Source organism: Natrix helvetica (genome assembly GCF_964273705.1).
Source record: "Natrix helvetica genome assembly, chromosome: W".
Taxonomy (NCBI): Eukaryota; Metazoa; Chordata; class Lepidosauria; order Squamata; family Natricidae; genus Natrix; species Natrix helvetica.
In genome coordinates, this window is record NC_138555.1 from 907,701 (window position 1) to 978,275 (window position 70,575).

The window sequence follows — 70,575 nt, forward strand, 5'->3', positions numbered from 1 at the left end:
ATGCGTGACCCCCCAGTGTGCATGCGCGCACTACAGGCGATCCCCCATATTTTTATATGGTTTTTTCACCCTCCCCAGGCTCCAGAGGCTTTATAGGAGCCTGCAGATAGTGAAAACAGCCTCCCCCCACCCCCCTGGACACCCTCCGGAGGCTGCAGGAACCATCAGGACACTTCCCTGATGCCTTCAGAGCTCAGGGACCATCAGGAGGCTTCCCTGATGCCTTCAGAGTGCTCAAAACACCCCCATGAGCAAACCGGGACTTCCGGTTTGCTCAGAGGGTCGTTTGGAACGCTCCGAAGGCTTCAGGGTCCGTTAGGAGGCTTCCCTGATGCCTTCAGAGCGCTCAAAATGACCCTGCAAGCAAACTGGTTTGCTCGGAGGGTCATTTTAAGAGTTCCCAAGGCTTCAGGAGGCTTCCCTGAAGCCTCTGGAACAGTCAAAATGACCCTCCAAGCAAACCGGACGTCTGTTCCTGAACTTCCTGTTTTCCATAGGGCCAGTTTTTTGCACTCCGGAGACTTCACGGAAGCTCATGAAACCTCCGGAGGGCCTCAGGGCCTATAAAGGGCCTATAAAGCCTCTGGAGCCCGGGGAGGGCAAAAATGGCTTTTAAAAAGGGTGAACTCAACTGGCCAGCGCGTGCATGCGTGCTGGCCAGCTGACAGGGCAGCGCCTCGCATGCCCTGACAAATGGCTCCGCGTGCCACCTTTGGCACGCATGCCATAGGTTCGCCATCACTGGTCTAGGGCTATTTGGAGTGTCAGATTAGATTTCGCTAGTAGTCTCTTCTGCAGACCAATGTCTCGAACACCACATATGATGCGGTCAAGTATCAGTTCATCGAGATCTCTAAACTCGCAGTACGCTGCAGCCTTTCTGAGCGCCGCAACGTTTTCATTGATGGATTCACCCTCTTTCTGGTTACGAATGTTGAATTAGTTCCTTCGAACATGTTTAGGCGGTCAGGGAGTGTAGTGTGTCCTCAGCGTCTGTTGTAGCACTGACCAAGTGACCGATTGGAGCGGCGTTGGCTCGGACAAGTCCTTCGCTGTTTCAAACGCCTCTTGTCTGCAGTAGCTCAGTAACATGTTCTTTTTCCCGCTTTCAGAAAGGCCCATGAAGTCGTTGGCTTCGAGGAAGCAATCGAACCTCAGCATGTAGGATTCCCAGTGCTCGGTGACTGGGTTGTATGAAGTCGGTGGGGCATGCATTGACATCTTGTGCCCCTGAGCACGTTTTAATTTGCTGCTCAAAGATGGCTGCTCGATGCTGCACCGAGCTCCGGGTTGGATTTCCTTGCTGGATCGTTGTGCTCTTTTTGTTTGCTTAGTTGCCTTCCAATCCCACCTTCGTCGCCAGTGTTAGATCGGGTAAAAGAAAGGCACACTCAGGCTTAGGCAGCAACAGCTCTTTATTAACTCTGAAACAACTATGTACAATCCAGCGAAGGTTCAGTCTGACAGCAGCCCTTTTATAGGGAGCTGTCAGACCCTTCGACCAATCAAGTTGAATCTCTGTTCCCGCCGGATCAGAGGACCTTAGTGTAAACCATTGTAACTGATTCTGGTATCTAACAATACCGACGTTTACTTTATGCACACTCCAAAGTGGTGCTTTTATGTGGCAGTATGAAGGGCTCTGGAATCAGACTCACCCAAACGTGCAGCGTATCGAGCACTTTGCTGTCATCGTTGGTCACAACTCTAAGAATTGTGAATCCCACTTCTAACACCAGGTTTTGTATAATCAAATGCAGGACTCCAAACTAATAATCAAGGTTCCCTGCCAAATGTATTTATTCAGTGCGCATTAGAGGCATTTCTCTCCAGAAAAGGGGGAGGGATTGCTACATTCAGAAAGATGTACTCATTTCAGGAAAGAAGGAGAAAATGATACAGCCCTACACAGGCATAGATAATAGATGATGGAAGCATGAATATTCATAATCCACAAACCTCAAGTTACTTTCCCACCCATCTAGTGCCATTATCCCCAAGTAAGACTTATCCTCTTAGTAAAGAAGAAACACATCAGTTACCTTGCCATAAAAACTTTGATAAATCCTACTCAGAACGGAGGATTTCAAGATTGCCCCAGTTAGCACACTGTTCCTTCCAGATTTCTATCTTGCAAACTCTTCCAAGAATTTGTCTTTCTCCTAGTCAGGAAAAGCCAGAGTATCAGAAGGTGACTGTGATATTTTCAGAGATAAAATGACCAGGAGGTAGGCAGAACTCAAGTCATACAATTATTCTGACAGATGCAGAACTCCCCGCAGCTTTCCGGTTCAAACTCTACAGCTTTGTTATGCCATTGATTCATAGAAAATGGTTTTCTTTTTCATAGATAAACCTTAAAGCATGTGATGAACGGCAACTTTAATTAAACTTTTTTGCAGGTGTGACTTTGTGGGACACGGATATTCTGCAAAAGGAGGTAAGAGCTGAGGCAGAATCCCAGAGGGATGATCAGGTCCTCCCCTCGGAGTCTCTCGAAAGCAAAGCCTCTGCCCTCCAGCTAAGTCCGTCCCTGAAGGCCAGTTTCGTCGGGGGGCTTTTTGAAGTGGGGGGAGCCGCCGCCTACCTGCAAGCGAAGTTGCCCTCCATGAGTGGTGCCCGTAAGGCCCTTCATCTCTCCATTACTACTGAATGGAAGTACCTACCGACAGGTCTACTCAACAGGGAAAGGGTTTCTTATATGGAAGCATTTGAGGAGGGGTCAGCCACCCATGTGGTCACAGCAGTGCTGTACGGGGCTCAGGGCTTTTTTGTTTTTGATTGGGGAGTTTTTGAATCTGGAGACGCCTGGGATGCCCAGCAGCATCTTCTGGAGATGATTGAGAAGGTACCAAAAGTTGCATCAGGAGGAAGGGACACCCCCAGATGGAATGACATGGAGAAGAAAATGGGAAAAAAGATCAACTGTACATTATACAGTGATATCCCACTGAAAAAACAAACTATTTTCCAAGAGGCTTTAAAAATCTACACCAGTTTCCCCCAAATATCCAGAGAACATGGGAAGGCGGTGCCAGTGAAGGTTTGGTTGTATCCGCTAATCATAATCAAGTTGCATCCCAAAGCAAATCGTATCATGCAGGATCCTCTCTCTCGGGCTGGCTCAATACAGCTGAAGCTCACTTGCAGGCCCTGACAGAGGTGGACATTTATTGCAACGATCTGATCAAATCCCCCATTGCCGTTTCATTCCCGGAGATGAAGGAGCAACTCGGGCGACTGAAGCAGTTCTGCCAGAAACATGTTCTTATATTCCAGCGAGAGGTGGGGAAAGCGCTGGTTGCTGTTCGTGAGGGAAAGGAAGAGGCTGGAGTTCTGCAGGATGTGCTAATACGCTTAATCATGTCCCCCTTCGGTAAGGAGGCCCTGAATGGGCTCCTTGAGAGAAACAAACAGAAGATGGACTTTGTAAAGTTTTGCCTATCCCGGCTCGAAGGCCTGGAAGTCGTCCCTGCTCAGAACCTAGATAAGATATTGTTTGAGGGCCGAAACAAGGTTATGGTTGCCTTTATGTTGACTTCCTTACAGACGGAGGAACCCTCTTTAGATGAATTGCGAGATTGGCTTCGGAGGCCCCATTTAGGAGGGGATGGAAAATCAGTAACAGGAGTGCCTTTCTCAAAGAAGCAACCATCCCAGCTGTGGTTTGAGGATGAAGAGAAGAAATGCAGGATCCGCTATGCCATTTCTTCCCTTTTGGACTCTGCCAAGATCCATCAAGAAAAGGGCAATGTTCACTTCCTGGTCTCCTCTGTCCGCAACGAGAGCCATCCGGGAGCCTCGGTTTACGTCTACGAAAACGGCATGTTGGTCAACAGACACCTGGAGCTGCCTTCCAGACTTTCCCCTTCTAAGGTTGAGCTGGTTCAGCCGGACGGTGCCCAGATCACGATCAATCCGGTGAGCTTTGGGGGTGGGTGGCTTCTGTCACAGGGTATGAGGTCCAATATCAGATTGGAGGAAACAAATGGTCAAGTCTCCATATAGAAGGCCCTATGGATCAGTTAATGCTAGATGAGCATTTAAACATGGAATGCCAGTTCCAATGCGCTGCTGTGACTCAACTTGGGCTCAGCCAATGGAGTGAGGTCGCTTGCGTCTCTCCTGGGGGAAACCTGCAGAGGTAATCTGAGGCCTTCTTCAGTCTAGAAGAATGGGAAGAGGGGGAGGGGGAGGAAGAAGGGAAGGAGGAGAAGGGGAGAGGCAGCATCTGTGAGCATCAGAGTTCATCTTTCTCCCTGGGAAGGGGGACTTCCCAAAATGCCATCCTGCAACTTCCCTAGCCTGGGCAGCACCTTTGACACGTCACGCCATCTCCCCTCCCCCGAGGATGCTCTGGGACCGGTGAGAGGCCCCAGCCCCAGACCCACCGGTCTGCCCTTCTGGGGGGGGGGGGAAGATCCGGGTCAGGGCCATTGCCTAACCGGGAGATAATCCTGGCATTCTTGTCACAATCTTCTCTTTCTTTTCCAGGAGGGAAAGAGACAGAAAGAACGTGGACTGTGCTCCCATCAAGGAGAAGGTAAAGTTCCTTATTTCAAGGGCTTAGACAAAATTCCTCAGTTATTTTCGGGAGGCTCAGTGTGCCATTCCCATGAGCTCAAGGAGAGATTTTCAAAGAGGAGATTCTGATGCTGAGGTGGCATGGGAACAATATTTCAATCAGAAGACTGTTGGAGGGGATCTCAGAGGTCATCTAGTCCAACTCCCTGCTCAAGCAGCTACCAAAAAAGCCAATACAATTCTAGGCTGCATCAACAGAGGGATAGAATCAAGATCACGTATAGGGTTAATACCACTTTATAAGGCCTTGGTAAGGCCATACAAAACCTCCAGTTTTGGTTACCACGATGTAAAAAAGATGCTGAGACTCTAGAAAGAGTGCAGAGAAGAGCAACAAAGAGGATTAGGGGACTGGAGACTAAAACATAGGAAGAACGGTTGCAGGAACTGGGCATGGCTAGTTTAATGAAAAGAAGGACCAGGGGAGACATGATGGCAGTCTTCCAATATCTCAGGGGTTGCCACAAAGAAGAGGGAGTCAAACTATTCTCAAAGCACACGAGGGCAGGACAAGAAGCAATGGGTGGAAACTAATCAAGGAGAGAAGCAACTCAGAAGTAAGGAGAAATTTCCTGACAGTGAGAACAATTAACCAGTGGAACAACTTGCCTCCAGAAGTTGTGAATGCTCTGGAAGTTTTGAAGATGAGATTGGACAACCATTTCTCTGAAGTAGGACATGCTTTCCTGCCTGAGCAGGGGGCTGGACTAGAAGACCTCCAAAGTCTCTTCCAATTCTACTATTCTGTGGGTAGGGTAGGGCTGATGGAGAGGAATATATTTCACATATATAGACAGAAACTTGCCAGAGTCAGCAGTTTACTCTCTGTCTCTCCAATACCCTCTGGGAAGTATTGAGGTGGGACTCCTTTCGCTCTCTTTCTCTCACACATGCTCTTCCTCATCCTACTCTGGAATGCATCCCCTCAAGCCTGGGAATACACTTCCTCACTTTATTCTCTGATCTCCTCTGTCTTTCTATTCTCTTTCTCTCTCTTCTGTTTCCCTTTGTTCCTCATTTTGACTTTTCTCTTTTTCTCTTCCCTTCTTTCTCTTCTCTCCTTTCTTTCTTGATGACCCATGGCTTTGTGCTGCTAGACCTGACCTACTCCCCCATCTCCCACTCTTTCCTTACCTCCTCTCCTCTCCTCTGTTACCTATAGACAGAATCTTGCCTGAGTGAGCATACTACTCTCTACATCTACAATACCCTCTGGGAACTATTGACTAGGAACTCCTTTCACCCACTTTCTCTCACACGTGCTCTCCTGGCCGTGTTTCCTCTTCCTCCACAGGAATACATCCCCTCCAGCCTGGGTATCCACTTCTTCATTCCCTCACATTTCCCTATTTGCACACTTCTGTTCCTGTCACCTTTGGTAGTCTTGGTATTCATGGCTCTGGTTTCCAGACTGGACCAACTCCAAAAGCTGATGACCTCCTTAAGGTGGTTCCAAAATGGACTCTAGAAAAGGGACATCATGCCCAGGAGAGTAATTAAAGCAGACAATGAGGGAGATAACTCAGGGGTTCAGGTTCATGGCCCTGTGGCCCTCAAGGGGGAGGGGGCAAGGAAGGAGGTGATCACGCCATACCATCCTGGCCGGTGGGGAGAGGAACAGACAGGAAATGCACAGAGGGTCCAGGTCTGTTGGCAGCAATGATCCGGATGCCCCCCAAGTGTGGGACAGGCTGACCTTTTCCTCTTTATGTTTCTCCATATCTGTGTATCATAGAAGGCCAGCCAGGAAGACATTGGCAATCAGTCAGTGGCCAATTTGATGCAATGGATGAAGATATCCGCCCTGCCTCCATCTCTGACTTGACTAGAAGAAAACCACAACAAGGTAAGACCTTCACATTCCTGATACACTGCCCCCAGCTGGGAGGTCAAATAGATCAAGATGGCGGCCACCCCCATGCCATACCTGGGTTGTGACCTCCCCCTGGCTGACACCCCTGACCTCACACTGTGAATGACATCTTTGAGGTATCACGTTTTCCGGATTCTGTGGGAAAATACTTGTGGGGCCCATTGTGTCCTGCTCCCCTTGTGGTCTTGGGCTGCCCCCCAATGATAACAGGTGACTGATGACATTACATGGCCTTTTCTCCTTTCCTCCCCTCCCCTCTGCTCTCCCCTCCCCTCCTCACGTCTGTCTCTCCTCTCCTCTTCTTTCACTCTTCCCTCCCCTCCTCTCCTTTCCTCTCCTCCCCTCTTTACTCTTATTTCTCTCCACTTCTTTCATTCTTTCTCTTCTCCTCTCTGTTCTTTGTCTCCTCTCTTCTTTCATTCTTTCTCTTCCCTTCTGTTTTCTCTTCTCTTGTCCTCTCCTCTTCTTTCACTCTTCTATCTCTTCTTTCTCGCCTCTTCTTTTGTTCTTTCTCATCTCCTCCCTTCCCCCTCCCTCCTTCCTTCCTTCCTTCCTTCCTTCCTTTCATCTCTCTTCTTCCTCCCCATTTCTCTGTTCTTTATCTCTTCTCTTCTTTCTCTTCTTTTGTTCTTTCTTTTCTCCTCTCCTTTCCTCCCCCCTCTGCTCTGCTCTCCTCTCCTCTTCTTTCAGTCTTCTATCTCTTCTTTCTCACCTCTTCTTTTGTTCTTTCTCATCTCCTCCCTTTCCCCTCCCTCCCTCCCTTCTTTCTTCCTTCCTTCCTTCCTTCCTTCCTTTCTTCTCTCTTCTTCCTCCCCATTTCTCTGCTCTTTATCTCTTCTCTTCTTTTGTTCTTTCTTTTCTCCTCTCCTTTCCTCCCCCCTCTGCTCTGCTCTGCTCTGCTCTCCTCTTCTTTCTCCCCTCCCTCTCTCCCTCCCTCCTTTATTATTTTCTTTCTTTCTTTCTCTCCTCTCCTCTTCCCTTTCATCCTTCTCTGTTGTAGAGTCGGAGCTCAGAATTGTCCTGGTTGGAAAAACTGGAGCTGGGAGAAGCGCGACGGGAAACACAATCTTGAACGATCAAATTTTTAGGTCTCATATGGGACTCCAGACAGTAACTAGAAAATGCCAAAGGGGGGAGATGATGCTGAAGAAGAAGAAGAATATAGTGGTTGTGGATACGCCTGGATTTTTTGACACTCAGCTTTCTGAGCGTGAAACATCTGATGCGGTTAAGAAATGTCTGCGGTTTTGTCCGCCTGGCCCCCACGCCATCATCCATGTCATAAAAGTCGGGATTTTCACCACAGAGGAGAAAAAGACCATTCAGTTAATCAAAGAGATTTTTGGGAAAGAAGCCCTCCGCTACATCATCATCCTGTTCACCAGAAAAGAGGACCTGGAAGGGGATTCTCTTGAAAACTTCATCTGTGGCCAAGATGAAATGCTGAAAGCATATATTGCTGAATGTGGGAACTGGTGCCTAGTTTTCAACAACAAGGCCAAAGGGGCAGAGCGAGAGGCTCAGTGGCAGAGCTGATCCAGATGATCGAGGATCTAGTGGAAAAGAATCAAAGTGCCCCTGTTTATAAAATACCCCGAAAGGGGTCCCCCTTGAATGTTTCCCAGTATTAAGAAAGACAGCAACGCTCCTGCAATTAATATCTCCTAGAGTAGACCAATATTCCCAATTTTTTTCTTCCATTAAATCATATTTGATTCTCCAAGATTGTCTGAATAAGTTCCTGCAGTTTTCCTGGAAACTTTTTTTCCCCCAGAAGTGGTTTGCCATTGCCTCCTTCCTAAGGCAGAAAGGAAGTGGCTGGCCTTGGGCCCAAGGAAGCACTAGAATTCAGTCTCCCGTTTCTGGCCCAATGAACCACTCCTCCAAATTGGGTCCCATTGAATTAGTAGACAGACGTCCTAATGAACGCATGGTCCAATGAGCAGACCCTTGGCCTACAAAAGCAAATCTGAAGGAGGAGGAGGAGGAGAAGGCTCAGGTCGATGAACCCTCTCAGGTGACAAATGGACTTGCAGGAGGAATCCTTCGGACTGACGTTGGAGGGGAACCTTCTTCCCTTCAGGTCCTGCAAACCTGGAAAATCAGACCTTCAAGGCTTCCCAACCACCTCTAGCAGTTTCTCCCTACTTGGGATCTCTTGTGGATTCTCACAGTGGCCAGAGTCCCGTCCCCTGACCTCCTCCTCCCCCTCCCACATAAAATCTGCTTGGAAGAAATCTTTCTCCATCAACTTTCAGACCTAAAATCCTGTCTGAGCTGCAATCTTTAAAGCCTCCAAAATAAGGAGTGACCGGAAAGCCACCTTCTCAGTTCTCTGCTGCGGCTGGAACTTGAGTGTCTAGGTTGCTACTGCTATAAACTGTTGGTGCTCCACCTTACTCCCAGCCCCTTCCCTGCTTGCTGTGATGCCACCTCTTGAGAGACAATGGGCTGTTTGTTCCCAAGGAACGTCACAATGTCCAACCATCCCTGAAATAGTCTTCAAACTTCTCCCCAGAGGTTGGATGAGGTCAGAAGATGCTGCCAGTTACTGAGGGATCCGGTTGAAGCCAGAAGCCAGCTGGTGTGCAGGAGGCCAAATTTTGAACCCTGCTTTGGGGCCTGGTTAGCCGTTAGTGGAATTTACCTTGAATGGTGAAGCTTGTTAGTTTGTAGATCTAACAAAAGAGGAAGAAGAGACTTTTTGTTGCATTTTTAGAGAAAATGGATGTAACTGTGTAAAGGAAAGGAGTGGAATATTAATTTGGTTTACTTGTTTAAGGTTAAGATATAGATGCTATTTCTGGTAAATCTTAATGGACTTTTGCTGATTAAAAAGTGATGAAGCTTATTATATGCTAACAGAGTAAATATGAGATATGGGATAAAGACACACTTGATTTAAGTATTAGAGAAGGTGATATTTACAGAAATTGTTTGTACTTGTCTTTTCTTTATTATTTTCTATTATTTTATCTTTATCTTTTCTCTCTCTCTACACTTTTTATTTTTTATTTTATTTTTATAATTGGTATTAATAGTTTAACTTTGCAATTTTAAATTTTAATAAAATTATGAAAAATAAAAGAACTACGGTGGCTAAATAATTCAGCAAGTCAAGAGGTTAAGTGCTGCAGGCTAGATTAATCCAAGCCATTTTTCCCCATTGGCATACACTTTCTTTGGACACTTGAAATGTTTCTCTGGTTGCTAGTCCTCTGTTTTTCTTGTCATTGATATTCGCTTTTTTCTAAACCAGGATAAACAACCACTGTAAGACTTGTGGACTTCAAATCCCAGAATTCCCCAGCCAGCATGTCTGGATTTTATACTATCAGCAGTATAAACTCCATGTTTGACGTGAGAATGTAATATGATCACTGTTTACCAGCGGTGTCAAACTTGATTTCATTCAGGGCCACATCAGGGGATGGGCATCAGCTCGATGTCAATTCGGTCAGGGGTCCCTTTGGTGGCCCAGGTGGGGCGGAGGGGCATTGTCTACTGCAGAGGAAGGCGAGGCCAGGGAGAGCACCAAACTCTTGTCCTCCAGAGGAGCCTTGCCGTCCCTCTTAGGCCACATGGAGGACCCCTGGATGACGGCACAGGCTGTACAGAGCCCTAGGCAGCAGAGTACAATAAAGTTTGTTTTGCTAGCACTCTGTCAGCGAAAACAGAGCTCAGGAGTTCCATTTCCGGCTGTGATGGCCTCCTGCAGCAATGAAAATGGCTTCCACCAGGTTGTAGATCAGTGCACAGTCACCTGTTCCTTTGCTTTTCCCAGGGAGGTCCTGCAGGCCAGATTTAAGCATCCCGCAAACCGTCGTTGGCCCCCGAGCCTTCAGTTTGACACCCCTGCTGTATACCCACCATCTACTAATAAGGTTTTCCTATAAAACTTTGATATATTATGTTCACTGCATACCCCCCCCATCTACCAATTGTCTCCATATCAAAAAATATGAAATATGTTCACTGCATGCCCACCATCTATTAATAGTTACCCTATTAAAAATGTGATAAAGTAGGAGTGAAGAGCCAATGTCACGACGTGACAACGTGCGGTCTCGACTGTCCGAGACCGCCGTTGATATTTTTATCACCACACGGTCCAAACGGACCTAAGCCGCCCCGAAGAGATGCCGAACAGGGAGACAAATCCTTGCTGGTCTCAGGGACATGGAAAAGTCCCTGATTGACCCAAGGGAAGCGCTCCAAGCTGGCGATAAACAGACAGCCCCATGCTGACAAAGTGGGAGACGGCTCTGGAAAGAAGGCAGCTGAAAGTGAGTCCATCTGGTGAGGCTTTTTTCTTTGAGAATGATTGCCCAAAGAAGCTTTTTTAAAAAAAGATAAATTAGTCCTTTAAGCAAAGAATAAAGTGGCAGAATTTATCTTTATTGGACTGCCTTGGAAAGTTTTTATTTCCTTTTTTCCCTGTTAATGATGTTTTGTGGATTGAAGTGACTGTAACGCTTTTTGTTTCTCTTCGTAAGTGAACAAACTGTTTTTTTTTCTCCTATTTTCTGCTGTCTTATCTGTTGGCTGGAACTAAAACCTTTTTTATTCTAATAATTCTTCTTACTACTTCTCATTAATTTTCATTAAAGACTTTTAAAGATTATTGTTTTCCATAAGCTTGAGATAAATAGGAGAAGAATTGAATCTGCCATTCGGAAGTTAGAACTTGGTTTGTTTTTTTTTCTTTGAAACAATGTACCATTTGCTCCCTCTGTCTCCGATTTCACTGACGCTGTAATGGAGAGCTTTGCAGCTTTGTAGCTTATTTGTGCAATTTGATAAGAAGCCAAGGGTACGGTTGTTTTTACAGGTGCCTTTTTAAAAAGCACTCTTGGCAAGGGAAGGAAACTCTTTTTTTTCCTCTTTGCTTTTTTTTTCATTTGGAAACATGTATCAATCTTCAGATGAGGGAAAACTGAGTCTTCAAGATTTGTTGATTGAAATTCAAAAATTATCGGAAAGATCTGAGAGATTTGATAAGAAGTTGGATAGACTACTATCTCCTACAATAAAGGATGATGGAGTCCCAAAAAATAAAGAAATGAATGAAGATGAAGAAGATAAGGATAAGATAACAGATGAATTTAATGATGGAGCAAACCTGGGTGAAAATGGAAAGAAGGGAATATGGAAAAGTGAATTTGATATGCAGGAGCTCTATTCCTATCTTCAAGATACAGAGGGGGGGGGGAAGTGATGATGATGGAACTAAGAAGAGAAACTGTTTCAGAAATACGCTTAATCAAAGACATGCTAATTTTAATGCCAGTTCAAGGGCAACGAGGTTTTTTGAGAGATCTTTCAAGCAAAAAAGTGCGGAGAGAAGTTTATAAAAACTTTATAAAGGAATTAATAAGAAGATTGGCACAACAACTGGCAAAAGAGACAAGATTCTTTCTTTACTGGAAAGATACAGGTTGATAATGAATGTGGATGATAAAAAATTTAATTAATTTTTGGTGATTAATAGGTAGGAACCTTAATATTTTATAGATTTTTTAAAAGATTGTTTTTAAATGTTTATTTGTTAAAAAGTAATACATTATGACAATAACCATGAAATAATAACTCTAATCAGTTAAAACAACTTGGATATAAATAGCAAATTGGGACCTGGGGGAAATTTTTTTTGTTATGAATGTTAACAATAAACTTTTGTTTAGATTTTGTTATAAAGAAGTAAATTTTTCTTGGGTCTAACGAGAGGAGAGGTGACATAAACAGTAAATAATCCTTAGTTACCTATAATAATAATGATAATAGAAATGAAATAATGATTTTGACTACTAAAAACCATCTGGATATAAATTGCAAATTGGGACCTGGGAAAAAGACTTATAAATCTTATTAACAAATCCTTGTTTATTATGTATAAAAATGTAAGTCTTCTTGAGAGGAGATGTGATAAACATAATAAATAATTCTTAATTAGTTATAATAATAACCAAAGAAATGTTAACGGATAATGTTTAATGATATTTATGTGTTGGCATTGGTAAAAGCAATTGTATAAAAGCTTTAAATGGTGAATTGGGGGAGGGGGGGGGAGGGGGGAAATGCTTAGACATTTTATTAATTGATTTTTTTCTCTTAGAATATGTTATAAGATGTAATGTTACAGGAGGTTTGTTGAGATTGCCAATGAATGCCAGTGGGTGGTTGTGTTTTTGAATGCAAATGATATCAGATAAAAGCACGTTTAAATAATTTTAGCTAAATGAGAATGGTGGTGTATTGACAGTAAAATACATGAAGATTTTTGATGTCAAATGTACTATTCAATGGGAAGGAAATATATGTAACAATTGTGATGTTTTTGCATAGAATAAAAGCAGACAGCAAGGAGCTTGAACTGGAGGCTCGTCTTTATTCAGCGGCAGCCATCTTAAAACTGACTTCTGCCCTAGATGACGTCATTAAAAAGGTTAACTGTTTCCTAGCCTTTTTTTTTTAATTGAAAAAGTTTTATACAAAGAAATTTTTCCCCTTTTTACCCCCCCGACATATAATGTAGATCACATATAAATACTGCACCCCCTCCCCCCGTCTTAAAATAGATTTCTCATTCAAATATTGTACCCCCTCACCTCCCAACAATCATAATATAAGTTTCTCTTAAAGTAACAATAGCCCATTAACCCCATCTTCTAGATTAATTAAACATATATAAATCATAATATAGGTTTCTCTTAAAGTAACAATATCTCATTAATCCCATCTTCTAGATTGATTATGCATATATATTTCCCCACCCTCCACCCTAACCCTCCCCCACCTCCCAATCAAACCCACCCCCCTGACTTCCGCTATACACCACTCTAACAATTCCAAGTATCCCACATATTATTTACTCTGATCATCTGTCAATCTAAACATTCTTACCTAAAGGCTACATAGTACATCCTAGTCTGATATTTATTCTGTATGTAATCAATCCATTTTACCCATTCCTGTGTATAATTCTCCTGCTTCTGACCTTTTAAGAAAGCTGAAATTTTTGCCATTTTGGCAAACCCCGCCACTTTCTGAATCCATTGATCAATTGTCGGTAAAAAATCTTTTTTCCAGTGTTGAGCAATCAACAACCTAGCTGCTGTAACCATATACAAAACCAATTTTGTTTCCCCTTTAGTAAAATCCTTAGTTATACCCAGTAAAAACATTTGCGGAGTGAATTGTATTCTTTTCTTAAATACATTCTGCATAACCCACCATATTTTTATCCAAAAAGCTTTAACCTTGTTGCAAGTCCACCATACATGAAAAAAGGTAGCATCTAGACACCCGCATCTCCAACATTTTGGTTGAACATTTGGGTACATGCATGATAATTTTTTAGGATCTAAATACCATCTGTAAAACATTTTATAAAAGTTCTCCCTTAAATTCTGTGACTGTGTGAATTTAACATTCTGAACCCATATTTCTTCCCACGTATCCAACATAACCGATTCATCAAAATTCTGAGCCCATTTAATCATACAATCCTTAACCAATTCACTTTCTGAATCTCTTTCTAACAGTACATTATATATTCTTTTAACCTGTTTTGGGCCAGTCTCTTTTATCTGCTTGATCAGTTCCACTTCTTTATCCATAAAACCAACCCTGTGATCTTCTTTCCATCTCTTCTGTAACTGTATATAATGTAGCCAATTTAAAGTAATTCCTTCTTCCAACAGTTGTACCAAAGTTTTCAACTGCCATTCGTCCCCATCAGCAATAAGCACGTCTTTATATAAACACCCCCTGAGTGACTTAATCATAATCCACATGGTGTCTGCAAGATCCAACCAAAGCGGTATCTTATAATCCCAATTAGGCCGGTGCTTCTTCCATACTACTGTAACGCTCTCTACATGGGGCTTCCCTTGAAATGCACTCGGAGACTGCAGTTGGTCCAGAATGCGGCCGCGCGGGTGATTATGGGGAGTACTAAGTACTCCCATGTGACACCTCTCCTGCGCGAGCTGCACTGGCTTCCTGTGGTCTATCGGGTGCGTTTCAAGGTCTTGATTACGATCTTTAAAGCGCTCTATGGCTCAGGACCTAGTTACCTGCGGGATCGTATTCTGCCCCATACATCCCTACGACCCATCCGCTCGCACAGAGAGGGACTTCTCCAGGTGCCGTCCACCAGACAGTGCCATGGGGTGGCGCCTAGGAGCAGAGCCTTCTCTGTGGCGGGCCCAGCCCTGTGGAATGACCTCCCCCCGGATATTAGGACCACTACTGACCTCCGCTCCTTCCGTGTTAAACTCAAGACCCACCTTTTCCAAATAGCTGGCCTGGCTCAACCATAACTTCGTAACGCTCCTGATGGTTTTTTTTTTTAATTTAGTAATTTTATTTAAGGGGATTTTAAATTGTGTTTTTAATTGTCTTTCACTTATAAGTCAACTCTCCTCCATGCACATATGTATATGTCTCTGTTCTTTTTGTATATATGTTTGTCTTATGTGTATTTTTATCCGTTTTGATTGTACGCCGCCCCGAGTCCTTCGGGAGAGGGTTGCGGCTAATCAAATTAAATAATAATAATAATAAATAATACTCTCATCAGGGCACTTGGGAGAACGTGATTGTTGAACACTTTATCCTCCCTATCTTCATAAAAAAGATATGCATGCCATCCCAGAACAAGATCATGGCCTTCTATATTCAGCAAATCCATTTTTGTTTTCCCAAACCAATCTGCTACATGCGTTAGTACCGCAGCTTCATAGTACAATCGAAGGTTTGGGAGTCTAAGGCCACCTCTTTCACGAGTATCTTGCATAATCTTCATCTTTACTCTCGGTTTTTTCTCCTTCCAAACAAATTTATTTAATGTTGCTTGCCATTCTAACAAGATTTTATCTGATTTAAGCACCGGTATCATCTGAAATAAAAAGATGAATCTAGGTAGAATGTTCATTTTAATTGCTGAAATCCTTCCAAGCAAAGATAGTTGTAACTTTTTCCATACTTGAAGATCTTTCTGTATCTTTTGCCACAACACTTCATAATTATTTAGGAAAAGTTTTGTATTTGATTCTGCAATTTGTATTCCTAAATATTTGACCTTGGAGACTTTTTGAAACCTGCCAAGCTTACAAGTCTCTTTCTTTGAGTCTCTGTCATGTTTTTAACCATCATTTTCATTTTATTTTGATTTAGTCTAAACCCAGACACCATGCCAAATTCTGCTATGATATATTTCATCTGAATTATTGAATTCAAAGGATGTGAAAGGGTAACAACCAGATCATCGGCGAATGCTCTAGTTCTGTATTCCTTTTGCCTGATAGCTATGCCATTTAAGGAGTTTGAGTCCCAAACTGTATTCAACAAGACTTCCAAGGTTAGAATAAATAACAATGGGGATAATGGGCAACCTTGTCTTGTACCTTTTTGTATCTCGAAGGTTGTTGACAAATTTCCATTAATAATAAGTTGTGCATTTTGTTGCTGATAAATTGCTCCAATCGCCTGCCGAAATCATGGTCCCATATCCATCTTTTCCAAAGTCTTGGTTAGAAAATTCCAATTCACTCGATCGAAGGCCTTCTCTGCATCCAAGAAGACCAGCACTGCAGAGATCTGCTTATTCTTATCAAGATAGACAATTATATCTATGAGTTGCCTTACATTCTCCTTCATGTGTCTGCCTTCAATAAATCCTGCTTGGTCATGATGAATAACCTCTTGGATAACCGGCATCAATCTGTTGGCTAGTACTTTAGCAAATATTTTATAATCTGTGTTCAGAAGAGATATCGGTCTGTAATCCTCTGGTTTCTTAGGGCCATCTTTGTCTTTGGGTATCAATGATATAAAAGCCGCTTTCCATGAGAAAGGTATTTTATCTCCTTGCTGTATACTGCAAAATAGCTCTGTAAGATATTCAATCATTTCCAATTGTAAAGTTTTATAGTACATTGCAGTCAAACCATCAGTCCCTGGAGCCTTGGCTAGTTTAAGTTGGTTTATAGCTAAAATAATCTCATCAGCAGTTATCAGACGTTCCAAATTTGCCTTTTGAAGCACGGGTATTTTAGTAAGCCTTTTTCCTTCCAAAAAGTCATCTACTGACTTGTTCTGTATATTGTCCTGTACATATAACTTAGCATAATAGTCCACAAATGATTTTTTAATCAAGTCTTGTTGATAAACCGTTTTCCCTCCATACTCAATTCTATCGATAATTCTATTATTCGTGTTCTTTCTCAAGGTATAAGCCAACCACCTACTGGGTTTGTTAGCATTATTATGTTTGGCAAATTGTAAGTTGGTTGCTGTTTGTTCTGATATAAGCATTTGAAATTGATCTTTCAACAGCTTTATCGCCATCTGGAGTGCCTCATCTTTTGGAGTTGCTATAAGTGACTGTTCCTTCTTTTTTATTTCATCTTCCAATTCCATTCTCCTTTTCTGTCTGCTTTGTTTATGTTTAAAATTCTTATGTATCAGGACCCCACGCATATAAGCTTTACTTGCATCCCAAACTGTTTCAATGGGAGTACTCTTATTCATGTTAAAACTGAAAAATTCCTTCATGTGTTTTTTAAGTTCATCAACATTTTTTTTCATATCTAAATAAATTTTCATTTACTCTCCAAGACCTTCTTGGCCTCTTCCCTAACTCAATTTCTAACCACACCGGGCTATGGTCAGTTAGTGTCCTGGAGAGTATCTTGGTTTTCTTAGCTTTAGGAAATAGATCCGGTGTTAACAAAAAGAAATCAATCCTTGAAAAAGATTTATGTCTATCTGAGTAGAAAGAAAAGTCCATCTCATTTGGATGTTGTATCCTCCAAACATCTTGGTAAAAAGGGGGAAAATTTGTTTGTATAAAACTTTTTCAATAAAAAAAAAGAAAAGAAAACTCTGATTGCGCCGAAGGGTTTTGCAAACTCTGGATTCCCATCGTAAAGTCTGCCAGCGGTTCCAAGGACAAGGAGACCCAGCAGGAGAGAAGAAGCAAAGGAGAGCAGTAGATCCATGGTCCACGAGGAGATTCCTCATCCCTCCAACCAGGCGAGGCCCCCAGAAGCACCAAGACCCCCAAGCTGGCAGCGGAGTGGAACTGGGCGAAGGGTGGGCTTCTCTGGTGCAAAGCAGGTCAAGTGAGGGACGTTACGGGCAGCTGGTGAAGGGATGCCTGTTAACAGGCGCTGCCATGGTGGATCTGAAAGGACAGGTGCTCTTTCAATGTAAGGACTCACTCTTGCTGGTAGTTAGGATCTTCCATATTGATAAATAAACAGATGATGATATAATCATTATATGCAAAAAAAATGGAGCATTAATCAATGGTCGCTTGCTTCTAGTTCAGGCCACTTCAGCTGAACCAGGAGTAGCTGTGGCGGTAAGTCCCACCCACTCACCCGGAGAGTTCTGGGCATGCGCAGAAGTGTTGCCCGTGTGCGAGAGAGACCGAACCGGTAGTGAAAAACCTGGCAACCCTCCACTGGTGTGCATGGTTTCCAAAACGCTCGGCATAAAATGCACGTAACTGGGAAAAGTATAAGCTGTCTATAAAAAACATGAAAAAGGTAATAGATGACTGTCGAACCAGAAGGTTTTGCAGCTGTAACTGCAAGCAGGGCCCAAAAGGGGCAATGAAGCTTATGCTAAGTAAAAGTTGGTTAAAACTGTGAAGCTCTGACAGGAAAAGGGGAGGGGGAGGAAATGGGTCGGTGTTAGGGGGATAAAAGGACTGACAGGTGCCTTGACACGCGTGCATTCCACTGTACCTATATTTGCAAATACGTTAATAAAATTCTTTGCTACTGTTGGAAGAAATGTCCTTCTGGGTTCAGCTCCAAGTGGGGAAAAAGACACTGGAGACATGGAGGCTGCTTGGAAAGATGGCTTTAAGGGTGGACAGGACCACGTGGCTTGGGTCCTGAACAGAAAAGGTGATCACATACTTCAATGTTGGTGGAGAAGAAGAGAAGGGAAAAGAAGAGAGTGAAGAAGGGCTTGCAGGGCTTTTTATAACCTGTTCAGTCCCACCTCTCTGTTTCCTGTTCCTGTGTAAGAAATGTATTCTGATTGGTTGTCAGACTCACATGGGGCCATGCAAGGCTGTGTTTTGAATCCAGGTTTGGTTGAGTTCTCAGATGCCCTGTGGGGAGTTGGGTAAAGGGCCAATATTATCATGCCTTCATTCCCATCACTCTGGAGCTGAAGGGGAGAAGAACTCTTTATTATGGAAAGGGACTGGCTCGGGCTTTAATGGCTCATGGACAAAAGGTGGGGGCAGGAAGCTGCAGGGAGAGTTACCTTCTCTTTTTGAAACATGTTTCTTTTCACATCCAGAGAAATATTCTGCCTTTTCAATATTTCCTAGGATATTTCATTTTTGGGGGGGAGGGCTGGGTGATAACTTCCTACACTACTTTCAATTTATTGTCTCGGGTAGTTCCATATGCAAACGTGAACTGTTTATCACAATATCATTATTTGTAAGCATAGGAAAATGAAGGTTTCCTATTTAGCTTGCAGACCTTGGATTCATTGAATGAGTTTACCAAAAATGTACGTATGGAGGAATATACACAGCCTCCTGCTACATACCTAAGCTCCCTTTCATGCTGAATAAACTAAATTATTAATGGAAAACTGTCTTTAACTAGATTTTTAACTCCAAAAGCATTTTATTAAAATAAATTTGATAAAAATGAAAAAATCAGATTAAAAAAAATCGGATTTAAATTTTCAAAAATCCGATTCTTTTGATGTTTTAAAAAATCATTGATTTTTATCCACCCTGGGAAATCCGACTGAGGAAAAAACAGATAATAATAATAATAATAAATTTGAATTTATTAGCCGCTCCCTTTCCAGACAGGACTCGGGGCGGCGTATAGTGGAACATATAAAACATAAAACATGTACAGACACATAAACATACTCATATACAAAGACATACATGCACGGAGGAGGTAACAAATTACATCACATTTAGACAATTAAAAATCACCATTAAAATACCCCATGAGTATGAGTTATACTGAGGGAAAGGTGGAGAAATGAAGCTGAGGGAAACAGAGAAATTAGACTGAGAGGAAAGGTAGGGAAAGGAGGAGGAAGGGAAAAGAGGGAGACTGAGAGAAAGGGAGGGAAGCAGAGGAACTAACGAAGGAGCGGAGGGAATGAAGGAGAAGCAGGAGGAGGACACAGTGAGGGAGAGGAAGAAGGGCTCCTTCCTGCTGGGAGGAGACTTCATATGGGACTGGCTGGAAGGACAAGACAGCAGAGTCCAGGTGACCGAAGCAGCTGGAGCTGCCTGAGCGAGGGACCAGGGTGGACTGGCAGCCATAACGACGGACTGTCGCAAGGGAAGGCACCTGGCTGGTTGGAAAAGAGGGCCAGGGGAACCGGACTCCAGCGACCCTTTCGGCTGGAAAGGCCTGGAAGCCGAGGCTGGACCGAACACCACAAAGCCGACTGGAGATGCCTGCAAGATGGACAGAGGCTCAATGGCTCCGTTGGGCACCATCTCAAGTTTTGATGAAATCCTGCAGACACGCCCGAAAGTCAGTGCGATTTCTGACAGCATCATCGGAGTCTTGGAGAGTCTGATCACAGGTGATCGGAAAAAATGACACAGAGACGCATAGACTTTAAACCAGAGACTCTTTTATTGGGTATTATACCAGATACATACAATAAAGACTTGAAATGTTTGATCGTAAATGTTTTACCTGCAGCCAGAATTGTATTTGCAAAGAAATTGGAAAAATGAGAGTCCGAGGTCCTCCTCTGGACCCCCCCCCTCAGACCAATTGGGGAGAGAGCCCAGAGGGCTGACCGTGGGGTGGGGAGTGGGGAGGGTCTCTAACCTTCACAAGAGAAGATAGGGGGGGGGATAGGAGGAAGAGCCTCCTCCTTCCAGAAGACCCCCAACTCTTCTCCCTCTTGGAAAAGGGGGTTTAAATTTCAGGAATGCAGATTCTGGGGGAACATGGCCCAAACTCCCAATGAGCAGAAGCAGCTCTATAGAGGAGGGGGGTCTCCAAACACGGCAACTTTAAGACTTGTGGACATCAACTCCCAGAATTCCTCAGGTAGCGTGGTTGGCCAGGGAATTTTTTTTAAAGTATATTTTTATTATTTTTACATTTAAAACAATGCAATGCCGCGGAGTTGGAGTGACCATATATTCACATTATGTACAGCTGGTTTCAACCATTAACAATTAATCTACTTAATACATTGTCTGTCCTTCTGTCCAATCACAATATATACATTTGTTCCAGTCTTGTCACCTTGTCTTATACCAATCATAAAATCTGTTCCATACTTCAAAATATTATGATTCCCCTTTATTTTTAAGTTCAAGAGTGAGCCTATCTGCTTCTGCACAGGCCAACACTTTTCTGATTATATCTAGCTCTGATGGTGTATTTTCTTTTTTCTAACACTGTGCATAGGTTATGCGCGCTGCAGTTGGCATATGTATAATTAAATAAATTGTATCTTTCTTAAACCCCTCCGGTATTATGCCTAGGAGAAAAGTTTCTGGTTTAAACATAATTTGTTCTCCCACCATTTGTTCTAACCACGATTGAATCATTTTCCAATATTTTTTTGCCTCATTGCACGTCCACCACATATGATAGAAAGTGCCTGGTGTTTTTTTACACTTCCAACAGTTTGGGGCCAGATTTTTGAACATTTTGGAAAGCCGTGCTGGGGGGAGATGCCATCTGTAGAACATCTTATAAAGATTTTCTTTATACACCGTAGCCAATGTTAGTTTCTGATTAAGTATCCAAAGTTTTTCCCACTTAGCCAATTCCACATTGTAACCGAAATTTTTCCCCCAGGCGACCATGGTTTCTTTGACATGTTCCTCCTCTAGCTTATATTCCAACAAGAATCTATACAGCACTTTGATCAGTCTGTTTTCCGTCTGTATCAAAAGTTTATCTAATGTTGTGTAGTCTTTGGCTATACCTTCGTTCTTCCTATCCTGTGCATACCTTGATTGTGTCTGTAAATAAGACCACCATTCTCCTTGTACTCCTTGTGATGTCAATTCTGATCTGGTTTTGATCTCCCCCTGCCTGTTCTTTATATGGGGAATTTCTGGGAGTTGAAGTCCACAAGTCTTGAAGTTGCTGACTTTGGGAAAGGACCAAGAGAGTTCTTTGCTGCCCTCTGCTGGACGGTTGTGGAACTCATTTCTCAAACACATTTCCTTCAACGCTTCAAAAGAGGAAGTGAACTTTTTTTGTTTTTTTCCCCCCTGATCTTTTCACTTTCGTTTTCTGGGCGCCCGGAAGACAAAGCAGAAGACGGGGCTTTCCTTACAATTCCCAGGCTGAGCCTTGAACCCGGGACTGGAGAAGCAGAGCGGAGGTCCAGCCTTTGGAGGAAGCGGGCTGCAGCTGCTCCCCCCTGGACAGCTTTAGAGGGTCAGGCAGGTAAGGGGCTTCCCAGGGTCTCCTGCTTTGAGGAAGACCCTCTGCTTCCTCCATCCTTTCCCAAAGCCTCGCAGGCTGCAGCAGACCCTGAAGAAGACCTCAAAGGATGGGGAGGAAAAGTTGTCCCCATTTCAGGGAGACTTTTTAGGATAGTTAACCCAGAAGAGCTGATGAGACTGGCAGATCCACCTGCCCCCCCCCCCCCGGTATTCCGGATCCCTCCAACCAGAGGGGACCCCACAGGACCCACAGGACCCCCAAGTGGGCATTTTACAGGGCCGCAGGGTGTAGGGGGGAGTAGGGGCAGAGCTCCTCCTGGGCCTGTGGGGGGAAGCGGGTCAGGGAGCAGCAGAGAGCAAGAGGCCGGTGGTCTCTGGGAAAAGCCAACGGAGGGATGGGACAGCGGAGATCCTAATGTTAGCAAAGTCAATGGGGGAGGGGAGGGAGGCCAATGGGGGGAAATTAGTAGCTGAGATCCTAACATTGCGAAGGGGATCCTGAGATATTTAGGATCCCGTCTTTCTTGTTAGGAAAGGCAACTTCAGGTTGGGGGGGGGGGGGAGAAAAGCAAGTGGATTAGCAACAAGTGTGGCACAGAAGCCCCTGTGGTGTTGTTGGGTGTGTGTGTTGTAATTTGGGGAGGGGAGTTGCTCCTTTTCTGAAGGCTGCTGAATTCTCTCCTGGCAGCCAAATAAGGTGAGACCAGGAATCGAGATCAGGGAAGCAACGTCTTCTTCCCACCCACCCCCACCCACCCATTTTATTTATTTATTTATTTCTTAGATTTTTAGACCGCCCCTCTCCCAGAAAGGGACTCGGGGCGGTGTACAGACAATACAAATAAAACCAGTCATAATAATTAAATACATTTAAGATACATTTGGAGGGGGAGATAGGCTGTACTAAGAAATAAATATGTTCTAATCCTAAAAACATCACAATTAAAACCCCAAACCCTATTAAAATAAAATAAATCCCCGGGAGGTAAAACTAAGAAAGTGCCAGGCCAGCTGATTGAAATAGGTGAGTCTTTAACTTTTGCCGGAAGGAACGGAGGTCAGTGGTAGTTCGAATGTCTGGGGGGAGGTCATTCCAGAGGGTTGGGCCCATCACAGAGAAGGATCTACTCCTAGGTGTCGCCCGCTGGCATTGCCTAGCAGACGGCACCAGGAGGAGCCCCTCCCTGTGTGAGCGGATAGGTCGCAGGGACGTGTGTGGTAGGATGCGATCCTGCAGATAACTAGGTCCTATGCCATGGAGCGCTTTAAAGATGGTGATCAATACCTTGAAACGCACCCGAAAGGCCACAGGTAGCCAGTGCAGCTCGCGCAGGAGAGGTGTTACGTGGGAGTAACGTGTACTTCCCATAATAACCCGCGCGGCTGCGTTCTGAACTAGCTGCAGTCTCCGGATGCGTCCCAAGGGAAGCCCCATGTAGAGGGCATTGCAGTCGTCCAGGCGAGACGTCACCAGCGCATGAGTGACCGTGCGCAGGGCACTCCGGTCCAGTAGGGGGCGCAATTGGCGCACCAGGCGAACCTGGTGGAATGCCCCCCTTGCCACGGCTGCCACATGGTCCTCGATTGACAGCCGGGCATCGAGGAGGACGCCCAAATTGCGCGCCCGCTCCATGGGGGACAGTTGTTCGCCCCCTATGGCCAGCGATGGAGTCAGCTGGCTGAACCGAGGTGCCGGTACCCACAGCCACTCGGTCTTGGAGGGGTTGAGTTTGAGTCTGTTGTCCCCCATCCAGACCCCGACGGCTTCCAAACACCGGGACATCACTTCGACAGCCTCGTTGGGGTGGTTTGGGGTTGAAATATACAGCTGAGCATCATCAGCGTAAAGATGGTACTCAACCCCAAAACCACGGATGAACTCACCCAGCGGCTTCACATATGCGTTGAACAGGAGAGGCGAGAGGACCGACCCCTGTGGCACCCCACAAGTGAGTGGCCTCAGGGACGACCTCTGCCCCCCTGTCAACACACATTGCTTCCGGTCGGAGAGGTAGGAGCCGAACCACCGCAAAACGGTGCCTCCGACTCCCATCCCCTCCAACCGGCGCAATAGGATACCATGGTCGATGGTATCAAAAGCCGCCGAGAGATCTAATAGGACCAGGATAGAGGAACAACCCCTATCTCTGGCCCTCCAGAGATCATCAACCAACGCGACCAAGGCTGTCTCAGTGCTGTGCCCGGGTCGGAAGCCGGACTGGCGTGGGTCTAGATAGTCGGATTCGTCTAGGTGTTGTGGAAATTGCTGCGCCACCACATTCTCAACAACCTTCGCCAAGAAGGGGAGGTTGGAGACTGGACGATAATTAGCTAGCTCCATTGGGTCGAGCGAAGGTCTCTTGAGCAAGGGTCTCACCACCGCCTCTTTCAAGGCGGTTGGTAAGTATCCCTCACCCAATGAGGCGTTCACCAGGCCCAGGAGCCAGCCTCGTGTCACCTCCCAGGCTGCCAGTACCAGCCAGGAGGGGCACGGGTCCGTTAAACATGTGGTGGGTCGCAGCCGTCCACGCAGCCTGTCCAAATCCTTGGGGGCAACAGAGTCAAACTCCTCCCAGAATGGTCTCTCAAGACTCGCTGTTGGCGGCTCGTCTGGTCCACTGACGGAGGTCCACCCGCTCCGGATCTGATCGATTTTGTCCTGAAGATATTCCCCAAACTCCTCTGCTCTACCCTGTAAGGGTGTCTCCCGCGCCCCCTGCGATAAAAGGGAGCGAGTCACCCTAAACAGGGCGGCAGGGCGGTTATCCACGGACGCAATAAGAGCAGCACAATGTCTACATTTGGCCGCTCTTATTGCCACAAGGTAAGTCCGCAAATAGGCTCTTACCTGTGTTCGGTCAGATTCGGAGCGTGAGGACCTCCACCTGCTCTCTAGACGTCTCCTGTGGCGCTTCATCACCCTAAGCTCCTCAGTAAACCAAGGAGCCCGGGTGGGTCGATGCCGCAGGAGAGGTCGCAAAGGCGCAACCCGGTCCAAGGCCCCAGTCGTCGCCCTATTCCAGGCAGTCACTAGGTCCTCGGAGCGGGAGCGGGACAAGGCTACAGGTATTGGCCCAAGCTCCCTCTGGAATCTATCAGATTCCATCAGGTGCCTGGGGCGGTACCAGTTTATAGAGTCTGGTTCCGCCTCCTCGCGGTGGGGGATAGCGCCAGGGAAGTCCAGCCGGAGGGATGAGTGGTCTGACCATGACAGGGGCGTGATGACTAAATCCCCTATTCCCAGATCACTCGTCCACTGTTCAGATACAAAAATGAGGTCCAGTGTGTGGCCCCCTTCGTGAGTGGGGCCCTGCACTAATTGGGTCAGGTCCATGGCCGTCATGGAAGCCATGAACTCCCGAGCCACCTCGGAAGCCGCTCCCATTGATGGCAAGTTGAAGTCCCCCATGACCAAAAGTCTGGGAGTCTCAACTGCCGTCGCTGAGATTAGCTCGAGGAGCTCGGGCAGGGCTGCTGATGCATAGCGAGGAGCCAAGTATACAATCAGCAAGCCCCACTGCCTCCCTGGGCCCCAGTTCACACCAAGGGACTCACACCCGGGTATCTGAGGGACAGTGAACTCCCTCGGCTCTAAACATTCCCGCATAACCACCGCCACCCCACCACCCTTACCCAGGGCCCGAGGCTGATGGAATGCACGGAAACCCGGTGGGCACATTTCCACGAGGGGTAAACCACCCTCGTGGCCCAACCAGGTCTCCGTTATCCCTGCAAGGTCTAGCTCCCCCTCTGAGATCAACTCATTAATGAGGGGGGCCTTGTTGGTGACAGACCTTGCATTGCAAAGCATCAGCCGCAGGCCCTGGCTCTGTAGCACCTGTCCACCTAGACTGCAGGGGTTGGTACAAGCGACCGGGCGTAACCAGCAGCCGCGGTCTCCCAACCGACCTTGGGATCTTATCCTGTCCTCGCATCCCCTCCTCCCCGCGACCGTTGTAATAGGACAACCCTCTGCTTTCGCGACCTTTATATTCCCCCCCTCCACCGCATCCCCGTCCTTCCTCCTCAATTCCATCTCCCCCGCCCACAATTCCAAATTTTGGTCTTCCTGGAGGGATCACACTTAGCCCTCTGTGGGGGGGGGGGGGAGTGGAAGGAAGCGGGGATTTTTTCCTTGGTTCTATGGTGCTTCTCTCCTTGGTTGGTTTCAAACCATGGATGGGAATTCATCAAAGGGAGAAAGAACTTGGAACTAAGGAGAAACTTCCTAACAGTGAGAACAATTAACCAGTGGAACATCTGGCCACCAGACCTCGTGGGGGCTTCATCACTGGGCGTCCGAGGTCCCTTCCAGCTTTCTGATTCTCTGATTCTGTAAGGGTCTCCTGCTTGAACAGAAGGTTGGACTAGATGACCTCTGAGGTCCCTTCCAACTATGTCCTTTTATGATTCTGTAACAGTCTCCTGCTTGAACAGGGGGTTGGAGTAGATGACCTCCAAGGACCTGTCCAGCTTTGTGATTCTATGATTCTGTAAGGGTCTCCTGCTTCAGCAGGGGGCTGGACTAGATGACCTCTGAGGTACCTTCCAGCTCTGTTATTCTGAATCGGAATGGGAGGGGTTGCTGCCTAGAGACACCAAAGATGGACCCATCTTCCTTTTGGGGGAAAGTTCTGGAAAGGGTGGCTGTGTGGCAGCTCCAGAGGTTTGTGGAGGGAATGGATTATCTGGACCTTTTAGCAGTCGTCATAATTCAGGCTTGGATACGGGAGAGAAACGGCATTGGCTGCGCTTTTCAATGATCTCTGTACAAGATAGAAAGTCAACGTCAGGATTGTATTGTCCTGTGTGCAAACACACAACTAGTTGATTGGCCATTGAGCAAACAGACTGCCGTTGCCATTTCCATGGCTGAGGCGGAGCTCATAGCGTTGTCAGAATTGTGTTCAGAGTTAACACGGTAGACACAATAGTTAAACGATGTGGATATTGAAGCGAAGAGGGCTATACCAGTGTCTGAAGACAACACATCATGTACACAAATGGCAAGAGAACCAGTTGTTAAAAAATTTGCAGCCCAACACAGAATAGCCCTAATTTATTCTCCGTCAGAAAACAATTTGGTTGATGTCATCACAAAGTCACGGAGTATACAAAGAGACAAAGATCTTGTGGAATAACTCGGCTTAAATGCTGTTCAGGTGTAAAATTGGAGTGGTTCTAAGACACGGGCGTCAAACTCATGGCCTGAGGTCACCCGCACCCCCAGTATACTGAAGGGGGGAAAAGTCCCGATACGTCACATGATGATGACATGACGATGTGAGTTTGACAACCCCGTTCTAAGATATTTCATTTAATAAATCAAAGTGTACAATGGACAGAGCACATGGTTGTAGCCGATTGTTTGGAAGGCACGATAGGCCCCTACATGAGGCAATCTACATTATGATTGGTTGCTGGGGGAGAAGGGGCAGTTTCTCTTTTTCCCGCCTTTTTTCTTCTGCGTCTGCTGTTCTGGGGTTTACCTGACGATTTACCTCATGATGCTCCAGCTTTCGTGGCCACCTTGTTTGCCATATATTGTAAATATAAATTCATTTATATAAAACTTCAAGGTCGCATCAGAGTTTTCTGACTCGGTTTGGACACAGGCTGCCGAATTCCCTGACAAACTGAACCGACATCAGTGGGTGGAGGGTGGATTGTGCCCACATCCTGCATCCCCTCAGAGAGTCATCGGTTAGTTCTGGCGTCCTCCAGAAGTTTCTTCTCTCTTACAGGGAACCTGAAGCTTCTTCGACACGCAAGAGCCGAACATGGCCCAGGCCGAGGACCCCATTGAGACCCCAGCCCTGGGCCGTCCCTTCCAGTTGGGGATGCTGTACGACTGCCGCAAGGACGCCCTCATCCCAGGTAGGAGCCGGAAGAGAAGAAGGCAGAGGGGCATCTCCTGGGGGAAACTCTGGAGGGAAGAAGGCTGGAGCTGCCATCAATGCACAGGCTCAGCCCAGGGACGCTTCAGAGTGGGATTCCTGGGCCCAGGGTCTGCTAATACCGTGTTTTTCCCAAAATAAGACCCCATTTTATTTCATTTTGGGTCCCGAAATAAGCACTAGGGCTTATTTACAGGGAGTGTCTTGCCTTTTTTTGAATGCCACCATGACGAGGCAGGGGTGGAAGTGAACGACACGCACATTGGCTGACCTTAGAGGCCCTGTGGCTCCACAGCACAATTGCCTTGCTGCGGCAGCACTTACAGCCACGTGCAGCAGGAATCCACATGGCCACTGGCTCACTTCTGGCACCAGCGCGGCACCGAAGCGGGAGGCCAAGTGACGGAGCCAGGCAAAACGCTCCGTTCACAAGCACTCCATAGGCACCCAAACACTTTTTCCCCGGATGGAGAAATGAGGGAGACTTGAAGCTTCGTCTGCTTGCGAATGGGACACTTTGAAACAGAGCAATTAGTGTCCCATTTGCAAGCAGACGAAGCTTTTTCTCCCTCTGGATGAAAAGTGTGTGGTGGAGCTAGGAGGCGGCAGAGGCACAGGGGGGAGGCGGGCTATCCCAACGCACCATCTACTCCATCCCACCGTCTCTGGGCTTGCTTGTGGCTGCATGGAGTAGGCGCACATGTGAGGCATCAGGATTGTTTTCCCCCCTCCCATGCCTCCGTCTCTGCCTGCTGCCGGTGTCACCGCACAAGCCTCCCACGAGTCTCCCGTGAACCAGGCAGCTGTGTGGCAAATCCGGATCGCCCGTCTCCCACCCCCCAAACTCTCCCTCTGCAATCAGATTTAACGGTATCTGTACTGTTCTGGGGGGGGTTATTTTGGGGGTAGGGCTTATGTGAAACCCACCCAAAAGATCACGCTAGGGCTTATTTTCAGGGGGGTCTTATTTTGGGGGAAACACGGTAGCAGCCAGCCAAGTAGGAACTTCTGCCTGTGAATTCATATCCACCCTTTCGCCAGGCACACAGCAAGGCAACCTTGACTGCCAATCACGGGATGAATTTTCCTCTCCTGAACCAAAGTCACTGAAATGGTTTGGAAAATGGTGTAAAAAAGCAGTTCAGACCTCACTCAGAGTGGTGAAGGGAAGGATGTGCAGGTGCTGTTCCTGAGGGGGTCTGAACAGAGACAATGCACATGATGAAAAACATGGTTTCCCCCGGGAGTGGGAAATCTCTCTTGAGGAATTCCCATTCCCCTCTGCTCAGTCAAAAGCAGTCAAACAGAGAAGAAGTGTCAGAGTGTAGTTTATCCAGGGAGTCAGAAATCTGCCTTGAGATCAAGATGTGCCTAGGAATTCCCATTCCCCTCGACTCAGTCAAAAGCCTTTGCAGTTTGTGGTATTTTGCAAAACATACAGGAGGCTTCCTTGGTGATGGCCAGACAGAAGAAATGAAGAAGCCATCTAGAGCCGTGATGGGTGAACCTTTGGCACACATGTGGGAAGTGGCACGAAGAGCGATCTCTCCGGGCATGCCAGCTGTCATCCGTTGGTCTTTTGGGTTTCAGCGCGCGCATGCATGCTGACCACCTGGTCTTTGTGTGCATGGGAGTGCCAGAAAATGGAAGAGTACCGGAAAACCAGAAGACCATGTGGCCGGCATGCATGCGCCCACCGGGAAGCTGAGCTTGTGTTTTCCGGTGCTCTCTCTCTCTCTTACGTGCTGCTCTTCCAGTTTCTCATGCGTGCCGCCACGCTCCCATTTTGGCACTCGGTACCGAAAAGATTCGCCATCACTGCTCTATGGAAAATAACGTCTCACTTGTCCAACCTCTCTGAATCCTCTCAATCCAGTTGCAGGTATTTCGGAAGTCTGGTTTCACTTTTATCTGCCTGTTTCCTTCTGTTCCATGCAGGAGTCGCCCTTTGGGACTATAGTTCTCTTCAGAAGGACCTGACCACCAACCTTCAGCCCAAGACAGCCACTGAAATCATAGCTTCTGACAGCATAGATGACAAGGCCTCCGCTCTGAACATCTCAGCATCCCTCAAGGCCAGTTTCCTCGGGGGGCTGGTTGATATAAGAGGGTCAGCCGAATATCTTCATGACACCAAGAAGTCCAAGAAACAGGCCAGAGTCACCGTCCAGTACAAAACCACCACCAAGTATGAACAGCTGACAATGAGTCATCGAGGAATCCAGAATATCTCTTACCCAGCCGTCTTTGAGCATGGCACAGCCACCCATGTGGTCACCACCATCCTCTATGGAGCCCAGGCCTTCTTCGTCTTTGACCGAGAAGTTTCCTCAATGGAGATGGTGAAAAATATAGAAGGAAACCTCAAGTCTACACTCATAAAGGAAATGTCTATTGGAGGAGAAGCAGAGGTCCAGCTGACTGAGGAGGAGAAAGCGAATGCTCTGAAGTTCAGATGCAAGTTCCACAGAGACTTTTCTCTGGAGAAAAATCCAGTGACTTTCCAAGATGCCATGAAAGTTTATGAGACTCTACCAAAAATGTTAGGGGAAGATGGGGAGAAGGCTGTTCCTGTGTGGGTTTGGCTCTACCCTCTGACCAAGCTGGATAGCAGAGCAGCTAAGATGGTCCGTGAGATCAACGTTGTGTGGATCTTTGATGCTGAAAAGATCTTGGAGGAACTCAATGAAATCCAGATGCAAAGCAACGATCTGGCCAACGATCCCATTGCTGAGACCTTCCCTGAGATCAAGAGGAAGATCCAGCAGTTCAAGGATCTGTTAAAGCAACACAGGCAGACTTTCCAGAAACAGCTGGCCAGAGTGTTGCCTTCCATCCGGGGAGGAGGGCAGGAGGAAGGGACCCTGGTGGACCTGTTGATGTCCGTCAAACAGTCACCCTTCAACAGCCAAAAACTCCATGAATTTCTGGACACCAAGAAAAGAGAAATGAACTTTGTCAAATCCTATCTGACTATTTTAAATAATATAGAAGTTATCTCATCTCAGAACAAGCTGGAAGAAATAGTTCTGGACCCCCAGAATGGATATGTGGTCTCCTTTGTATTCACCTCTTTACATGAAGAGGAGCCATTTCTGTTGAGCTCACAGGATTGGCTTCAGGAGCAATTCTTGCCAGAATCACTTAAGTCCACAAGGTCCTCCCCTGGGTTGAAAAAAGGCCTGGCTTGGTTTGAGGACAAGGAGAGGACCCGCAATGCTCGCCAAGCTGCCAAATCCATCCAAGACTTTTTCAGTGCCAATCAATTCAATGAGGAAGTCTGTTACGTTGTGGCCTCACTGCCAGATGCAAACAACCCAGGAGCCTCAATATACCTTTACGAAGATGGAGAGCTGGTCAGCAAGAACTTTGAGTTGCCCTCAAAACCTCTCCCTTTGCTGATCAGTGAACTGAGACACGACAGCATTCAGCTGAAGTTTCAGCCAGCTGAACATGGGAGGACTACAATCTCCAGCTATCAGGTTTGGTACAAAATCACAGGGGAACAAATGTGGAGGTTTGTGTTGACAATGGATGCCAGGGAGATGTTCCTGCTGAAAGATCTAGCTCCAAACACAGATTATCAGTTCCAGTACGCTGCTTGTTGCATTGTAGGCCATGGTAAAAGCAGTTACCTGAGCCCACCCATAAAGACCCTTCCCACCAGCCCTCCTGAGAAATTGAGAATGGTCACTGCGGCATCTTCTGTCATCTCTGTGGCCTGGATGAGTCCCAGCATCGTTGCCTCAGGAGTTGTGGTCAAGGAGTACAAGGTGGCATACAGAACGGTGGAGTCTGGAGTTGGAAAGGACCAATGGACTAGAATCAGGACAAGGAGAAAAACAGAGTTTTACCCCATCAAAGGTCTGAAGCCACAGACGGTGTATAGAATATGGGTGTCCGCCTTGTGTGATAATGGAGCCTTTAGTCTCCCCAGCGAGGAGTTGGAGGTCTTCACTTCACTGGGGGAAGAAAGTGCAGGCAATGTAGCTGACCATTTCATTCAGGTAATCTCCCTGGTGGAGGAAAGGCAGCCCTTAGTGTTCGCCCTTCCTCTGGAGAAAGTCCCCTCAGATGCCTCCACCTCTTCTCTCTTGTACCAGCTTGGAAAGGAGAACCCGGAAGTTCCCCACAAAGTGATCCTGGTGATGGGAGCATCAGGGAGTGGGAAAACCACTCTGATCAACGGGATGATCAATTATATCCTGGGTGTCCAGTGGGAAAATAATTTCAGATTCAAACTCATTCATGAAACCACTCAGAGAAGCGAAAGTGGAAGCAGGACATCTGAAGTCACAGCCTACGTGGTGAACCATCAGAAGGGTTTCCGAATTCCCTATTCTCTCACAATAATTGACACTCCAGGATTTGGAGGCCCAAGAGGCTCAGAGCAAGACAACCGAGAGTTTTTCTCCACCCCAGGGGGCATTGACCACGTGGATGCCATCTGCTTTGTGGCTCAGTCCTTCCTTGTCCATTCACCATATGCCCAGAAACCCATGTTTGATCTTATGCTCTCCATGTTGGGAAAAGACGTGAAGGATAAAGTCCAACTCCTGATCACCTTTGCGGATGGGGCGACCCCACCTGTCCTGGAGGCCCTCAAGGAGGCTGATCTGCCGTGTGCTCAGAACGAGTCGGGTATCCCTCTGCACTTCAGATTCAACCATTCATCCCTCTTTTCTCCCCGAGAATACGGAGGAATCCGTAATGCTGCTGCTGAAATGTTCTGGAAAATGAGCACTGAGAGCATGAAGGATTTCTTTGACTCTTTAGAGATGGTGGAGAACAAAAGTTTAACCTTGACCATGGAGGTCCTCAAGGAACGTCAGGATCTGGAAGCTGCTCGTAGGAGATCTCCGCCTCCTAAGGTTGAGCAACTGCACCCAAATAGTTTCCAGATCAGTATTGATCCGGTAGCCATTGGGAAGCCTTCGGTCTCCAGGTACCTGGTGGAATATCGGATTGCAGGAGGTAATTGGAAAAGTCTCAATACCGAAGGCCCTCAGGATCAATTCACCCTGGAAGATGTCTACCCAAATCTTCAGTACCAATTCCGATGTGGAGCCGTGACTCCAGGAGGGCTCGGTCAATGGAGCGAAGTAATCCATCGCATCTGTCCTACAGGGAGGCCTGCTGAGGTAACCCGAGCTTGGAGGGAGGTGGAGGAGGAGGAGAGAGTAGAATATCTTGATACCAGTTGTGGGGTCTCCATCTCTGGAGATTTTAAAGGAAAGACTGGACAGCCACTTGTCTGAAATGATAAAGGGTCTCCTGCTTAGGTTGGGTGAGAAGACCCCCAAAGTCTCCCACTCTGCACCCAGGGAGGAGAGCCGTAGGGCAGGGGAGGTTCCCAAGGGGCAGAATTGGGTGGAGGTGGGGGAGGGCACAGATGCAAATCAGCATCCTCAGCAGAGGTTGATTTCCTGGGATGTCAGGGGATACGAGAAAAAGCCCCCACCAAAGGAGCCTCCCACCCCCCATCCTCCCAGAAAGGATTCAGTTCAGACTGCCTTGGAGGGGAAAGTGGGAGGCCAAATAGTGGGGGGCGGGAGGGGCAGAGGGGGGGGAACCTGGAGGAAGATGACCTGGGGTGACCCTTGGGGACAATCTGGAGCTGCAGCATGAGCAGTTAAAGCACCAGAGAACAGGGTCCATTCGAGCACGGAGCCAACCATGGGGGAGCTGCCAGTCTCTTTGGACATCAATCCCGAAACAAATGCGGGGTCCATATAATTGAAGGGGTGCCTAAAAGGGGGGGTAGCATGGGAGGAGGATCAGATGGTTCAGCCTGGAGGGCAGTGAGGAGGCAGTCATTTTTTATCCCTCCCCCCCCCCTAATTCCTCCCTGTGTCTTCTGGGGGAGGGGAGTTTCTGTCAACCGCCCTGCAAGGCAGCCTTTCCTTTGCCTGATTCTGTTTCTCTTTTCACACAGAAATCCCGGGTTTTATGCTGTGCAATGTGTGTGGAGATGGCTGGAGGCACCCAGGTAAAGTCTTGTGTCCTGGGGGGTGGGGTGGAAGCAACTGTCCTGGTTGAAGGGAGAGGCTATGATGGCTTTACACTGCTGACCGTGTCCTCTTCTTCTCTCGTCTCCCCTTTGGATTGCAGAGTCTGAACGGAGGATCGTCCTGGTGGGCAGAAGAGGAATTGGGAAAAGTGCAACGGGAAACACAATTCTGGGAAGAAAAGTCTTTAAGTCTCGTATATCACGTTACTCAGTAACACAAGCATGCCAAAGGGAGCAGAAGCACCTGAAGGGCAGGAGGGTTGTGGTTGTTGATACGCCTGGCTTTCCCTACACCAGAGGTCCAAAGGAGTCATACGACATTACTGCAGAAGTGAGCAAGTGTGTCAGGGTTTGCTCCCCGGGTCCCCACGTCTTTCTGTGGGTAATGCGCGATGACATTTTCACTCAGTATGAGAAGGACGTGGCTCAGCTGATCAAAAACATTTTTGGCCTGAAAGCCAAGGATTACACGATCCTCTTGTGTACCCATAAAGACGAACTGCAAGGTGGATCTCTTGAAAGTATGATCTCTGCCCAGGATGAAAACCTGCAGGAATACTTTGCCGAATGTGGGAACCGGATATTGGCTTTCGACAACAAGGCCGAAGGGAAAGAACGAGAGGCTCAGGTGGCCAAACTGATGGCCATGATTGATGATCTGGTGGAAACGAACAGCCATGCTCCTTGTTTCACAGAAGACTTGATGAAGGTCAACTAAAAACACAACCTCCGATTGTTTCCTTTTCCATCAGAGACCAGAAAGTCTCTCTAATTGAGCCTCTGCTCCCGAGGTGGCAGCTCTGCCAAAGGCCACTCTCAGGCTTCAAAAGGCGATTTTGCTCTCGCAGCTATTATGGCTTCTCAGCTTCCAACGAATTACAAAGGAGGAGATAGAATTTAGGTTTCAGACATCAAGATGCAGCTGTGGGAACCAAGGACACTTCATCAGGTGTTTACCAGGAGTTTCTCACAACAATACCAGGAGATTCCATTGGACAATGTGACCTGGTCCAATAGGGGGAGGGAGAACCTGAATTTTAACTGTGTGGCTCTGCGCTGGAATTGGCTAGATCTGGTTTTGCCTTCAGATTGTCTCAACACAATAAAGTTTAGCATTAAGAGATTGGATCGTCTTGACCGTGTTTGCTTTGATTGGGTTCGTCAGTCAGAACGTTGAGCCCTTCTGTTCTGTGTTCTAATCCAGCCCTCGCCATGTGACCTCTGCAGAACCCGAGTCAGAGATTCCTGGCTGAGTCTCCCTGAGCCAATTCCTTCGCTTAGAGAACCTGGTTTCTCCCCTCAGATATGAGGAGACTTCAAGCGGACGAGAAACTCCAGCCCCCCAGAATCAACTGTCCCCATAGCCTAATTCCCTACCATCCTGGACCCATGTTCCTTCGGAAATACAGACTCTTTGGGGCTTCCCTCTCTGTCAGTCCTTTGAGGCACATCAGGCTGGGAAGCCATCATCACAAGAAATATTAGAACTAGAGTTTACTGATATGGATTATAGTAGCAGAATCTTGAAAGCATCTTCCTTTTGCTCCTCCTGACACCAAAGAGCATCAAGGCAGGACAGCCTTGAGGTTCTTTCTCACCCTTTCCTGTATTCCTGGGGTGAATCCATATTTTCTTAACAGCTGCCACGTATGTTCTGCAAGGCTGTTTCTGTATTGCTCTCCATCACCTTCCGTTGGCCAACGTGGACTCATTAGAGACAGCATTTCTGTTTCAACCAAAGAACTTCTTGGCAAATCTCCTCCTTTCTTATAAAAGAGGCGTCTCTTTTGTGGGCAACTGGGGAGTTTGGTCCACTCAGCCTAATCGATTCCACCCAATGCAGGAGAGGATATTGCCCTGACTTCCTGGAGGAGGGGGGCAGAGAACGAATAGAATAAAATAAAAAAATGTTCTCCTTGAGAATGATTGACAGGTAGACCCCTACCCTACCCTGTGATGCTTGAAAGCCCCAATTCCAGCTGGCTGAAAGGCCCAACCAAACCCAGGAAACTGGTGTTCCCTTCTGGGGCCATTCCTCAGCTCTTTTCAGGTCCCCAACCTGGAACCCCAATGGGCCCTGAATCCCCTCTCTATGTGGGGGGAGCCAGCTCATAGCAGACCCCCTCCCCCATGCCTGATTAGAGGACTGCAGCAGCATCCACCCCACTCTATATAGGTTTAGGGGAAGTTAAAGAGACCTGGGGGAAAAGTAGAGAGAGAAGAGAGAGAGAATCCCGAGGAAACCATTGAGAAATTAGCCTGAGGGAAAGAGAAAGGCTGTGGGAAGTTAGCACCCATCCCTCTCCTAGAAAAATGAAATATCCCAGGAATTATTGAAAAGGCAGAATATTATATTTCCCTGGATCAGAAATGGAGAAACATGTTTTCGGTAGGAAACAGACTCCCTCTTAATAGCCCTCACCTTTGTCAATGGGCCATCAAAAGGCCTGAGTCAGTCTATTCTACATAACAAAGATCCCCCCAGCTCCAGGGTGATGGCATTAAGGCATGATAGTATTAGCTCTTTAGCCATCTCCCCACAGGGCACCTGGGAAGAAGCAATGCTCAACAAAACCTGGACTCAAAATACAGCTTAGAGCCGGGATGGCGAACCTATGGCAGGTGTGCCGCAGATGGCACGTGGAGCCATTTGTTAGTTGGCCAGTTCGCATGCGCGCACTGACAAGCTGAGTTCAGCCTTTTTTTAAAGCCATTTTTCGCCCTCCCCAGGCTCCAGAGGCTTTATAGGAGGCTGGGGAGGGCGAAAACATCCCCCCCCCCCGGAGGCTTCAGGAGCTTTCCTGAAGCATCCGGAGTGCAAAAATCAACCCTATCAACCCTCATAGTGCCGAATTTAGCCCTCTGGAGCATTCAGGAGCCCTCAGGAGGCTTCCCTGAATGCTCCTGAGGACAAAACCGACCCTAGGAGCAACCCGGACTTCCAGTTTGCTCGTACAGTCGTTTTTTTGCCCTTCGGAGGCTTCAGGGAAGCTCCTGAAGCCTCCGGAGGGCCTCCGGGAGGGCGGGGAAGGATGTTTTCGCCCTCCCTAAGCTCCTATAAAGCCTGTGGAGCCTGGGGAGGGCGAAAAAAGCATGCAAAAAATGGGGGTAACCCTGTCTTGCGCATGTGCATGCTGGGGGAGTGTTGCACATTGCATAATGGGTGTGGCACACCTGCGCACAACCCCCCCTGCACTCTCCCCGCTTATGGCATGTGAGGCAAAAAAGGTTGGCCATCGCTGGCCTAGAGAGTTGCCCCTGCATGGCCCTATGGGACTCTGATAACCAATCAGAATACATTTCTTACACAGGAACAGGAAACAGAGAGGTGGGGGCCGAACAGAAAGTATAAAAACTCAGAAAGCCCCTTCTTTGCTCTCTTTCTTCTCCACCCGACATCTGGAAGCACGTGATCACCTTTTTCCCCAGGACCTCAAGCCACGTGGTCCTGTCCACCATTAAACCATCTTTCCAAGCAGCCTCCATGTTTCCAGTGTCTTTTCCCCCCACTTGGAACTGAACCCAGGAGGGCATTTCCTCCAACAAGGTCTGGGGAAACCATAGAGAAATTAGAGTGAGGGAAAGGTAGAGAAAGGAGCCTGAGGAAACCATAGAGAAATTAGAGTGAGGGAAAGGTAGAGAGAGGGGCCTGAGGAAACCATAGAGAAATTAGAGTGAGGGAAAGGTAGAGAAAGGGGCCTGAGGAAACCATAGAGAAATTAGAGTGAGGGAAAGGTAGAGAAAGGGGCCTGAGGAAACCATAGAGAAGTTAGAGTGACGGAAAGGTAGAGAAAGGGGCCTGAGGAAACCATAGAGAAATTAGAGTGAGGGAAAGGTAGAGAAAGGGGCCTGAGGAAACCATAGAGAAATTAGAGTGAGGGAAAGGTAGAGAAAGGGGCCTGAGGAAACCATAGAGAAGTTAGAGTGAGGGCAGCCTCATCAGAGTATGCCAAACTCAGTTCTCTTAGAGACATCCTGGAAGTCCGAGGGCCACCTCTGGACTCCTCCCCCCACTCTGACCAATTGGAGAGAGAGCCCAGTGGGATAACCAAGGGGTGCGGAGTGGGAGGGTCTCTAACCTAACCTAACCTATCTTATCTAAGACAAGATAGAGGGGGGGGGGGACAGTGGGAGATGCTTCCTTCCACAAGACCCGCAACTCTTCTTCCTCTTTGAAAGGAGATGCAAATTTTAGGAATGCAGATTTTGGGAGAACATTGCCCAAATTCCCAAGGAGTAGAAGCAGCTCCAAAGAGCAGGGGGGGGGGGTCTCCAAACTCAGCAACTTTAAGACTTGTGGACTTCAACTCCCAGAATTCCTCAGGTAGCATAGCAGGCGATGGGCTTCTGGGAGTTGAAGTCCACAAATCTTAAAGTTGTGGAGTTTGAGAACCCCTGCCTAGAAGAATGAAGGACAACTACACTGTATTCAAAATACTTACATATAAATTTAAAAAAAAACTTGACTGAAAAAAAAAGATGAAGGACCAAGAGAGGTATTTGCTCCATTCTTTAGCGGGATGGTTGTGGAACTCATTTTCTCAAACCATTTGCAAAGTAAAGAGACTTAAGTGTGAATAAACAGGAAAGCTGATCCAAAAGAGGAGGTGAACGTTTTTTTCCCTTTCGTTTTTGAACTCCCTGAAGACAAAGCAGAGAACGAAGCTTTCCTTACAATTCCCAGGCTGAGCCTTGAACCCGGGACTGGACGGGGAGGTCCAGCCTTTGGAGGAAGCGGGGTGCAGCTGCTCCCCCCTGGACAGCTTTAGAGGGTCAGGCAGGTAAGGGGCTTCGCAGGGTCTCCTGCTTTGAGGAAGACCCTCTGCTTCCTCCATCCTTTCCCAAAGCCTCGCAGGCTGCAGCAGACCCCGAAGAAGACCTCAAAGGATGGGGAGGAAAAGTTGTCCCCATTTCAGGGAGACTTTTTAGGATAGTTAACCCAGAAGAGCTGATGAGACTGGCAGATCCACTTGCCCCCCCCCCCCCCGGTATTCCGGATCCCTCCAACCAGAAGGGACCCCACAGGACTCCCGGGACCCCCAAGTGGGCATTTCACAGGGCCGCAGGGTGGAGAGGGATGAGGGCAGAGCTCCTCCTGGGCCTGTGGTGGGAAGCGGGTCAGGGAGCAGCAGAGAGCAAGAGGCTGATGGTCTCTGGGTAAAGCCAACGGAGGGATGGGACAACGGAGATCCTAATGTTAGCAAAGTCAATGGGGGAGGGGAGGGAGGCCAATGGAGGGAAATTAGTAGATGAGATCCTAACATTGGGAAGGGGATCCTGAGATGTTTAGGATCCCGTCTTCCTTGTTAGGAAAGGCAACTTCAGGTTTGGGGGGGAGGAGGAGGAGAAAACAGGTGACTTAGTAACAAGTGTGGCACGGAAGCCCCTGTGTTGTTGTTGTTGGGGGGGTGTTGCAGGTAATTTGGGGAGGCTTTCTGAAGGCTGCTGAATTCTCTCCTGGCAGCCAAATAAGGTGAGACCAGGAATTGAGATCAGGGAAGCAACATCTTCTTCCTAACGACCCCCACTCACCCATTATCCTCCTCAAGTCCATCTCCCCCACCCAGAATTCCAAATTTTGGTCTTCTTGGAAGGATGATCTTTGCTCTCTTAACGTGAGATGGGGGGTGATTTTCTCCTTGGTTAGATTCCAACAATGGATGGAAGTTAATCAAGGAGAGAAACAATTTGGGATTAAGGAGAAACTTCCTGACAGTGAGAATAATTAACCAGTGAAACGGCTTGCCACCAGACGTCATGGGGACTTCATAACTTCCAAATCTGTGATTTTATTATTCTTTAAGGGTTTCTTCCTTGAGCAGGGGGCTGGACTAGATAACCTCTGAGGTCCCTTCCAGCTCTGTTATTCTGAATTGGAATGGGAGGGGTTGCCTCCTGGAGATTCCAAAGATGGACCCATCTTCCTTTGGGGGAAAGTTCTGGAGAGGGTGGCTGTGTGGCAGCTCCAGAGGTTTATGGAGGAAATGGATTATCTGGGCCTTTTAGCAGTCGTCATAATTCAGGCTTGGATACAAGATAGAAAGTCAATGTCAGGATTGTATTGTCCTGTGTGCAGGCCTTCCGTTGCCATTTCCACGGCTGAGGCGGAGCTCATAGCATTGTCAGAATTGTGTTCAGAATTAACACGGTAGACACAACAGTTGAAGGATGTGGATATTAAAGAGAAGAGGGCTATACCAGGGTCTGAAGATAATACGTGGCAATAGGCGAGAGTGTAAAAAAACAGAAGCAAACATGTTGACCTAAAATATTTATAACGTCAAGAGAAGCGATGAAAGAAAATAGACCGAGGTGGGTTACTGCCAGTTCGTACCGGTTCTGGTAAACTGGTAATTAAGATTAAGCGTACTTTGTCAAACCGGAAAATCCCACCACTGGCTGGCCTTGCGGGCGGGTTTTTGGGCCTAAAAACCGGCAGTTGCTTCTGCATCTCACGGTCTTTCCCTGCGTCGATTAAGGGGCGAATGGTGGGGACCCTTGAAAGAGCAACGTGGGCGAAGGAAGTCGAAAGAGTGGGCCTCATCCCGGGGACACGCTTAGTCCTGGCTGCCAGCCCCTAAAGAACAGACTCCTGAATGAGAAATAATCACGTAGTACAAGGGGTTTGCACAACGAGTAACATGTTCACACTGGTGCAATGGGTCTGGGGGTTAATAGGATTTATTGGGTTAGGGATATTGTTCTCTTTTTTGGTCTTCACTGAGTTGTGTTGTGTTGGGGTTGCGTTGAGGGAGCTCAACCAATCTCATTGTAGGCATGTTGTGCCCTGACACAGAATTGCTATTAGAAATGCTTTTTCAAAAAGGCAACTGTTTTTCCCCCCTTGAAGACTTCGTGCAAGAAGCTTCCTCAACTCACCGAAGAGCTGAAGAAGCTTCTTGAATGCCCTTTTTTCAAGGGGGGAAAACAACAGTCCAGTTGCCTTTTTGAAAAAGCACTTTGGGGACAAAGGTGACCTGGAGGATTGAGAATTTACACAGACCTTCTGGGTGGTGAGGTTGGTTGGTTTCTTCCTCCTACTTACACATCTCTTGAGACAACTGTGGCCTGCAGAAGCATTGGAAAACCCTTCAGCTTTTTATGTTTTGCTCTTTTTTCTTAATGTGAGCCCTCCATTAGGTTGCATACATTTTTACGAATATATTCTTGGGTGCCTGTCTCCACCGTAAGTAACGGATATTTTGTCCCCCCCCCCCCCCTTTCTAGGTGGGTGGATGACTTGCATGGTTAAACACAAGGCTTATGTTGGGGGGGATTCCCCCCCCTTTCAGGATATTTCTAGATGTAAAGAAGTCCATTAGTAACATTCTGCAAGGCAGACCAGTTTTTTTAAAAAAGGGGTTGGCTTCTGTTCTGGCACCAATACAGGAAATTATGAAATTGTGGTTCCATGAAAGTTGGGGGAAATGAAGAGGGGCATGAAAACTGACCTATATTCTTTTGCCCCTGATTCTCATTTCCCCCCCCTCCCACTAGTTAATAATGGGATAAATGATTTAATGCCCCCACCTTTTGAAAGGCAATCTTACCAAAGTTGTAAGGAAACTTAACTGAATTATGGTGTCTAATTTCTAATGCTGTACAAGCCCATTTAGATCAGATGATAGCGCTGGAGATGTTTTTGAATGGTGCAATTGTAAATATTGCAAGAACAGCTTCGGGTAAAATAGATGGTTACTTGCACTGGCTTTGATTAATGCAACTCCATAAAAGGCTGTGCAGTGATCTGGATTCAAAGGGTGATGTGGGACCCGTCCGCATTTCCTTAAATCAAATGTGTCTTTGCTGACAGGTGTAGTGTGAGGGTCCCACATGCTCTGAATCACTTCCCCCTTCATAGCCAGAGAACTGCAGAGCCCTAAGTCCTGAACTCAATAAATAAATGCTTTGAGCCATCCAGCCTGGATATATTTTCTTAAGAATTAAGGGATACTAAACAAAAGTGATTACTTAAAACTTGTTTTGCATCATCTTACATTTGTATCTGGTTTTCTTCTGCAAACCTGGAACACCTCATTCTGCGGCTCAAGTGCCTGAACAAGACGGAGCGGCTGGCCAGGTCCGCCCCAGGGACATGGTGGGCACCCTCAAGAGGTCAGCCACGGGAGTTTGGGGAATGGGGGAGCCCCCCCCCATAAAAGAGAACCCCGATTTCCCCGGGGCTGGTGGGGGAGGGGGCATCAGAAGGAAGTGTGGGGCTGGGATCCACACTCCTCCTTCACCCTGTCCTTTACCACAATCTTATGGACTGCCAGGGATTCACACATTTCTCACACAAGTCTCCGATTCTCGCAGTCCTACCCAACCTCCAACCGCCTAGGTGCATTCTTACTTCACCAGAATTACTCACTTGGTTCGTACATGAGGTTGCCCAGTCTGTTCCCAGCAATTCCTTCCTGATCCCCTTCCCCTTCTGTTCTCACTGACTTCTATTTCAATCTGCGGGCCCGGGTCCCGCTCTGCACTCCTGAACTGCAGAAACCCCTGTGGACCATTGAAATCAATGGGGCATGCCTTCCCCAATCGATTCAGCTGTCCAGGGGCCGCAGAACAGAAGCCTCGAGCCCCATGTTGGGGGCCAATTTGTTGGCAATAAATCCTTACAAAAACTTGGATTGGTAAGAAAAGAATTTTATTAACAAAAGAAAAGAAAAGAAAAAGCAGTTTGCAAAGCGCGGTGAGCTTGAGCAAGACTTCAACTGTAAGTTCTAGCCCGAAACACAACACACAATTCAAAAGTAAGGGTTTTTATACCCGGTCCCTAACACGGCGCCCCTTTCCCTCCCCTTTGGTCCCATTGGATAGGTCCTCAGGGGTTACAACTAATCCGAGGTGCCTATTAAGAATACAGTAACCCTTCCCCCCCCCCGTCCCCGTCCCCCCTTCCTGCCCAGGGCAGTTGCAGTTTTAATCCCCAGCTATCTTTCCTCTTAGGCCTCTCTCTTTACCTTTTCCTCAGGCCTCTTTCCCTCAGTCTACTTTCTCTATGTTTTCCTCAGGTCTCTTTCACCACATTTCCCTACGTTCTCTCTTTTCCCCAGTCCTCTTTCTCCACCTTTCCCTCAGTCTATTTTCTCTCTTTTCCTCAGTCCTCTTTCTCCATTTTCCCTCACTCTACTTTCTCTCTTTCCCTCAGGCCTCATTCTCCACCTTTCCCTCAGTCTACTTCCCCTTTTTCCCTCAGGCCTATTTCCCTCAGTCTACTTTCTCTATGTTTTCCTCAGGCCTCTTTCTCCACCTTTCCCTCACTCTACTTTCTCTCTTTCCCTCAGGCCGCATTCTCCACCTTTCCCTCAGTCTACTTCCCCCTTTTCCCCCAGGCCTATTTCCCTCAGTCTACTTCCCCTTTTTCCCTCAGGCCTATTTCCCCCAGTCTACTTTCTCTATGTTTTCCTCAGGCCACCTTTCCCTTACTCTACTTTCTCTCTTTCCCTCAGGCTTCTTCCTCCACCTTTAGCAGGACACTTTCTCCATCTTTCCCTCACTCTACGTTCTCTCTTTTCCTCAGTCCTCTTTCTCCATCTTTCCCTCACTCTACTTTTTCTCTTTCCCTCAGGCCTCTTTCTCCACCTTTCCCTCAGTCTACTTTCCCTTTTTCCCTCAGGCCTCTTTCCCTCAGTCTACTTTCTCTATGTTTTCCTCAGGGCTCTTTCTCCACCTTTCCCCCACTCTACTTTCTCTTTTCCTCGGGCCTCTTTCTCCACCTTTCCCTCACTCTACTTTCTCTCTTTCCCTCAGGCCTCTTTCTCCACCTTTCCCTCAGTCTACTTTCCCTTTTTCCTTCAGGCCTCTTTCCCTCAGTCTACTTTCCCTTTTTCCTTCAGGCCTCTTTCCCTCAGTCTACTTTCTCTGTTTTCCTCAGGGCTCTTTCTCCACCTATCCCTCACTCTACTTTCTCTTTTCCTCAGGCCTCTTTCTCCACCTTTCCCTCACTCTACTTTCTCTCTTTCCCTCAGGCCTCATTCACTCTACTTCCCCTTTTTCCCTCAGGCCTATTTCCCTCAGTCTACTTTCTCTATGTTTTCCTCAGGCCTCTTTCTCCACCTTTCCCTCACTCTACTTTCTCTCTTTCCCTCAGGCCTCTTTCTCCACCTTTCCCTCAGTCTACTTCCCCTTTTTCCCTCACGCCTATTTCCCTCAGTCTACTTTCTCTATGTTTTCCTCAGTCCTCTTTCTCCACCTTTCCCTCACTCTACTTTCTCTCTTTTCCTCAGTCCTCTTTCTCCATCTTTCCCTCACTCTACTTTCTCTCTTTCCCTCAGGCCTCTCTCTCTATCTTTCCTTCAGGGCTCTTTCCTTCAATCTACTTTCTCTGTGTTTGCTTCAGGTTTCTTTCTCCACCTGTCCCTCATTCTACTTTATCTTTTTCCCTCAGGCCTCTTTCTCCACCTTTAGCTCAGGCCTCTTTCTCCACCTTTCCCTGAGTCTACTTTCTCTCATTCCCTCAGGCCTCTTTCTCCAACTTTAGCTCACTCTACTTTCTCTTTTTCCCTCAGGCCTCTCTCTTTATCCTTCCCTCAGGCCTCTTTCCCTCAGTCTACTTTCTCTCTTTTCCTCAGGCCTCTTTCTCCACCTTTAGCTCAGGCCTCTTTCTCCACCTTTCGCTCAGTCTACTTTCCCCTTTTCCCTCAGGCCTCTCTCTCTGTCTTTCCCTCAGGCCTCTTTCCCTCCGTCTACTTTCTCTCTGTTTGCTTCAGGTCTCTTTCTCCACCTTTCCCTCACTCTACTTTCTCTCTTTCCTTCAGGCCTCTTTCTCCACCTTTAGCTCAGGCCTCTTTCTCCACCTTTCCCTGAGTCTACTTTCTCTGTTTTCCTCAGGCCTCTTTCTCCACCTTTCCCTCATTCTACTTTCTCTCTTTCCCTCAGGCCTCTTTCTCCACCTTTCCCTCAGTCTACTTTCCCCTTTTCCCTCAGGCCTCTCTCTCTGTCTTTCCCTCAGGCCTCTTTCCCTCAGTCTACTTTCTCTATGTTTGCTTCAGGCCTCTTTCTCCACCTTTACCTCAGGCCTCTTTCTCCACCTTTCCCTCACTCTACGTTCTCTGTTTGCTTCAGGTCTCTTTCTCCACCTTTCCCTCACTCTGCATTCTCTCTTTTCCTCAGTCCTCTTTCTCCACATTTCTCGCATTCTACTTTCTCTCTTTCCCTCAGGCCTCTTTCTCCTCCTTTAGCTCAGGCCTCTTTCTCCACATTTCCTACAGTCTACTTTCTCTATGTTTTCCTCAGGCTTCTTTCTGCAACTTTCCTTCATGCCTTTCTCTCTTATCTTTCCCTGAAACTAATTTCTCTATCTTTCCCTTAGGCTAATGTCTCTATATTTTCCTCAGCCCCAACTCTTCCTTTTCCTTAGGCTTCTTTCTCTACATTTCCCAGTTTTGGAGAGGGGGGGGTGAGTAGGGGGGCTCAGCTGAGAAAAGTTTCAATTTTCTTTAGTAGATGCTCCAGAAAACAGATTTTCCCCCTCCTCTGAAAATCAGATGCTAGCAGAGCCTTGCCTTTTGGGGGGATATTGGGGTGTCAGAAGGAAGTTCTGGGGTCAGCTAGAAACATGGGCCAGTTGATCGGATGTCTGGGAGGGTGGAGAACAGCTCCTAAGGACACAAAGAGGGGAGGTGTCCACATTGGGGTAGGAATGGGAGAGGGCATGGAAGAGGCATGGCCAAACAAGATATGGTCCATTATCCCCAACAGGGTGCAGCATCGTTTTCCCCAAATTTGTTCAGGAGACAGACCAGAACTTCCTGCTGCAAATTTGGCTGCTGAACAGGTTTCCTTCTTCCTCTTCCTTGACCAGAAGACTCAAAGCGAGTCAATGTATAGAAACATCTGGAGTGGAGTTGAAGGATGCTAAAAGATAGGATGAACCCAGCAGGAGCATGATTTCCACCCAGAAGGACCCCCTCCCTGGACCCAGAGTGAAAACTTCAGGGGCGACCTGACCCACCTTTGGAGTATAAGCTACTGAACTCCATGTCCCCCTCCTCAGGATATTAGCACAACCCTCCTCTGCCTTTCGAGTTCATCGTGGCACAGATCTGTTTATGCTGAGCCTCAGCAGGCCCTCTGACCCACCCTCTTTTGTAAGACACAGCCTCTTTTGTAAAAAAAAGGAGGAGATTTAATAAAAAGATCTTTGACTGAAACAAAGATGCCCTTCCTAGGGAGTCCAGATGTTACCCCCTGGAAGGTGTTTTAGAAACAGCTGCCCCCAGACTTTTGGGCACCAGGTGTGGAGGATGGTTTTTCCATGGAATGGAGGGGGTGTAGTTTCACACGCTGCCTGGATCCTAAACATACACGGATGGATCTTTGCTCACTGGTGCAGCCTGGTTCCTGGTGAGCCATGACCTGGTGCTGGTCCTTGGCCCGAGAGTTAGGGACCCCTGGTGCAGAGGAATACAGAGATGCTCCTGCAGAAAATATGTGACAGCTGTTAGGAAAACATGGATTCACCCCAGGAAAACAGGAAGGGGTGAGAAAGAACATCAAGGCTGCCCTACCTTGATGCTCTTTGTTGTCAAAAGGAATGAAGGGGAGATACTTTCAAGATTCTGTTGCTCTCATCTATATCAATAAAGTTGAGCTCTTGCTATTTCTTGTGTTGGCAGCTTCCTGGTCTGGTCTACCTCAGAGGACTAACAGACGGGGAAGTTCCAAAGTTCCAAAATTAAGCTGTGGAACCAGTTGATAATGGGGAGGGGGCATAATCTTCACGTGCCCTTGAAGAGAGTTGTGTCATCTGAGGAGAACAACCGGTTTCTGGGAGAAGGAATTGGCTTAGTTGAACTCAGCCACGAATCTCTGATTGGGGTCCTTCAGGGGTCACATGGCGAGGGCTGGATTATAACACAGGACAGAAGGCCTGTGGCCTTTGGCAGAGTTGCCACCGTGGGAGCAGAGGTTCAGTGAGAGAGAGATTTTGGTCTTTGTTGGAAAGGGAAACAATCAGAAGTTGTGTCTTTTAGAATAGAATAGATCAGAATAGAATAGAATAGAATTCTTTATTGGCTAAATGTGATATGACACACATGGAATTTGTCTCCGGTGCATAAGCTCTCAGTGTACATAAAAGTTATAAGTGATAAATCATGATCACAGTCATCCTAAGACTACATCATAAACCGTAAGAGTCAATACTCAGTGATAGGACACTAAATAAACAATCCGCATAAATCATACTAGGAAACTAAATAAAACAATATGAATCGTAAAGATACAAGCAACAAAGTTCTACTCATAAGTAGAAAAGGAGATGGGTAATAGGAAAGATGAGAAGAATAATAGTCATACAGTCTTAGTAGTTTAACAATGCTGTGGAAATTAGTTATTTAGCAGAGTGATGGCATGGGGGGCGGGAGAACTGTCCTTGTGTCTAGTGGTTCTGACGTGCAGTGCCCTACAGCATTGTTTTGAGAGCAGAAGTTGAAACAATTTATGTCCAGGATATGAGGGGTCAGTAGATATTTTCACAGCCCTCTTTGACTTGCGCAGTGTTCAGGTCGTCAATGGAAGGCATGTTGGTAGCCATTGTTTTTTCTGCAGTTCTAATTATCCATTGGAGTCCGTGTCTGTCCTGTTGGGTTGCAGAGCTAAACCAGACATTTATAGAGGTGCAGGTGACAGACTCAATAATTCCTTTGTAGAACTGAATCAGCAGCTCCTTGGGCAGCCTGAGCTTTCTGAGTTGGCACAGGAAGAACATTTTTGTTCTGCTTTTTCGATGACAGTTTTGATGGTAGGTGTCCAATTTAAGTCTTGAGATATTATAGAACCTAGAAACTTGAAGGTTGCTACTGTGTGGCCTAGTATCGTCACAGGTGGTGGTATAGGAGGGTTTCTCCTAAAATTTACCCTCATTTCTACAATTTTGAGTTTAGTTCAAGATTGTTATGGTTGTACCACAAGGCCAGTTGTTCAACCTCCCGTCGGTATGCAGATTCGTCATCTTGAAGGAGACCAATCGCTGTTGTATCATCTGCAAACATCAGTCCATTAACAGGAGTTGCAGTCGTGGGTATATAGAGAGAAGAGAAGTGGAAGAGAAGTGGAGAGAGCACACAGCCCTGGGAGGGGGGGGGTGGCTGTGCTAATTGTGCAGGGATGTGGTGTGATTTTGCCTAGCTTCACCTGGGGCTTCATGTCTGTTAAGTATTGTTACTTTTCCGATGTGTCTCTTTTGTTGATGTTCATCATGTCTTCTGTGTAATAAGGAGCATCTGTGTTCCCTGACACCAGATCATCAATCTTGGACATCAGTTGGTCCACCTGAGCCTTTCTTTCTGCCCCTTTGGCCTCGTTGTCGAAAGTTAGGTACCGATTCCCGCATTCAGCAACATAATTCTGCAGGTTTTCATCAGAAGTTATGATGTTTTCAAGAGATTTTCCTTCCGGGAAATCTTTACGGGTGAACAAGAGGATCATGTAAGTCTTGGCATTAAGGCCAAAAATCTCGTTGATCTGCTGATCCAGCTTATCCTTCTGCTCCCGGGTTAAAGGAACAGGACGCATCACCTGCAGAATGACGTGAGGACCCGGGAAACAAATATTCACGCACTTTCTCACTTCTTTAACGATATCCTCCGCTGCAAGATTGGAATGGGAAAAGCCAGGCGTATCAACAACCACAACCTTCCTGCCTTTCAGGTGCGTCTCCTCCTTTTGGCATACTTGTGTTACAGACTCAGTTGACTCCCCACACTCAAAGACTTTGCTCCCCAGAATTGTGTTTCCCGTCGCACTTATCCCGTTTCTGCTTCTGCCCACCAGGACGATCCTCCGTTCAGGCCCTGCAACCCAAAGGGGAGAGGAGAGAAGGAGGAGGCATGGTCAGCAGCATAAAGCCATCCTAGCCTGTCCCTCCACCCAGGACAATTGCTTCCACGCCAGCCTGCCACCCCACCCCCCAGGGCCCAAGACTTTACCTCGGATGCCTCCAGCCATTTCCAGACACATCGCACAGCACACCACTCGGGAGTTCTGTGTGAAAAGCAAAACAGAATCAGCCAAAGGAGAGGCTGCCTTGTTCGGAGGTTGCCAGGAATTCTCCTCCCCCACCAGCAAGAATTGGAGGGTTAAAAAAGCACCCCCCCTCCTCACTACCCTTGAGGCTGATCCATTTCATCCTTCCCCCCACGCCCTCTTTCCTTGAGATCCTGCACTTTGAGGGTTTCAGGAATGGGTGGGTGTGTTGTGTTGATGTCCAGAGTGGCTGTCAGCTTCCCAAAGCTGGTTCCATGGAAGGGACCTTGTTCTCTGGGGCTTCAGCTGCTCCTGCTGCAGCTCCAAATTGTCTCCGAGGGTTGCCCCAGGGCTGCCCCAGGTGGGCTTCCTCTAGGTTCCCTCCGGCCACTCGCTCCTTGACCTTCCAGCTGCCCCTCCAAGGTGGTCTAAATCGAATCCTTCCTGAGGGGAAGGATCCTTTTGTGGGGGCTCTTTCCTGCATCCCCTGCAATCCTGGGCAAACAGCCTGTGTTGAGAATATGGACTTGAACCCGTGCCCTTCCTCCCCACCGCCTCGTTTTACCCTTTGGGAAACTCCTCTGCCCCCTGCACACACATTTTGGGAAGGTCACCTCAATTCCTGTTAAATCCTGCAGGAGGTGTCAAACTATTCTACTTCCTCCTCCTCCCCCTCCTCCCCCTCCTCTCCCTCCTCCTCCTCCTCCTCCTCCTCCTCCTCCTCCTCCTCCTCCTCCTCCTCCTCCTCCTAGTTACCTCAGCAGGCCTCCCAGTGGGAAAGATGCAAGTGATCGCCTCACTCCATTGACCGAGCCCTCCTGGAGTCACAGCTGCACATCGGAATTGGTACTGAAGATTTAGGTGGACATCTTCCAGGGTGAATTGATCCTGAGGGCCTTTTGCCTGGAGACTTTTCCAATTCTCTTCTGTAATCCGATACTCCACCTGGTAACTGGAGACTGAAGGCTTCCCAATGGCTGCCGGATCAACACTAATCTGGAAACTATTTGGGTGCAGTTGCTCAACCTTAGGAGGCGGAGGTCTCCTACGAGCAGCTTCCAGATCCTGACGTTCCTTGAGGACTTCCATGGTCATGGTTAAACTTTTGGCTTTCAGCTTCATTAAAGAGTCAAAGAAATCCTTCATGCTCTCAGTGCTCATTTTCCAGGACTTTTCAGCAGCAACATTACGGCTTCCTTTGTATTCTTGGGGAGCAAAGAGAGCTGAATTGTTGAATCTGAAGAGCTGAGGGATTTCCGACCCATCCTGAGCATCTGATGAAACAACCAACATGCGGTCCTCCAGATCAAGTGGGGTCCCCCCATCTTCAAAGGTGATCAGGAGTTGGACGTCATCCTTCACGTCTTTTCCCAACATGGAGAGCATGGAATGTAAGATGCGTTCCTGGGCGTGAGTTGAATGGGCCACAAAGCAGATGGCATCCACCTGGTCAATGCCCCCTGGGGTGGAGAAAAACTCCAGGAGTTGCTTCTCAACCAGGTTGTCTTGCTCTGTGTCTTGTGTGCCTCCAAATTCTGGAGTGTCAATTATTGTGAGAGAATAGGGAATTCGGAAGCCCTTCTGATGGTTCACCACGTAGGCTGTGACTTCAGACGTCCTGCTTCCACTTTCGCTTCTCTGAGTGGTTTCATGAACGAGTTTGAATCTGAAATTGTCTTCCCACTGGACACCCAGGATATAATTGATCATCCCGTTGATCAGAGTGGTTTTTCCACTTCCTGTTGCTCCCATCATCAGGATCACTTTGTTGGGCACTTCTGGGTTCTCCTTTCCAAGCTGGTACAAGAGAGAGGAGGTGGAGGCATCTGAGGGGACTTTCTCCAGAGGAAGGGCGAACACTAATGGCTGTCTTTCCTCCACCAGGGAGTTTTTCTGAAGGAATTGGTAGGCTACATTGTCTGCACCTTCTCCCTTCAGTGATGTGGAGACCTCCACCTCCTCACTGGGAACACTCAGAGCTCCACTGTCACACACGGCAGACACCCGTATTCTATATGTTGTCTGGGGCTTCAGACCGTCAATGGGATAAAATTCTGTTTTCTTCCCAGTTCTTTTTCCAATCCATTGGTCCTTCCCAACTCCAGCCTCCACCATTCTGTACTCCACCTTGTATTCCTCAACCATAATTCCTGAGGCAACGATGCTGGGACTTATCCAGGCCACAGAGATGACAGAAGATGCCGCAGTGACCATTCTCAATTTCTCAGGAGGGCTGGTGGGAAGGGTCTTTATGGACGGGCTCAGGTCACTGGATTTACCAAGGCCTACCTTGCAACAAGCAGCGTACTTGAACTGGTACTCTGTGTTTGGAGGCAAATCTTTCAGCAGGAACATCTCCCTGGCATCCTCTGTCCTCACAGTATTCCATTTTTCTTCCCCTGCAACATTGTACTCTACCACATAGTTGGAGATTGTAGCCTTTCCATATTCAGCTGGCTGAAACTTCAGCTGAATGCTGTCATGTCTGAGTTCACTGATCAGGAAAGGGAGAGGTTTTGCAGGCAACTCAAAGTTCTTGCTGACCAGCTCTCCATCTTCGTAAAGGTATATTGAAGCTCCTGCGTTGTCCACATCTGGGAGAGAGGCCACAACAAAGTGGACATTCTCCTTGGATTGGTTGACGCTGAAAAAGTCTTGGATAGATTTGGCTGCTCGGCGAGCATTGCGGGTCCTCTCCTTGTCCTCAAACCAGGCCAGGCCTTTCTTTACCTCAGGAGGGGACTTTGTTGACTTATCTGATTCTTGCGATAATTGCTTTTGTAAGCTCAAGAGAAATGACTCGTCTTCATGCAGAGAAGTAAATATGAAGGAGACAACATATACATTCCCAGGGTCAAGAAATATTTCTTCCATCTTGTTCTGAGATGAGATCACTTCTATATTATTTAGAATAGTCAGATAAGATTTGATAAAGTTAATTTCTCTTTTCTTGGTGTCCAGAAATTCACGGAGTCTTTTGCTGTTGAAGGGAGATTGGTTGACAGACCTCAAGATGTCCACCACTGTCCTTTCCTCCTGCCCTCCTTCCCGGATGGAAGGCAACACTCTGGCCAACTGTTTCTGGAAAGTCTGCTTGTGTTGTTTGCACAGGTCCTTGAACTTCTGGATCTTTCTCTGGATCTCAGGGAAGGTCTCAACAGTGGAATTCTTGGCTAGATCATTGCTTTGCATCTGGATTTCATTGAGTTCCTCCAAGATCCTTTCAGTATCAAAGATCAAAGATAGGCTTATTTCACGGCCTATCTTAGCTGCTCTGGAGTCCAGCTTGCTCAGTGGGTAGAGCCAGACTTTCATAGGCACGGCCTTCTCTCCATCTTTCCCTAACATTTTTGGTAGAGTTTCATAAACTTGCATGGCATCTTGGAAAGTCACCGGAGGTTTTTCCAGAGAAAAGTCTCCATGGAACTTGCAATTAATGTTGGAATTAATCTTTTTGATTTCATCTTTCAATTTGACGTCTCCTTCTCCCATGATTGATACAATCTTCTTGATTGCAAACTGGAGACTTCCCTGAATATTTTGTACTGTCTCCGTTGAAGTACGCTCTTGGTCAAATACAAAGAAAGCCTTGGCTCCATACAGGATGGCGGTGACCACATGGGTGGCTGTGCCCTGCTCAAAGACGGCTGGGTAAGAGATATTCTGGATTCCTAGTTGACTCATTGTCAGCTGTTCATACTTGGTGGTGGTTTTGTACTGAAGGGTGACTCTGGCATGTTCCTTGGACTTTTTGGTGTTGTGAAGATATGTAGCCGACCCCCCCACTTCAATCAGTCCCCACAGGAAGCTGGCTTTGAGGCTTGCTGAGACCTCCAGGGCAGAGGTCTTGTCATCGATGCTGTCAGACATAATGATTTCTGATGCTATGTTGGGCTGAGGCTTGATGGTCAGGTCCTTCTGAAGAGAGCTGTAGTCCCAAAGGGTGACCCCTGCATGAAACAGAAGAAAACAGGGACATGAATTGAACACTATCTTCCAAAATACCTGCAGCTGGATAGAGAAGCTCCAGAGAGGTGGGACAAGGGAGACAATATTTCCCCTGAAGGGTTCCATCATTTTTTCTGTCCACCCATCACCAGGGAAGCCCCCTGCCTGTTTTTCAAAATACCAGGATCTCCAAAAGCTTTCGACTGAGTAGAGAGGAATGGGAATTGCTATGCACCTATGGATCTCAAGAGACATCTCCAATCCCTGAGAAACTGTTTTTCATTAGGGGTTCTGAGCAGAGGTGAGTTGCTCCCAGTTTGGCTCTAGTGGCGAAGGTGGGAGGCTCCGCCCACCCACCCGGATGCTTCTGCACATGCACAGGAGCACGTGTACATTCCCCAGTACGAGCGAACCGGTAGTAAACAGGTTAGCAACCTACCACTGGTTCTGAGGCGTATTTTCTGTTCAAATCTGCCCCTCCCAGGAAAGGCACCAGCCCCACAACTTGAGAATTACATCCCTCACTTCACCACTCTGTGTGGGATCTCGACTCCTTCTTAAAAGCATTTTTCAAATGGCTCAGTGTAGGAACCTGCCATTTAAATGGACAACAAATTCTGTCATTGCTTCATAGATACTCTTTTTTGCATATTTACCTTTCCTTCTTAAAAGAGAATTCCCCTAGCCGCAGCCTGCTTTTTCCTTAAGGTCATTAATATTGTGGAAATTATTTTTAAACATTTGGATTTAAAATTGTTAAAGGACTCCTTGCCCCATTTGCAAGTGGATGAAGCTTCCAGTCTCCCTCTGGGTGAAAAGTGTGCAGCAGAGACAGGCAGAGGCAGAGCCATTGGGGGCGGGCAGGCGATCCCAATGCATTATCCATTCTGTCCCACCATGTCTCGGTGCACCAAGTCAGGCATCCACACAGGACGTTGGGATCCCCTACTTCCGGTGGCGCCGCTGTCCTTGGAAGACGTTCCCTCGGGAACGCCAGCCCGTGTTTGAGTAACAAGCGGTTAGGATAGCATAAATCAGCTGTCCAGCAGTTTGAAAATCTCCCCCTCGGGGAAAAGGGGGGGAGGTGAGCATTCTGGCAGAGGGAAGAATCGCCCAGCGGCCCCAGGAGCAATTCTGTGGCGTGAAAGGTGCGAGCTCCCCAGGAAGCCTGATGATCTCCTCATCACGGGACGCTTCTGCATTTGCAGAACAAAAGGCAGCGTCCACACCAGCAACTTCAAGTCTATTTTACATCTGAATAAGAAGCTGGCAGAGCAAACCAGGAGGTCAACAAAATTGCAAGTACTGGCCTTAACTCTGTAGATTATATCTCTTTCTTTAAACTTAAAAGAAACTTTTCAAAAAAAAAATGGCACCGGAGGAACAAAGGATGTGTTGAAAACGAAAGTGAAGCGGGAAACTGATTAGCACTTGTTAAGTGCCTGTTAGTGTGGCCGATAGACTTTAAAGAGTAGTTGGACCTTTCTGACCTGAATAAGTTGGCTGTCCGAAAACCTGATCTAAATATTTTGAAATGGCCTCTAAGCAGACTAAATTCAATACTTCAAAAAGTGTCAGGAGTTCACCGGCGCAAACTTCAAAGCTAGAAACTTTATTACCTCCGGTGGAAACACAATCACAAACCCTGGCACAAACCCTGACACTGGAGGCTTTGTAAAATAACTTACAAAATGCACTAAAAGAACAGGCAGTTGCCTTGGAGGGGGAAATTACAAGTGCCTTTAAAGATGTCTCTGATGAAATATCTGGTATGAAGGATTTAATCCAAACACGTAACCAAGAAATAAGGGAGGATATAGTCGAGGCACTTAAAGGATTATTTGGATACCCCTGCTCTATATGTTGATGGCAGCAAGTCCACTCTATCCACAGAAATGGAAGATCACCTCGATCTCCACACTGGACAAATGGCTTCAAAAACTAGCAGGGACGGCTACATTGACAGAAGAAAAAAAATACTAATACTTTTATTTCTACCGGTACATGGAAACCACTTCTGGACTTTGTGCTTGAAGTGGGCAAAAAAGTGAAAATTTAATTTTGGATTTTACCGATGAGATAGATTCATTGTCATTGCATCCTACCACATACGTCCCTGCGACCTATCCGCTCACACAGGGAGGGGCTCCTCCTGGTGCCGTCCGCTAGACAGTGCCAGCGGGCGACACCTAGGAGTAGGTCCTTCTCTGTGATGGGCCCAACCCTCTGGAATGACCTCCCCCCTGATATTCGAACTACCACCGACCTCCGTTCCTTCCGTCAAAAGTTAAAGACTCACCTATTTCAATCAGCTGGCCTGGCACTTTCTTAGTTTTACCTCCCGGGGACTTATTTTAATTGGGTTTGGGGTTTTAATTGGGATGTTTTTAGTTTTAGAATATATTTATTTCTTAAAGAGTACAGCCTATCTCCCCCTCCAAATGTATTTTAAATGTATTTTATTGTTATGACTGTATTTTATTTGCATTGACTGTACACCGCCCCGAGTCCCTTTTTGGGAGAGGGGGCGGTCTAAAAATCTAAGAAATAAATAAATAAATAAATAAATTGCCTTATTTATAAAATTATGTAAAAGTAAAAAGTTGAGCTTTGATGTTCAGGCTCTATTCTATTGTACAAATGGGAGTTTCAAGTCAGTGGCTTTTGTTTCTTCCTTCCCCCCCCTGCTTTCCCCCACTTTTCACTTCCCCAATTTTCCTACTTTTTACTTTTGTATTTTCTTTATCTTATACTGTAAACTAATACGATTCATATTTTAAAAAATGGAAGTGTTCAGTGCATTGATGGCACTGCCTGCCTCCCTCCCTCCCGAGACCCCTCCGCCTCTCTTCCAGTTCTTACCTGAGATCAGTTCATCCTTGCGACAATCGTACAGCATACCCAGCTGGAAGGGGCGTCCCAAGGCTGGGGTCACAATGGTGTCCTCTGCACAGGCCATGCTCAGGTCGTGAGTGTCGCTGACGATTCTGTGCCCTGCAAGAGAGAAGAACCTTCTGGAGGAGGCCACGTCTGATCCACGACTCTCTTTTAAGGGGCTGCAGGATGTGAGCGCTGAGGTTTCGGTTTCTGCATGGGCAGAGTTACTGGTCATGGGGGTGGGGGATGGGCAAGGGTCCCTCTGGACAGAGCAGTGATTACACATTGACACACTCAAATTCACACACCTGCCCACTTCCTCCTTTTCCCCTCAGGGCTGGGTCTTCAGCCAAGGTCTCCTTCCCATTAGAGGCTTTCGAGGAAGGAGGAAGAAGAGCGAAGACAGGTTCATCTCCAGGCATCAAGCCCTTCCCATTCTCCCCGACACACAAACACACATGGATGGATTCTTTTTGGAGGACCAAGTGACAGGCCACCCAATCAATCAGAAGAAATAGACAAACTGTCAGGCCTGTAGTTATATTCCTTTTTGGATCTTTGGCCTGCCACACTTTCTTATAATTTTCTATGCTGTTTCAATAGTGTAGTAGTTGGGAGGGGGGAATAGAAAGGAGTAGGATTGTAGAATGGATTGTTGACATTCTTTTGTAGAAGCCAAGGTCATCTTTTGTCTCCGCACATCGACACCTGGCCGGAAGAAGATGGGTGTACATGCCAGCGTGGAAGAATATGATTGGAACATGTGATGGATTTGTGGGTGTGGGGATAAATCATGAACTTTCAACTGGGTGACCCCACAGGATGTAAATCCAGAGTTGGAATTTCCATAGCCGTGCTAAATTGCCTGCAGAATAAATTGGACCTTTAAGGATGTTTTGCCTTGGACAATGATTTATTTCTGCATGGTATTTAGAACCCTAACACAAACTCTTTGCCAACCAGTTAACAAACGTATGTGGGAAGCACACCACAGTAGTAATGGGAGACTCTAACTATCCAGATATCGAAGGGGAGACAAACTCTGCAGCGAGTGGGAGATCAAACAGATTCCTATCTAACCTAGACGACAACTTTGTCATCCAAAAGGTGGAGGAGGCAACTCAAAGTAAAAATATACTGGACTTAATTCATACTAATAGAGAAGAAGTGACGGAGGGAGTTGAAGTTATTGGAACCTTGGATGAAAATGATCACGTCATCCTGAAATTCAATATAATGCAAGCACAAGAAATAGAAAATAATCCAACCAATGTCTTAAACTTTAAAAGAGCTGGTCTTAACAAACTCAGAGAGAGCCTAGGAAAGATTCCGTGGAAGAAAATCCTAAGGGGAAAGCAACTCCAGAAGCATGGGAAACTCTGAAAATTGCCACCATAAAAGCCCAGACCAGCACAATACCACTGAAAAAAAAGAAAAACAAGAAATTCAAGAAGAAACCCTGTATGGCTGCACAAAGGTCTCTCTGACAAACTAAAAGACAAAAAATACAATTACAAAAAATGGAAAGAGGGACACATAATTAAGACTAATTATCAGCAGACAGCCAGAATATGCAAAGATGAAGTCAGGAAAGCAAAGGCTCAGAACTTGCAACAAAAGTCAAAGATAATTTTAAAAAGTTTCTTTCAACATATCAACAACAAGAAAAAAAATTAAGAAAGCTGTAGGTGCACTAAAGAGAGAAGATGGCAAGGAATAGATAGTAGGGAGGAAACAGCTGCTTAACTCATTCTTTGCATCAATCTTTACGCAAAAAGAAACTATAGCTCAACATACCAAAAAACGCTACTGCAAAAGACAAACTAGAGATAAAAATTAAAATAAGCAAGAAAATGGTAAGAGAACACTTGTCTGACCTTGACGAATATAAATCACAGGGACCCGACAGATTACACTCCACAGTTCTGAAGGAGCAGGCAGATATTATCTCAGAACCACTGTACCAGATCTTTCAAAAATCCTGGAGCACCAGTATCTGAAGATTGGTAAAGGTCCGATGTAGTTCCCATCTTCAAAAAAGGAGGAAAAAAACAGACCCAGGAAACTACAAACCAATCAGTCTAACATCAATACCTAGGAAGATCCTGGAAATGGTAATCAAAAAACAGATATGCGAATAACCAGAAGCAAACAGAGTTATAACTAGAAGCCAGCATAGGTTTGTTAAAAACAGATCATGCCGAATCAATCTCATTCTTTGACAAAGTGACTAAATTAGTAGACCGGTGAAATGCTGTGGACATAGTATACTTAGATTTCAGTAAAGCATTTGACAAAGTAGACCACAACCAACTTCTTGGTCAGCTAGGAAAATGTGGAATAGACAGCATCACACCCAGAGGAAATTGTAGCTAGCTGACAATCCTTACTCAACGAGTAGTCCTTAATAGTAATTACATCCACCTGGAAAGAAATAAGTAGTGGGATACCACAAGGCCCCGACTCAGGTGCTCTTCAATATCTTCATCAATGACAGATGAAGGAATAGAAGGGGAACTCATCAAATTTGCAGATGACACTAACCTGGCAGGAATAGCCAAGACCCCAGAAGACAAGCTCAGGCTCAACAAAAGATCCTGACAGATTTGAACAATGGGCCCCATTCAACAGCATGAATTTTAATATGGAGAAAAGGAAAGTTTTACATTTAGGCAGGAAAAATCCAAGGTATAAGTACAGATTAGGCGAGACCTGTCTCAAAAGCACTAACTGTGAGAAGGACCTTGGAGTCTTAGTGGATGATTGCTTAAATAAACTTAAATGTGGGCCAGCTGTGTGCAGCAGCAGTAGCCAAAAAAGCTAATACAATCCTGGGTTGTCTAAACAGAGGCACAGAATCAAGATGATATGAATTATTGCTGCCGCTTTATAAAACCCTAGTCAGACCACACCTGGAATACTGCAGTCAATTTTGGTCACCATGCTACAAAAAAAAAAAAGATGTTGAGACTTTGGAAAAAGTTCAGAGAAGAACAAGCAGGGCAAGAAACAATGGATGGAAACTAACCAAAGAGAGAAGCAACCTGGAATTAAGGAGAAACTTCCTAACGGGGAGGAGAATTAACCAGTGGAACAGCTTGCCTTCAGAAATTGTGGGCTCTCCATCACTGGAGGTTTCTAAGAAGAGACTGGAGAGTCCCTTATCTGAAATGCTACAGGTTCTCCAGCTTGAGCTGGGGGCTGGACTAGAAGACCTCCAAGGTCCCTTTCAGCTCTATTCAGATGTTGAGGTGAAGCCTTTTCCTCGCTCAGTTCCACTCCACTGCTAACTTGGGGGGGTGTTTCTTGACGCTTCTAGGGGGCTCACCTGGTTGGAAGGATCTGGAATCCCTGGTGGAGGGTGGATCTACCGGTCTCCTTTGCTTCTTCTCTGCTGGATCTCCTTGGAACCGCTGATGGAGTTTGTGGTGGAAACAGAGGTTTATAAAACTCTTTGAAGCAATCAGTGTTTCCTGCCACAAGATTGCATCTCCTCCGGTCTTCTGGGTTTCCTATCTTAAAAAGGGTCCATGAAACACAGGGGGGGGGGAGAGTTTTCCTCCTCATCCTTTAAGGTCTTCTTGGGCGTCTGGGAGGGTGGGGGAGAGGAGGGAGGAAGCCCCTGGGAAGCCCTCAGGTGCCCGACCCCCTGCACCTGACAAGTGGGGGACGGACAGCTGCAGCTCACTTCCCCCAATGGTTAGAGCCCCCCACTCTGCCTGTCCAGCCCCATATCCAAGGGAATGATTAAGGAAAGCCTTGTCTTCTGCTTTATGTTCAGTGCATTCCGAAAAGAAAAGAGGAAGGACCAGGGAATAAACTCTCATCTCCTCTTTTGAAACTGCCTGACTGTTTAATTATTCACATTTAAGACTGTTTGCTTTGCAAGAAGAGAAACAAGGGGTGTTCTTCAGCAATGACCTTCACAACCATCCAGCAGAAAGGAGCAAATACCGTTTTTCGGGCCATCAGTCCTCTATGCGGACGTTTCCAAGCTGGACATCTTTGTAAGACTTGTGGACTTCAACTCCCAGGATTCCTTAGATAGCATGGCTGGTTGGGGATTTCTAGGAGTTTAACAGATTAACAGAGTTGGAATGGACTTTGTAGGTCATCTAGTCCAACCCCCCCCCCAAGCAGGAGACCCTCCACCATTTCTGATAGATAGCAATCCAGTCTCTTCTTGAAAGCCTCCAGTGATGAAGCTCCCACAACTTTTGAAGGCAACTTCTATTCCATTGGTTGTTTGCTCTCACTGGTATAAAACGTCTCCTTATTTCTAGGTTGAATCTGTCTTTGATCAGTTTACCATCCATTATTCCTTGTCTGGCCTTTGGGTGCTTTGGGAAATAGCTTGACCCCCCTCGTCGTCACTGTGGCAGCCCCTCAAATATTGGAAGGCTGCTATCCTGTCTCCCCTGGTCCTTTTCTTCAGTAGACTAGCCATTCCCAGTTCCTGCAATTGTTCATCGTATGTTTCAGCCTCCAGTCCCCTAGTCATCCTGGTTATCTTCTCTGCACTCTTTCTAGAGTCTCAAGATCTCTTCTATAGTGTGGTGATGGAAACTAAATGCAATATCCTAGGTGTGGTCTTACTAAGGCTTTGGAAAGTGGTATTAATACCTCATTTATCTTGATTGCATCCCTCTGTTAATGCAATTTAGGATTGTATTGGCTTTTTTTGGCTGCCGCTGAACAATGTTGGCTGATATTTAATTGGTTGTCCACTAAGACCCCCAGATCCACAAGTCTTCAACTTGCCAATTTGCAGATGCCCTGCTCCATAGGGTTGGTTCTACTCCTAGGGAAATTGGGCAATGTTTCCTCAGAAACTGAGTTCTGCAATCCTTCTTCCTCTCTCCTTGTCTCCCCCTGCTGCTTGCTGGTTCCTCCTTTGTTAATTCCCCTGCCAGCCCCACTTCTCTGAATCTCTTCCTTCCCCCCTTCTCCTTTCTCTATCCTTCCTCTCAGGCCCCTCTATCTCTCTACCTTTCTCTCAGGACTCTCTGTCGATGGAAGTTTTCTGTCATCCAAGTCATGGTTGACACAAAGGTGTTTTTTCAAGAGACAACTGGATTTTCTTATTCTTTGAGAACATTCATGTCAGTTTCTCATACAAGACTGAATTGAGAGCTGAAGAAGCTTCTTGGATGAGAAGCGAAATGTCTTCAAAGAAAAACCAGAAAGTACAGTTACTGCTTGAAAAGGCACCTTTAGCACACTCTGGTCTCTTTCTCTCTCATTCCGTTTCCCTCAGGCCTTTCTCTCAGGCAAGAGAGAGTTGGAGTTAGATCTTGAGCCTAATGATTGACTAAAGCTCACTCTCCCTTTCCCTCAGGTCTCACAGGTCTCTCTCTCTCTCTCTCTCTCCCTCTCTCTCTATCCCCAAGCTTCACTCTACCTTTCCCTCAGGCCTAACTCTCTCTCTTTCTCTACCTTTCCCTCAGCCCCCCCTCTCTTTTCCTCAGGCCTCTACCTTTCCCTCACCCTCCCTTTCTCCCCCTTTCTCTCAGGCTAATCTCACTCCCCCTTTCCCTCAGACTTCTCTTTTTATACCTTTCCCTCAGGACACTCTCTGTCTATCTTTCTCTGTGGCCTCTTTCTACCTTTCCCTCAGGCATTTCTCTCTATCTTTCCCTCAGCCTCTCTCTCTCTACCTTTCTCCCAGCCTCTGTCTCTCCCTTCCCTCAGGCCCCTCTTCCTCAGAACTCTCTCTCTCTCTCTCCCTGCTTTTCTCTCTCCAAGAAAGAAATAATTTGTCACATGTTACAAAGACTATATTTTTTTATGGAGGCTTTGTCAAAGCTTATCAAATTTTATTTTCTCCGCCAACCTCCCTTTCACCCTCCTCAAATGCCATGTTAAGGGATTAAAAAACTTGATAAACTTGACACATTCTGGATTTTAAACTATAACACACATAGGCTTCACTTACCAGCAGTGAGCCAACATTTCTGGAAAGCCTTTGTCTCAGGGAGAGGATAAGCCGATCACTCCTGGGAGAAGCATAGCAAGAAAGCAAGAGGACAGCTGAGAAGACAAAATATTGCTTCTACCTTCTCTTACTCCACCAAATCATGCAGAGAAAAAAATCTGATACAAAATGTAAAGTCCTTGAATTGCGACTGGTCTTAGGTCCTCGGCCAACGACCAGCCACAAGTCCTCGACTTACGACTGACAGCCCAGCAACCAAAGGCTCCCGCCTATTGGTCAAGGCACGCCGGACTGAAAGCTGGCTTTTACAGTATTGCTTGTTCTGCTTGACAGCTTCCCTATAAATAGCTGGCAAGCAGAGAAAGGTGCTTAAGTTGTTGTTCTGTTGGTTGTGTTCTGTGAATAAAAACTTGTTAAAGTCCTTCAATAGGCTCTGATTCCTCTGTTCCTGCCCAGCCTTTAATAGAAAACATTTGCTTTTGGGGAACTTCAAATATGACATAACATTTTCCTCAAAAATCTAAACGGAGCTTCCCCCTGATGTGGTAACATACTGGAGAAAACATATTGCAAGAAACCACCTACTAGTAGATGATGCCATCAGTTTGCAACAGATGCAAACATTGTTTTACTTTACTTTACTTTATTTCAAACTTTTATACCGCCCCCTCTCCCAAAAGGGACTCGGGGCGGTGTACAGTCAGATTAAAACACATAAATACATAGGAATAAATACAAACATAAATAAATACTAAATACTTAAAAGAGGAGGCTGTAAAAACTGTACCTAAAGTAAAGCAATTAAAACAATGTTTAAGATAACCCCTAAAAATACCCAATTAAAAATATCTGCCAGGAGGTAAAATAAGACTATGAATGGGCCAAGCCGGCTAAACGAAAAAGGTGAGTCTTCAGTTTTTGTCGGAAGGAGCGGAAGTCGGTGGTGGTTCTGATATCGGGGGGGAGGTCATTCCAGAGGGTTGGGCCCATCACAGAGAAGGCTCTACTCCTAGGCGCCGCCCGTTGGCATTGCTTAGTGGACGGCACCCGGAGGAGTCCCTCCCTGTGAGAGCGAATTGGTCACAGGGAAGTATGCGGTAGGATGCGATCCCGCAAGTAGCTAGGTCCTGTGCCATGGAGCGCTTTAAAGATGGTAATTAACACCTTGAAACGCACCCGAAAGACCACAGGCAGCCAGTGCAGCTCGCGCAGGAAAGGTGTTACGTGGGAGTACCTGGTACTCCCCATGATGGCCCGCGCGGCTGCGTTCTGGACTAGCTGCAGTCTTCGGGCGTGTCCCAAGGGAAGCCCCATGTAGAGGGCGTTGCAGTAGTCCAGCCGAGACGTCACCAGTGCATGAGTGACCGTGCGTAGGGCATCCCGGTCCAGTAGGGGGCGCAATTGGCGCACCAGGCGAACCTGGTGGAACGCCCCCCTTGCCACGGCTGCCACATGGTCGTCCATTGACAGCCGGGCATCTAGGAGGACGCCCAAATTGCGCGCCCGTTCCACAGGGGGCAATTGCTCGCCCCCTATGGCCAGTGATGGTGTCAACTGGCTGAACCGAGGTGCCGGTAGCCATAGCCACTCAGTCTTGGAGGGGTTGAGCTTGAGTCTGTTGTCCCCCATCCAGACCCCAACGGCTTCCAAACACCGGGTCATCACCTCGACAGCCTCGTTGGGGTGGTTTGGGGTGGAAATGTACAGCTGAGTATCATCAGCGTACAGATGATATTGTTTACCAAAGTCTCAAATTTGTGGATGACATTAAGTTGGCAGGAATAGCCAACACTCTAGATCAGCGTGGCGAACCTTTTTTGGCTCGTGTGCCATAAGTGGGGGGAGCGCAGGGGGGTCATGCGCGGGCATGCCACACCCATAATGCAACATGCGACCCCCCAGTGTGCATGCATGCATGACAGGTGCTCCCCCCATTTTTGCATGCTTTTTTCACCCTCCCCAGGGTCCAGAGGCTTTATAGGAGACTGGAGAGGGCAAAAACAGCCCCCCCTCCCGGGAGGCCCTCTGGAGACTTCAGGGACCTCAGGAGGCTTCCCTGAAGATTCTGGAGGACTAAAAATGACCTTATGAGCTCGTAGGGACGTTTTTAGTCCCCCGGAACCTTTAGGGAAGCCTCCTGAAGGTCCCTGAAGCCTCCAGAGGGCTTAAGAAGGGAGAGGGGAGAGGGGGCGGTCTAGAAATCTAATAAATTATTATTATTATTAATTAAACTGACCCTACAAGCAAACTGGAAGTCCGTTCCCGAACTTCCGGTTTGCCCATAGAGCCATTTTCTTTGCACTCCAGAGGCTTCAGGGAAGCTCCTGAAGCCTCCGGCAGGGGAGACGCTTTTCACCCTCTCCAGGCTCCTATAAAGCCTTTGGAGCCTGGGGAGGGCGAAAAATGGGTTTTAAAAAGGCTGAACTCAGCTAGCTAGTTCGCGCATGCGTGCTGGCCAGCTGACAGGGCAACGCCTCGCATGCCATAGGTTCGCCATCCTGGCTCTCGATGATAGGCTCAGGATGTCTCTTCATTTCTCCCAGGCCTCTCTTTCTTTACCTTTCCCTCAGGCAACTCTCTTTACCTTTCCCTCAGATCCCTATTTCTACCTTTCCCACAGGCCTCTCTCCCCGATTCCCTCCTCTCCAGCTCAGAGCTCTCTGTCTCCACCTCTCCCTCATCCTCTCCCTCATCCTCTCTCTCTACCTTTCCCTCAGGCCTCTTTCCCTCTCCCTTAGGGCTCTCTCTCTCCACCTTTCCTTAGAGTAGGATTCTCTACTTTCCCTCAGGTCTTTCCTCCTGGATGGCGCATGTGTAATCTTGTAAGTATGCAGGTTACCTACGGCTCCGGCCAGATTGTCTCAGTTCAGGGGCGGATTCAGGAGGAGGAGGATGTTGCTGCCCGTCCTCTGGAACTCCCGGCGACTGGAGGCTCCACTCTTGGCGGAAGGCCCAGTTCCACAGGTGAGTCAGATGATGATCTAAACGGAGTTTCCCCCTGATGTCATAACATGCTAGAGAAAACGTATTGCAAGAAAGCACCTAGATGATCCCATCAGTTTGCAACAGGTACAAACATTGTTTACCAAAGTTTCAAATTTGTGGATGACATTCAGTTGGAAGGAATAGCCAACATTCTAGATGATAGGCTCAAGATGTCTCTTTATTTCCCTCAGCCCCCTTTCTCTTTACCTTTCCCTCAGCCTCTCTCTCACTTTCCCTTTCCTTCAGACCTCTCTCTACATATCCCTCAGGTCTCTCTCCCTTTCCCTCAGGCCTCTCTCTCCACCTTTCCTTCAGGATTCTCTACTTTCCCTCAGGTCTTTCCTTCTGGATGGCACATGTGTAATCTTGTAAGTACACAGGGTGCCTATGGCTCCGCCCAGATCGTCTCATTTCAGAGGCGGATTCAGGAGGAGGAGGAGGATGTTGCTGCCCGTCCTCTGGAACTTTCAGCGACTGGAGGCTCCACTCTTGGCAGAAGGCCCAGTTCCACAGGTGATTCAGGTGATGAGACCGTTTCTGTTGTCGGGACATAGAGTGGATTGTGTGGACTGGACTTGTTCTGGGAGGCTGTGGCTTCCGCTGGGGCTGGTTGGGGCCAGTTCTGCTGCGGCCTGATTGTGTTGTACTGTCACTCCCATAGTTAGTTAATGTGGTAGCGCCAGACTCGGCCATTGTCCAGTTCAACCCTGTAAGAGCAGGGCCTGGTTACTTGGATTATGTGTCTCGGTAGCCACCGAAATTCACCCCAGGATGGTCCATGTGTAATGTTGTAAGTACACAGGGTGCCTGCAGCTGGGCATGGAACTGGGAGCAGCACAGCAAGAAAGTGAGGGGATAGCTTAGAATATTGCTTTTAGCTCCCCTTACTCCACCAAATCATGCAGAGAAAAAAAACGCCACAAAACGTTTGCTTTCGGGGAACTAAAACAGCCTTTAAAGCAGAAGGAAAATGATAACATTTTCCTCAAAAATCTAAACGGAGTTTCCCCCGATGTAGTAACATGCTAGAGAAAACGTATTGCAAGAAAGCACCTAGATGATCCCATCAGTTTGCAACAGGTACAAACATTGTTTACCAAAGTTTCAAATTTGTGGATGACATTCAGTTGGAAGGAATAGCCAACATTCTAGATGTATCTTTATTTCCCTCAGCCCCCTTTCTCTTTACCTTTCCCTCAGCCTTTCTCTCTATCTGTCCCTCAGCCTCTCTCTCACTTTCCCTTTCCCTCAGGCCTCTCTCTCCACCTTTCCTTCAGGATTCTCTACTTTCCCTCAGGTCTTTCCTACTGGATGGCACATGTGTAATCTTGTAAGTACGCAGGGTGCCTATGGCTCCACCCAGATCATCTCATTTCAGGGGCGGATTCAGGAGGGGGGGAGGAGGAGGAGGATGTTGCTGCCCGTCCTCTGGAACTCCGAGCGACTGCGTGGCAACTTCAACTGGAGGCTCCATTCTTTGCGGAAGGCCCGGTTCCACAGGTGAGTCAGGTGACAAGACTGTTTCCGTTGTCCATAGAGTGGATTGCGTGGACTGGAGTTGTCCTGGGAGGCTGCGGCTTCTGCCGGGTCTGGTTGGGGCCAGTTGTGCTGCGGCCTGGTCGTGTTGTACTGTCACCCCCCATAGTTGGTTAATGTGGCAGCGCCAGACTCGGCCATTGTCCAGTTCAACCCTGTAAGAGCAGGGCCTGGTTACTTGGATTATGTGTCCTGGTAGCCACCGGGATTCACCCCAGTAGTTCTGGTCCTATACTCAGTTCCCTATTTTGAAGGTCTGGGCATGGCTGTTTGAGTCCAGGGGCTTTTCGGTGGAGTAGCTGGGGTGCAGCTAGTCTAAATTGGTCCGGACGCGTTGGCCCATCAGCAATTCAGCAGGACTACAGTTGGTGGCCGGGCATTTCAAAATAAAGGCACTTATATATATAAAAGAGACATCGAAGGCTAGAGTGGCAGTGGATTTTAGACTTTTTTCCCCTTCTTTCTCCTCTCTCTTCCTTTTTTCTTCTTGGAAATATGTATCAATATGCAGATGAGGAGACCTTAAGTTTTCAAGATTTTTTGGATGGAATTCAAAATATATTGGAAGGATTTAGGAGATTTGAGAAGAAATTGGATAGACTATTGTCTTATACAGCAAAAGATGAAGAGGTTGGAGCCCCCAAAATTAAAGAAGAGAATGAAGACATAGAAGATAAAGATAAGATAACAGATGAACTTACTAATGGAGCATTCATGAGTGAAAGTGGAAAGAAGGGAATATGGAAAAGTGAATTTAATAATAATCTGGAGCTCTATCCCTCCTGTCAAGATATGGATTTGATGATGGAATTAAGAAGAGAAACAGCTTCAGAAATACGTCTGATAATCAAAGATATGTTAATTTCAACACCAGGTCAAGGGCAACGAGACTATATGAGAGATCTTTTAAGCAAAAAAGTGCGGAGAGAAGTTTTTAAAAACCTTATAAAGAAGTTAATAAGAGAATTGATGCAACAACTGGCAAAAGAGATAAAATTGTTTTGTTACTGGACAGATACAGGCTGATAATGAATGTTGATAATTAAAAACCTAGTTAATTTTGGGTGATTAACAAGTAGGATTATGTGGATGCTTTTAGAATGTTTCTTTAAATGTTTATTCGTTAAAAAATAATTCATTATGACAATAATAATGAAATAATAATTTCAATTAGCAAAAGCAATTTGGATATAAACTACAAATCGGGGCCTGGGAAAAAGATTTATCAATTTTACTAATACATTTTTGTTTAGATTTTGTTATAAAGATATAATCTTTCTTGGGTCTGAAGAGAGGAGATGTGATATAAATAGTAAATAATTTTTAGCTAAATACAATAATAACAAGGAAACGTTAATGGATAATGTTTAACGATTTCTACATGTGTTGGCATTGGTAAAAGCAATTAGATATAAGCCTTAAATAGTGAATTGGGGGGGGGGGACAATATGTTATAAAAGGGTAATTATTGGAGGTTTATTGAAATACTGGCTAATGAATGCCAGTAGGCGGTTGTGTCTTTAAATAGAAATGATTCCAGGTAAAAGCACGTTTAAATAATTCTAGTTAAATGAGAATGGTGGTACATTGATCATAAAATACATAACGATTTTTGATTTAAAATGTACAATTCAATATGAAGGAAGTATAAATAATGATTGTGATAGTAACGCACGAAATCTATTTGTAACCAATCGACACGCTTTCTGCAAGATGTAATGATTCTTTTTTTGTGTTTTTGTTTAATTAAAACAATTTAAAAAATTCAAAAAAAAGAAAGATTGGGAACAGTATGGAATACACGAGAAACAAATGGAATTAGTTAAAATATTATTAGGAACAGGAGGAAAAATGATTACCAAATTATATAATTTTCTTTTAAGACATAAAATGGAGGAAGAAATGGTAAATGAGACAATGATTAGCTGGGAAAGAAATTTTGGCCACAATATAGAGTTAGAAAAATGGGATAAATTATAATTTTCATCTACTTTCCATGTATTTTGATGTGCTGAAAAGAAATAAAATATTGAAAAAACACCTAGACATCATGATTTGCTACAACATGCAAAATTGTCTTCAAATTCATCAAATTTTTTAAATTTTTGGTATTTTTTTTATATTATGGGTTTTTAACCAAATTTAAATTCCAAATTACTATTAATTGATTCAGATAAGTGTATTTAAGCTATTGTTGGGAGAAATGTCCTTCTGGGTTCGGCTCCAAGTGGGGAAAAAGACACTGGAGACATGGAAGCTGCTTGGAAAGATGGTTTTAATGGTGGACAGGACCACATGGCCTGAGCCCTGAACAGCAAAGGTGATCACATGCTTCAATGTTGGTGGAGAAGAGAAGAGAAGGGAAGAGAAGGGAAGAGAAGGAGGGCTTGCAGGGATTTTTATAATCTGTTCTGCCCCACCTATCTGTTTCCTGTTCCTGTGTAAGAAATGTATTCTGATTGGTTGCCAGACTCACATGGGCCCATGCAGGGGCAACCCTCTAGGCTGTTTTGAATTCAGGTTTGATTGAGTTCAGATGCCATGTGGTCAGTTGAGTAAAGGCTTATTATCCTGCCTTAATCCCATCACAGCTGAAGAGGAGAACTCTTTATTATGTAAAGTGGACTAGCTTGGCCTTCTTAATGGCCCATTGACAAAGTGGGGCTGGGCAGGAAGCTGTAGGAATTTAGTGTTTAAAATGTGTTTCTCCCTTTTTCACATCCAGGAAAATATAATATTCTGCCTTATCAATATTTCTTAGGATATTTCATTTTTCTGGGAGAGGGCTAGGTGATAACTTCCTACACTATAAAATGCCAAAAAAACTTTAAAGGGTTTGTCCGAGTTTTGTAAAAAAAAATAGCACCGTAAATCTGATGGTCAGCAATATATACATAAGCTAAGCAAGTTTTAAGCCTGTGCTTCTAATGGTAGAAGGGGTTAATCTCCCCTGAAGAATCCAGTGGGAGGGAGACACAGGGCAGAGAGCAGCATCTCCGGTCAGTGCAAGGGGCGTGGCCAGCACTGGGATGTCTCGTGTACAGACACAGAGCTGCTATCTCCTGCATGCCACACTTGTGCACGAATCATCATCAGGATCTTGGTTCTAGGCCAATGGTTCCCAAACTTTTTCAGTCCGCCGCCCCCTTGGTGCTACAAACTGATCCTCAGTGCCCCCCCCCCCCCCAGTGGTGGAATTCAATTTTTTTTTACTACTGGTTCTGTGGGCGTGTCTTTGTGGGCGTGTCTGGGGGGTCATGTGACTGGGCGGTTTGCATGACGGAAGGAAGATAGTAACAGTAAAATTCAAAACTAATAATTAATTGCACATTTATTCACAATCCAATTTTAAAACCTTTTTAGTTAATGTTAATTCAACAAAATTGTTGAACATGATCCAGTGATGCCAGGTTTTCAAAGTCTGATAGTTATTTATCAAGAACCTTAGTAACTAGTAACTTAGTAAACTTGGTAAAATTTAGTAACTACTTCACTGTTCAGTAAATTCTTAATGTGATGGATGGGCTTGAGGAAGTGAATGTCTTTTCAAAGGAAGTGGCAATCAGCTATTTCCCAAACTGTAGAACTCCAGGATCCCCGTTTTAAAAAACCTGGTCACAGGCGGAGGAAGAGCTCAGGACTCTGATCCTCTCTTTGCCTGCACAAGCCACAAGGGGAACTTGTGGTACCCAAAACTAGAACCCGATTTCTAGATTTAAACCTTAAATATTGAAATGGCCCATTTCTTCCCGACTTCCAATGAAACCATTCTATTTACTGTCATGCAAATCTCCCTTGTGGGTACAACGGATTCCTTCCCCCCAACATGTATTTCCCACCCGCCTCCTCAGCTTCCCTGCTATATTTATGATTGGCAGGGCGCTCTTCTCTCTGGGGCCAGGGAGCAGCCCGAGCATTGGGCCAGAGATTTTGGGAGAGGCGGGGCGGAGGGAGGGAAGACGTGGTTTTGGAGGAGAATAAAGCTCTGTCGCCATGCAGGAAGGCCTCTGCCGTTGCATCACTAGGTCTCCCTGCAGCCCCCTTTGCATGCTCACCTTCCCTCAAAACCTGCTCCGCCTCACCTTTGGCCTGCTCTGCGCTTAATGAAACTGGAGAGGCGTGGGCCGAAGCAGCTGGGGGTGGTGGTGCTGCAGGCTTGACATGTGGTGGGCCGAGGTGGGTGGGTGGGAGAGAAACAGAGGCTCTAACGGCGGGACAGGCAGCGCCCTCCTTCCGCACTGCTGGCTGGCAAGGGCTGCTGCTCCAGTGCAGGCTGGCAGAGAAAGAGAGGCAGCCCCCTCCTCTGCCTCCTCTTGCAAAGAGACTCAGCAGCCCTCCTCCCCCCTCTCTCTCACCCTCCCTCCTTCCCTCCCACCCTCCCTCCCTCCTGGACTTAGGAACCCGCCTCTCTGCTCTCCCACTTCTGGGCTGCAAAGCAGACAGGAGGCTGATACGCTCGGACTTTGGTGCCTCAACTCGCCGAAGGAAGCTCGGCTCCCACAGCAACCCTGAATC

At 46.6% G+C, this 70,575-nt stretch overlaps 4 protein-coding genes across 4 annotated transcripts; 2 read left to right on the top strand and 2 right to left on the bottom strand.

Annotated features, from left to right (window-relative positions):
- Positions 1–21,548: 21,548 nt before the first annotated feature.
- On the top strand, positions 21,549–34,920 carry LOC309400250 (GTPase IMAP family member 9-like; the record flags this gene model as incomplete). The annotated part of the gene is made up of 3 exons (XM_081968664.1): positions 21,549–21,897; positions 33,729–33,782; positions 33,905–34,920. The coding sequence occupies 3 exons, from the start codon at positions 21,549–21,551 to the stop codon at positions 34,519–34,521; spliced, it is 1,020 nt and encodes a 339-aa protein (XP_081824790.1). The 3' UTR covers positions 34,522–34,920.
- On the top strand, positions 27,667–33,051 carry LOC309400251 (uncharacterized protein; the record flags this gene model as incomplete). Its single annotated transcript, XM_081968665.1, has 2 exons — positions 27,667–27,773; positions 29,732–33,051. Exons 1-2 carry the CDS (start codon positions 27,677–27,679, stop codon positions 33,049–33,051), a joined length of 3,417 nt encoding a protein of 1,138 aa, XP_081824791.1. The 5' UTR covers positions 27,667–27,676.
- A 12,882-nt stretch (positions 34,921–47,802) lies between the features above and the next one.
- LOC309400829 (uncharacterized protein) lies at positions 47,803–50,906 on the bottom strand. Its single transcript, XM_081969530.1, has 3 exons — positions 49,536–50,906; positions 48,743–48,797; positions 47,803–48,607 (listed from the first exon to the last, which is right to left on the bottom strand). The coding sequence occupies exons 1-3, from the start codon at positions 50,892–50,894 to the stop codon at positions 47,976–47,978; spliced, it is 2,046 nt and encodes a 681-aa protein (XP_081825656.1). The 5' UTR covers positions 50,895–50,906; the 3' UTR covers positions 47,803–47,975.
- A 97-nt stretch (positions 50,907–51,003) lies between these two features.
- On the bottom strand, positions 51,004–59,003 carry LOC309400253 (verrucotoxin subunit beta-like; the record flags this gene model as incomplete). The annotated part of the gene is made up of 4 exons (XM_081968667.1): positions 58,933–59,003; positions 55,590–55,721; positions 51,069–52,729; positions 51,004–51,012 (listed from the first exon to the last, which is right to left on the bottom strand). The coding sequence occupies exons 2-4, from the start codon at positions 55,684–55,686 to the stop codon at positions 51,004–51,006; spliced, it is 1,767 nt and encodes a 588-aa protein (XP_081824793.1). The 5' UTR covers positions 55,687–55,721; positions 58,933–59,003.
- Between the last annotated feature and the right edge of the window lie 11,572 nt (positions 59,004–70,575).

Bases quoted from the DNA above. Each gene is read 5' to 3' on its own strand.
- LOC309400829 (XM_081969530.1), bottom strand. From the start codon at position 50,894: ATGGTGGAGGCTGGAGTTGGGAAGGACCAATGGATTGGAAAAAGAACT. The intron at 48,798-49,535 runs GTAACTAGGAGG...CTTTTCACACAG, and splicing joins CCACTGGGAGGCCTGCTGAG to AACTCCCGAGTGGTGTGCTG. The intron at 48,608-48,742 runs GTAAAGTCTTGG...TTTGGGTTGCAG, and splicing joins AATGGCTGGAGGCATCCGAG to GGCCTGAACGGAGGATCGTC.